Source organism: Scyliorhinus torazame, chromosome 15 (genome assembly GCF_047496885.1).
Source record: "Scyliorhinus torazame isolate Kashiwa2021f chromosome 15, sScyTor2.1, whole genome shotgun sequence".
Taxonomy (NCBI): Eukaryota; Metazoa; Chordata; class Chondrichthyes; order Carcharhiniformes; family Scyliorhinidae; genus Scyliorhinus; species Scyliorhinus torazame.
In genome coordinates, this window is record NC_092721.1 from 189,003,887 (window position 1) to 189,075,975 (window position 72,089).

Below are 72,089 nucleotides of genomic sequence, written 5' to 3' on the forward strand. Positions count from 1 at the left end.
CAACGAGAGATAGAGGAGCAGATAGGTAGAGAGGTTTTGGATAGGTGCAAAAGTAACAGGGTTGTTGTGGTAGGGGATTTTAATTTCCCCCATATTGACTGGGACTCACTTAGTGCAAAATCATCATCGGCAGTTGATTAGGATTCAGGAAAGTCACGTTCTTGAGAGAATGAAGGATAAGTGTAGGAAGTTTAGGGAGCCTTGGATAACGAGGGATATTGTGAACCTCATCAAAAGAATAAGGAGACTTTTGTACGGTCTAGAAGGGTGGGAACAGTCGATTCCCTTGAGGAGTATAAAAAAAGTAGGAAGGTATTTAAGCGGGAAATTAGTAGGGCTAGGAGAGGTCATGAAAAGTCATTGACAAATAGGATTAAGGTGAATCCCAAAGCGTTTTATTCATATGTAAAAAGTAAGAGGGTTGGCCAGAGAAAGGATTGGACCACTTAAAGACAGTGGGGGTAATCTATGTGTTGAGTTAGAGGAAATGGCCAAGGTACTAAATGAGTACTTTGCATCAGTGTTCACCAACGAAAAGGACTTTGTGGAAGATGATTCTTGGGTAGGGTATGTGGACAGTCTGGGTCATGTTGACATTGAAAAGGAGGAGGTATTGGGTCTTTTAAAAGATACTAAGGTAGATAAGTCTCCTGGGCCAGATGAGATGTACCACAGAATTCTGAGGGAAGCAAAGGAAAAAATTGCTCGGGCCTTGACTGATATCTTTGTATCCTCATTGGCTATAGGTGCGATCCCAGAGGACTGGAGAATACTTAAGGTAACGCTGTTTAAGAAAGGTAGCAAGGATAATCCAGGAAACTATAGGCCGGTGAGCCTCACGTCGGTAGTAGGTAAATTATTGGAGAGAATTCTCAGGGACAGGATTTATACCCATTTGGAAACAAATGGACTCATTAGCGATAGACAGCCTGGTTTTGTGAAGGGGAGGTCGTGTTTCACTAACTTGATCGAGTTTTTTGAGGAGGTGACAAAGATGATTGATGAGGGGAGGGTGGTTGATGTTGTTTACATGTGCTTCAGTAAAGCCTTTGACAAGGTGCCTCATGAACATGGCAACACAAGTGGACAAGGTAGTCAAGAAAGCAGACAGAATGCTTGCCTTCATTGGATGGGACATCGAGTTCAAAAACTGGCAAGTAATGCTGATGTTATATCGAACCTTGGAGGTTTACTAGGATGTTGCTGGTCTGGAGGGTGTTAGCTATTCGGAGAGACTGAATAGACTCGGACTGTTTTCATTAGAACGACGGAGGTTGAGGGGTAACCTGATAGAGGTCTGCAAGATTATGAGGGGCATGGATAGAGTGGATGGGCATGCACTCTTTCTAAGGGTGGAGGGTTCAGTCACCAGGGGGCATAGGTTTCAGGTCCATGGGAAAGTTCAGAGGAGATGTGCAAGGCAGGTTTTTTACACAGGATGGTGAGTGCCTGGAATGCGCTGCCAGGGAAGGTTGTGGAAGCAGAGACATTAACGGTGTTCAAAAGGCATCTCAAGAAATACATGGATAGGGTGGGTACAGAGGGATACGGCACAAGGAAGTGTTGAGGATTTTGGCCAAGGTTAGTATCATGACAGGTACAGACTTGGAGGGCTGAAGGACCTGTTTCTCTGCTGTAATGTTCTTTGTTCTTTGACATGCATGTAACACATAAATGTACATAGTTGTATATTAGTGCACAGAGTATTGGTACGACCTCCAACCAGCAGGTGGCTTCAGACATCCATCACTTGACGAGAGACCCGCCAATTGGTAGTAGGACGTATGAGAGGATAGTTGCACTTAGAGTAGTATCAGGGGAATTCACCAAATTCAGTGAGTCGTTATTGTTTGTATAGTAATCTGTTAGCTACCTATCCACGCGTTTGTTAATAAATCCTCTTTCTAGTTAAACAACTCGATGTTCTGTGTACATCATTACAACGGTCATATCACAGAATACAAAAACACCAGTGCACAATATGGCCTTGCATGTTAGGTTATGGGTCACTTAGTAACTATTGTTTTTCGAGGCATTGTTTTGAGGATTTACAATTTTTTCAACACAGCATCGGAGCAGAGGAACAGGAAAAGGTAATTTAACTCCTCGAGCTTGTCCCACATTTCAATAATATCATGGCTAATTAGTGACCTCACTCAACATATCTGCCTTTGTCCCATATTTTTTTTATTCCTCTGGCTCACAAAAATCTATCAATCTTTAAGTTGACAATTGATGCAGCATCAATCGACATTTGCAGGAGAGAGTTGCAAGCTTATGCCACACTTTGTATGTGGAAGCGTTTCCCATGGCACGGTAGCACAGTGGTTAGCACTGCTGTATCAGAGCGCCAGGGACCTGGGTTTGATTCTGACCTTGGGTGACTGGCTGTGTGGAGTTTACAAGTTCTTCCCATGTCTGCGTGGGTTTCCTCCGGGTGCTCCCATTTCCTCCCCAAAGATGAGCTGGTTGGGTGAATTGGCCATGCTAAATGATCCCTTGGTGTACAAACGTTATGTAGGGTTACGGGGATAGGGTGTGGGAGTGGGCCTAGGTAGGATGCCCTTTTGGATGGTTGGTGTGGACCAATTAGCCTCCTTCTGCGCTGTAGGGATTCCATGATTCTATTGTGTAAAATGGTTCTCATTTTCAGACTATCCCCCTATAATTGGTGAAAGGAGTTCCATCTACCCTATTTGCTCCCATTAATATCTTGAAAGTGGTGATTAAATCACCGCTTGGCCTTGCAAATGCCAAGGCACATAACCCTAATTTGTGTAATCCCTCCTGGCAATTCATAGAACATAGAACATAGAACATGACAGCGCAGTACAGGCCCTTCAGCCCTCGATGTTGCGCCGACCTGTGAAACCACTCTAAAGCCCATCTACACTATTCCCTTATCGTCCATATGTCTATCCAATGACCATTTGAATGCCCTTAGTGTTGGCGAGTCCACTACTGTTGCAGGCAGGGCATTCCACACCCTTACTACTCTCTGAGTAAAGAACCTACCTCTGACATCTGTCCTATATCTATCTCCCCTCAATTTAAAGCTATGTCCCTCGTGCTAGACATCACCATCCGAGGAAAAAGGCTCTCACTATCCACCCTATCCAATCCTCTGATCATCTTGTATGCCTCAATTAAGTCACCTCTTAACCTTCTTCTCTCTAATGAAAACAGCCTCAACTCCCTCAGCCTTTCCTCATAAGATCTTCCCTCCATACCAGGCAACATTCTGGTAAATCTCCTCTGCACCCTTTCCAATGCTTGCACATCCTTCCTATAATGCGGCATTCCTTCAATCCTTGGATATGCCCGGAATCCCAAGTCTCTTTGGGCTTTCACTTTTACGAGCTTTACATCATCTAGAAAGTAACCCATTTAATCTTTTTATGTCAAACATCGCAGTTGATTAGTCTGAAATCAATTTCCTTGTTTTTGCACGTTTGCTTAAACCTATCAATATTTCTTGGAATGTCACTCTTCCATTTACGCCACTGAAACAAAACACGCTTGTTTACTTTATCCATTTAAACCAGGAGAATTCAAAATGTCAGAGCAGGAGTAGACCATATGACCCAGCGAACCTGCTGCTCCCTTCCAGACAATAATGACTGATTTCTAGCTTCAGCTCGACTTTCCTACCTGCTCCCTTGATTCCGCGGGAGAGCTCCAGGAAGCTTGGAGAACAAGGATTAGTCCTCAGTCAGGTATTAATGAACAGGAACTATTTCCCAAAGAGGTCTCTTCAAAAGCCACAACCAGCAGCTAAATACTGGCCCATTCTCATCAAATTACAGAGCCCCTCTTCATTTAATAGATCTTTAAAGGAATAAAACAAGCAAATTGATAAAGTTACAACAATAATGAAACAAAAATCGAATTTAATACCTTCCTGTTGCCATTTGCCGCTGTCTGGTTGCTGTTGTCACTTCGTTCAGAGTGGATTTAAGTCTCAGCAAAATTGAAGACAGACTAGAAAATTCTCAGAGACAGTTTAAAGAATATAAATAACTATTAAACAGTCTCAGAGCAGGAAATCCACAGGAGATGACAATGCAAGCCACTCAGCTTTTCTCAACGTGTGGTCAGTGAAATGGAATCGCAATCAACTTCAGCTCATCAACTGTTAATCACAGAATCATAGGATCCCTACAGTGCAGAAGGAGGCCATTTGGCCCATCGAGTCTGCACCAACTCTTCAGAAAGATCACCCTACCTAGGTCCAAACCCCCACCTTATCCCTGTGACCTGACCAAACCTTTGGACATTTAGGGGTAATTTAGCATGGCCAATCCACCTAGCATGCAAATCTTTGGACTGTGGGAGGAAACCGGAGCACCCAGAGGAAACCCACGCAGACACAGAGAGAATCTGAAAACTCCATGGTTCTGGAACACGAATAAAAACCTCAGCAGTACTGTCATCTTCATGGACTGCACCTGCCCGCCAATGACAGCGGGAGCACTTTCTACTTCCTAAAATCCCCCTTCATCTGCTGCACAAACCACGCCAAAATCAATTCATGTAGTTGTCCCATACCCACGCCACCTGGATGCCCAGATACATGAAGCTCACCACCACCACCTTAAACGGCAGCTTGCCCAACCTACCCACTTGTCTGGATCGGAAAGACCTCATTCTTCCCTTAGTTGAACTTATACCCAGAGAACCTAACAGACACCTAACATTGGCCGACAGATGCCTCCCTTACAAACCCCGTCTGGTCTTCCCCAATCACCCCCAGCACACAGTCCTCAATCCGCGAGGCCAAGATCTTTGCCAACAAGTTGGCATCTACATTCAGCAGTGATATCGGGCGGTCGGACCCACACTGCTCCGGGTCCTTATCATTCTTCAAAATTATGGATATCGATGATGCACTATCAATTATGACAAGGCGAGAGTAGAATGTAATCGAGGCTTTATTACACAGAGATGTGTGGCCTCCTACAGCAGCTTACGAAATGGCTGCTGTTCGGAGAGCACACACATTTATACTCCGCCTCCTGGGTGGAGCCAGCAGGCAGGGATCTACCCCCATACCTGTAGTACAGGGGCCTTACCGTAATACCCATATATACAATATAATACAACAGTGGTGACTACCACATTCACCCCCTGTTAAAAATGAGTCCAGCGGGGGTGGTAGAAAACTATATACATACAGATTGGTTTTAAAATTACAGAGAAGGTTACAAATTTAGATGATTGGGTGCCTTGATCTGTCATTGAGAGCGCCGCAGTGCTGGTGGCGACTCAGGCATCGGCTTGGTCTTCGGTGACTCCGGGAGCGTGTCGAAATCCTCTTCATCCCCGGGTGGGAGCAAGGGGAGGACGGATTGTCCTGGAGCGGGGGCTGCAGTGGGGTGCGCCGGGGGAGGGGAGGGTGGTGCCGGGCAGGGGGAGGACCCTGTGTGGGGACCCAGCTGGTGCCAGATCCCTGAGGGAGACTGTGTCTTGGCGGCTGTCGGGGTACGCTACGTAGGCGTACTGCGGGTTCGCATGGAGTAGCTTTACTCTCTCAACCAACGGGTCCGCCTTGTGGAGCCGCATGTGCTTGCGGAGGAGAATGGGTCCTGGAGCTGCCAGCCACGTTGAGAGCGAAACCCCGGAGGTGGACTTCCTGGGGAAGGCAAAGAGACGTTCATGGGGGCTGTCGTTGGTCGGGGTGCACAGGAACGACCAAATGGAGTGATGTGCTTTGGGGAGGACCTCCTGCCAGTGGGAGGGTGGGAGATATCTGGACCTTAGGGCCAGTTGGACGGCCCTCCAGACCGTCCCATTCTCCCGCTCCACCTGCCCGTTTCCCCTGTGGTTGTAGCTGGGGTTGTATGCCTCTGTTGAGCAGGTACTGGCGCAGCTCCTCGCTCATAAATGAGGATCCCCGGTCGCTGTGGACATAGGCGGGGAAACCGAACACAGCGAAGATGGTGTTGAGGGCTTTGATGACGGTGGCAGACGTCATATCGGGGCATGGGACAGCGAAGGGGAATCGGGAATACTCGTCGACCACATTAAGAAAGTATGTGTTGCGGTTGGTGGAGGGGAGGGGCCCTTTGAAGTCCACGCTGAGGCGTTCAAAGGGGCGGGAGGCCTTCACCAGGCACGCATGGTCTGGCCGGTAGAAGTGTGGTTTACACTCAGCGCATACCTGGCAGTCTCTGGTGATAGCCTTGACTTCCTCGATGGAGTAGGGCAGGTTGCGGGCCTTAATGAAGTGGTAAAAGCCGGTGACTACTGGTGACAGGGATCGTCGTGCAGGGTCCGGAGTCGGTCCACTTGTGCGCTGCCACATGTACCTCGGGACAGAGCATCGGGGGGGGCTCGTTGAGCTCACCGGGACGATACAAATTCTCGTAATTGTAGGTGGAGAGCTCGATCCTCCACCTCAAGATTTTATCATTTTTGATCTTACCCCGCTGTGTGTTGTTAAACATGAAGGCAACTGACCGTTGGTCAGTGAGGAGAGTGAATCTCCTGCCGGCCAGGTAATGCCTCCAATGTCGCACAGCTTCAACGATCGCTTGGGCCTCCTTTTCGACGGAGGAGTGCCGAATTTCGGAGGCATGGAGGGTGCGGGAAAAGGATGCCACGGGCCTGCCTGCCTGGTTGAGGGTGGCGGCCAGAGCGACGTCTGATGCATCGCTCTCAACTTAGAAGGGGAGTGTCTCGTCGACCGCGTGCATCGGCCTTGATACGGCAATGTCGGCCTTGATACGGTTGAAGGCCTGGTGAGCCTCGGCCGTCAATGGGAAAGCAGTGGATTGAATGAGTGGGCGGGTCTTGTCCGCATAGTTTGGAACCCACTGGGCGTAATACGTAAAGAACCCCAGGCATCGTTTGAGGGCCTTGGAGCAGTGGGGGAGGGGGAGTTCCGTGAGGGGTCGCATGCGATCGGGGTCGGGCCCTAGAACTCCATTCTGAACCACATAGCAGAAGATGGCTAATCGGTTCGTGCTGAACACACACTTCTTGTTGTAAGTTAGGTTGAGGAGTGTGGCGGTGTGGAGAAATTTGGAAAGGTTAGCGCCGTGGCCCTGCTGGTCGTGGCTGCAGATGGTGACTGTCATAATATCCACGCATGTATATAGTGAAGTGCAGACAGGCAGTGATTGACACACAGGATGACCAGTGAGCACACAGCACAGTGCAGCCAATCACCAGACAGGACACAACCACTATAAAGACAGAGGGCACTAGGTTTCCCGCTCTCTCGGGACCCAGCCACTGAGACAGTCAGAGTCCACGAGCTAGCACAGTGCAAACACCATGCGATAGCTAGTAAGTCTGGTCAGGCTAGGACAAGGTCTCCAGTCAGTTCAGTATAGTGTCGACCCACAGTTAAATATGTATGTTCAATCGTTCAATAAAACCGTGTTGGATCTTCTACAGTGTTAGACGTCTGTTTCTCGCATCGCTGCATCAAGTGCAATCCACACCGAACCGACCTGCCTAACACATCATGGTACGACGGAGTGATACTGAAAATTGATGGACCTACCTCGAGTGAATCAGCATTGACCAGCAAGCAGCCATCTGGTGACATGGAAAACATCCAGCCTCCTCCACAGCTCTGCATCTCTGGCAATCCCGGCGCAAATTGGAAGCTCTTCAAGCAAAAGTTGCTCTGGTACATCGAGGCGCCCGACCTCGAAGCAGCATCGGATGCCAGGAAGATCGCGCTATTTCTCTCCACCGCGGGGGACCACGCCATCCACATCTACAACTCCCTCACGTTCGCTAACGGCGAAGACAAAACGAAATTCAAAACATTCCTGCTGAAGTTTGACAGCCACTGCGACATTGAGGTGAATGAGAGCTTTGAACGGTACGTTTTCCAGCAGAGGCTTCAGGGTAAGGATGAACCTTTTCAATCCTTTCTGACCCATCTCCGCATCCTAGCGCAGTCATGTAACTATGACTCGACGGCTGATTCCATGATCCGGGATCAGATCGTTTTCGGGGTCCACTCCGACTCCCTTCGGCAGCAGCTCCTGAAAGTCAAACAGTTGACCCTCTCTGTCGCTATTGAGACGTGCGTTGTCCATGAGCATGCTAAGAATCGTTACTCCCACATCAGGGCGGCAGGAACTGCGAAGCTGGCCTCCCACGAGGCGGAACATGTGCAGGCCATTGCACAAATGCAGAGCCTGAGCATTGAGGAGAGTAGCTGTTTCGCGCGCTTTTCCCGGGTCCCTGCGCATGCAGGGTGGACCAAGTGGACGACGAGCCGACAATCCGATGGCGCAGGTGCGTACGTCGACCGACCGCACTGCGCATGTGCGATGGCGCATGGAACGCGCTAACGTCGGCGTGATGACGTGTCCGAATTGTGGCTCCGCCCATTTAAAGCGGCAATGTCTGGCAAAAGGACGCCGGTGTCTACAGTGTGGCAAGCTTGGCAGGTCTGCTCTACCGCTCAGCAGCCAGTGATCCCAGCTGTGGCACAGAAGTGTCCGCTCAATACAACAAGGCATGCCAGATTCCGATCCCGACAGCCCAACGGACCCTGATGCTGAGTGCCTCAAGTCCCCATACCGGGTGGGCATCATAACTACACATGCGCTGCCTTCCACCACACCTAAGCAATGCCTCTCGATCCTCAGTGTGGATCCCGACGATGAGTCATCTGCTGTCCTCACAGTGAACAAGGCCCGCATCCAGTTCAGACTGGACACCGGCGCATCGGCAAACCTCACCTCGAAATCCGATCTCGACACCATCCGCGCCAAACCAAGCATTCTTCCACCGGCCTGCCAGCACCTTGACTACAATGGCACCGCCATAGCTGCCAGTGGCTCTTGTCAACTGGGGGTATCCAATAAGGTGATCAAGGCGACGCTGCGGTTTGAAATCTTCGGGCCTGACAGAGCATCTCTGCTCGGTGCTTGTGCGTGCAAACTCCTGAACCTTGTTCAATGCGTCCACACCATGTCATCATCACCGGCGACGGCCTCGCCCGACGGATACTTGCAAGCCGACATAGATGACATTATCACGCAGTACCACAGCGTGTTTGACGGAATGGGCACGCTCCCATACCAATACAAAATCCTGCTCAAGCCGAACGCCACCCCTGTAATTCATGCACCTTGCCAGGTACCGGTGCCCCTCAAGGATCGTCTGAAGAAGAAATTACAGGACCTCCGAGATCAGGGCATCATATCAAAGGTTACAGAGCCCACAGACTGGGTCAGCTCCATGGTCTGCGTCAAGAAGCCGTCAGGGGAGCTTCGCATTTGCATTGACCCTAAGGATCTAAACCGCAACATCATGAGGGAGCATTACCCAATACCAAAACGAGAAGAGTTGACCAGTGAGATGGCTCATGCCAAATTCTTTCCTGAGCTCGACGCCTTCAAGGGTTTTTGGCAAATACGACTGGACGCGTCCAGTCGCAAGTTGTGCACGTTCAACACCCCATTTGGTCATTACTGCTACAACCGGATGCCTTTTGGCATCATATCTGCCTCCGAAGTGTTTCATCGCATCATGGAACAGATGATGGAGGGCATCGAGGGGGTGCGAGTGTACGTTGACGATGTCATTATCTGGTCCACAACACCCCAGGAACACATCGCTCGCCTCAAGTAGGTATTCCAAAGAATCCATGAACATGGTCTCCAGCTCAACAGGGCCAAGTGCTCATTTGGTCAATCGGTGTTCAAATTTCGAGGTGACCACATCTCGCAGCAGGGCGTACGGCCAGACGCCGACAAGGTCTCGGCGCTCAACGCCATGAAGACACCGGAGGACAAAAAGGCGGTCCTCCGCTTTCTCGGAATGGTCAACTTCCTCAGGAAATTCATTCCCAATATGGCATTCCATACCACGGCCCTCCGCCACATCATCAAAAAGTCGACGGAATTCCAGTGGCTGCCCACGCATGAAGAGGAATGGCGCGAGCTGAAAGCAAAACTCATGACAGCCCCGGTCCTGGCGTTCTTCGACTCAACGATGGAAACCAAGATATCTACTGATGCAAGCCAGGACGGCATTGGGACGGTGCTCCTTCAGCGGGATGACTCCATGTCCTGGGCTCCAGTGGTGTATGCCTCCAGGGCCATGCCGCCTACTGAGCAACAGTACGCCCAGATTGAGAAGGAGTGTCTGGGCCTCCTAACAGGGAGAGTCAAGTTCCACTATGTTTATGGCCTGCCGAAATTCAGGGTAGAGACGGACGACAGGCCTCTAGTCCACATAATCCAGAAGGATTTAAACGACATGACACCTCGGTTACAGCATACTCTTCTAAAGCTACGCCGCTACGACTTCAAACTGGTCTACACGCCAGGTAAAGAGCTGATCGTTGCAGCTGCCCTGTCCAGGTCCATTACCACACGGCATGAAAAGTGACTTCATCTGTCACATAGAAGCCCAAGTGCAGTTGTGTGCCTTGAACCTTCCGGCCTCCGATGAACGGGTGGTCCAAATTAGTGAGGAGACAGCCAAGGATCCTCTGCTGCAGCGTGTGATGCAGCACCTCAGCAATGGCTGGCAGAAGGGACAATGTCCCCAGTTCTATAACGTAAAAGACGACCTGACGGTGGTGGAGGGAATCCTTCTGAAACTCGACAGAATCGTAATTCCTCAGAGTATGCAGGCTATGGTGCTGGGCCAACTCCATGAGGGTCACCTTGGGGTCGAGAAATGCCGACGCAGAGCTCGGGAGGCGGTCTATTGGCCGGGCATCAGCCAGGACATTGCCGACACAGTCCTCAATTGCCCTATCTGCCAGAAGTTTCAGCCAGCTCAACCCAAAGAAACGTTGCAGCAGCACGAGATTGTGACCTCTCTGTGGTCCAAAGTCGGTGTAGACCTTTTCCACGCCAAGGTGCGTGACTACGTACTCCTGGTCGACTACTTCTCCAGTTACCCAGAAGTAGTGAAACTGTCCGACCTCACGTCGAAGGCGGTAATCAAAGCCTGCAAAGAAACGTTCGTCAGGCATGGGATACCGCTCACGGTAATGAGCGACAACGGTCCTTGCTTTTACTGCCAGGAATGGTCTGATTTTCCTACAACTTCCGTCATGTTACCTCCAGTCCCCACTATCTGCAGTCAAACGGGAAGGCCGAAAAAGGGGTCCACATTGTAAAGCGGCTGCTGTGTAAAGCTGCAGATTCAGGCTCCGATTTTAACCTGGCGAAGCTGGCATACAGGGCGACCCTACTGTCCACGGGATTGTCTCCAGCCCAGATGCTCATGAATCGTACTCTGAGGACCACAGCTCCAGCCATCCACGTTCCCGAGCTTGACCACCTCACGGCCCTACAGAAAATGCAGCAGTCACGGGCCCAACAGAAAGCCACGTACGATGCCCATGCCACGGATCTGCCCGAGCTGGCCCCAACTGATCATGTTCGCGTACAGTTGCCTGAGGGCAGCTGGTCAGCCACAGCTGTTGTGTTCAAACAAGTGGCCCCCAAATCATTCCTTGTCCGCATGGCTGATGGCTCCCTGCTACGGCGCAACAGATGGCCACTGCGAAGAGTTCCACGCCCACTACCTGACCAGCGTGCCCCGCCGCCTACGATGCCTCCTCCAGACGTACCCGACCACGAGGTCATCGATCTACCAGCAACCCTGCCGGTCCATGCGCCCACCGCGATGCCAGCGATCCCGCCTCTCCAAGCGCAGGCGGCTCCTAATCCGCCTCTGTGGCGATTGACAAGAATTTGTCGCCCACCACAAAGACTAAATCTATAGACTGAGCTTTTGTACATTTTTGTGACTTCACCAGTTGGACCTCTGTAAATATCATTTTGTTTGCCATGTATCTGCACTATCGTAACCTTCCTATGTATATACGTTCGTTTAGACATCTTTCTGTATATAGTCAGGCACATATGTATATATATATATTTATAAGCATCCACACCTTAGTATTTATTTTAGACAGAAAAGGGGGGAGATCCACTCATGTATATAATGAGATGCAGACAGGCAGTGATTGACACACAGGATGACCAGTAAGCACACAGCACAGTGCAGCCAATCTCCCGACAGGACACGACCACTATAAAGCCAGAGGGCACTAGGTTTCCCGCTCTCTCGGGACCCAGCCACTGAGACAGCCAGAGTCCACGAGCTAGCACAGTGCAAACACCATGCGGTAGCTAGTAAGTCTGGTCAGGCTAGGACAAGGTCTCCAGTCAGTTCAGTATAATGCCGACCCACAGCTGAATATGTATGTTAGTTCAATCGTTCAATAAAACCGTGTTGGGTCTTCTTCAGTGTTAGACGTCTGTTTCTCGCATCGCTGCATCAAGTGCAGTCCACATTGAACCAACTGGCGAACACATCAGTGACGTTGTCCAGGTACGGGAAATTGGCCCACAGCCCGTACCGGTAAACCATTTGGTGCATCTCCCGTTGGAAGACCGAGACCCTGTTGGTGACGCTGAAGGGAACACTAAGGAAATGGTAAAGGCAGCCGTCTGCTTCAAACGCAGTGTATGGGCGGTCTGTCTTTCGGATGGGGAGCTGGTGGTAGGTAGATTTCAGGTCCACTGTCGAGAAGACCCGGTACTGTGCAATCTGATTGACCATATCAGATATGCATGGGAGGGGGTATGCGTCAGGCTGCACACGGTTGATCTCCGCTCTGAGCGGGTCTACCTCCATCGCCAGGTCCTCCAGGGCCTCCCTCCTCTGCCGACTGAACTTTTCGTTCAGAAAGTCCATCAACTGCTCTATCGACCATTGGGTTGGTAGGGCCGGCCCCTTACTCGCCGCAATCTTTCCCTGTGTCGCACCAAGAGTTTCGTGTTCCTGCAGCTCCTTTCTTCTAAACCCACTTCTGGTGCACAAATCCATTCACCGGTGGTGTAAATCATCCTCCACCACCCCTGCCCCCTTTTCCTTCAAAACATCCGCCCGGCAACCGGGGTAAAGGACCGAAAAAATCGCCTGGAGTGGGAGCTGCCAGATGTGCGACCACTTACTCCATGGCCGCCACCGGAGGTCCAGCCCCTTTCTGATTCTTTGACAAATTTGTGTCCTCCGGTGACATTCACTGTCCTGCCACGGAAGCCGTCTCTCCTGATTTACTCATCAATACCCCTCATGATGTCTAACACCTCGGTCAAATGTACCTCAGGATGTGGAAAAGCACTTCACAGCTGCTAAAGTATATTTGGAGAGTAGTTATTTAGTAATGTTGGGGCAGCACAGCAGCACACGTGGGTAGCACTGTGGCTTCACAGCGCCAGGGTCCCAGGTTCGATTCTCCGCTGGGTCACTGTCTGTGAGGAGTCTGCACGTTCTCCCCGTGTCTGCGTGGGTTTCCTCCGGGTGCTCCGGTTTCCTCCCACAGTCCAAAGACGTGCAGGTTAGGTGGATTGGCCATGCTAAATTGCCCTTAGTGTCCAAAAAGATTAGGAGGGTGTAGCGCAACAATTACTCACTCAAGTCGAGAAGTGATGAAGTCAATCGAGGCTTTATTAAGCAAGACTTGTTCCCCAACAGCTCAGTTACAGAATGCGGCTGCTGGGAGAACTCGAGCTCTTATACTCCGCCTTCTGGGCGGAGCCAGCAGGCGGCAGATCCAACCAGGACCCGGGACCTGTCAGTCAATAGCCTCTTGGCTTGACAGGTACCGTACTACCCCTAATACATACCACCACATTCACCCCTTGTTAAAAAAGAACCCGGCGGGGTGGTGGTTCGCATGGTGGTAGGGATTTACAAGGCTGGTCCTGGAACTAATTTCGTACAGTGGCTATGCATTTCGCCCAACAGTTAACTATGTACAGGTTTTGTCAGAATTATTTACAAGTTTTTTGTGTCACGCGGATTCCACGAGTCGAGCGGGTGCCCTGGTCGTCCTTGTCGATCGCCTCAGCTCCGGTGGTGATGCAGGTGCTGGCTCGGGCACTGTCGTCTCTGGGAGCGTTGCGCTGTTCGTCCCTGTTTCTTTACTCCTGGGCGGGCATGGGAGGAGGACCGATCCACCCGGGAAGGGAGCGGTCGTGGGCTGCGCCGGTGGCAGGGAGGGGGTGATTGGTGTCGGGAGTGTGTGTGTGTTTGCAGCGGGCGCCAGGTCCCGCAGGGAGACCGTGTCCTGTCGGCCGTCGGGGTAAGCCACGTAGGCGTACTGAGGGTTTGCGTGGAGAAGGTGAACCCTCTCGACCAACGGGTCCGATTTGTGCGCCGCACATGCTTTCGGAGCAAGATGTGTCCTGAGGCTGCCAGCCAGGTCGGCAGCGACGTTCCGGAGGAGGACTTCCTAGGGAAGACAAGGAGGCGCTCGTGGGGCGTTTGGTTAGTGGTGGTACACAGCAGCGACTGGTTGGAGTGGAGGGCATCCTGGAGGACTTCCTGCCACCAGGAAACTGGGAGATTTCTGGACCGTAGGGCCAGTAGAACGGTCTTCTAGACCGTACCGTTCTCCCCCTCTACCTGACCGTTCCCCCGGGGGTTGTAGCTGGTCGTCCTGCTCGAGGCAATGCCCTTGCTGAGCAGGAACTGACGCAGTTCGTCGCTCATGAAGGAGGACCCCCTGTCGCTATGGATGTACGCGGGGAAACCGAACAGTGTAACGATGGTGCCGAGGGCTTTAATGACTGTGGCCGCTGTCATGTCGGGGCAGGGGATGATGAAGGGAAACGGGAGTACTTGTCCACCATGTTCAGGAAGTATGCGTTGCGGTCGGTGGAGGGGAGGGGGCCTTTGAAATCCAAACTGAGGCGTTCAAAGGAACGGGAAGCCTTTATCAGGTGCGCTCTATCTGGCCTGAAAAAGTGCGGTTTGCACTCTGCGCAAATTTGGCAGTTCCTGGTGGCTGGACGGACCTCCTCAACAGAGTAGGGGAGGTTGCGGGACTTCAAAAAATGGTAGAATCGAGTGACCCCCGGATGGCAGAGGTCCTCGTGGAGGGCTTGTGCGGTCTACTTGTGCGTTGGCACATGTGCCGCGGGATAGGGCATCGGACGGCTCGTTCAGCTTTCCGGGACGATACAACATCTCACAGTTATAGGTGGAGAGCTCAATCTTCCACCTCAAGATCTTGTCATTCTTGATTTTGCCCCGCTATGCATTATCGAACATAAAGGCTACCGACCGTTGGTCAGTGAGGAGAGTGAATCTCCTGCCGGCCAGGTAATGCCTCCAATGTCGCACAGTTTCCACTATGGCTTGGGCTTCCTTTTCCACTGAGGAGTGGCGGATTCCTGAGGCGTGGAGGGTCCGGGAGAAAAAGGCCACGGGTCTGACGGCTTGGTTGAGAGTGGCCGCCAGAGCTACATCGGATGCGTTGCTCTCGACCTGGAAGGGGAGGGACTCGTCGATTGCATGCATCGTGGCCTTTGCGATATCCGCTTTGATGCGGCTGAAGGCCTGGCGGGCCTCTGTCGACAGGGGGAAGGATGTGGACTGGATTAACGGGCGGGCCTTGTCTGCGTACTGGAGAACCCACTGGGCGTAATACGAAAAGAAGCTCAGGCAGCGTTTCAGGGCTTTGGAGCAGTGGGGGAGGGGAAATTCCATAAGGGGGCGCATGCGTTCGGTGTCGGGGCCTATCACTCCATTGCGCACTACGTATCCCAGGATGGCCAGACGGTTGGTGCTAAAAATGCATTTTTCCTCGTTATAGGTGAGGTTCAGGGCGTTAGCGGTCTGGAGGAATTTGCGGAGGTTGGCGTCGTGGTCCTGCTGGTCATGGCCGCAGATGGTTACATTGTCGAGGTATGGGAACGTGGCCTGCAACCCGTGCTGGTCAACCATTCGGTCCATCTCCCGTTGGAAGACCGAGACTCCGTTCGTGACGCTGAATGGGACCCTTAAAAAGTGGTAGAGCAGCCCGTCTGCCTCGAAGGCTGTGTACTTGCGGTCACTCGGGCGGATGGGGAGCTGGTGGTATGCGGACTTGAGGTCCACGGTGGTAAAGACCTTGTACTGTGCACTCCGATTGACCATGTCGGATATGCGGGGGAGAGGGTACGCATCGAGCTGCGCGTACCTATTGATGGTCTGACTATAGTCTACGACCATCCTCTGCTTCTCCCCAGTCTTCACAACTACCACCTGGGCTCTCCAGGGACTATTGCTGGCCTGGATTATACCTTCCTCCCTCAGACCGGATAAACATCCGATCCTGGGCGCTGTATCGTCTGCTCCTAGTGGCGACGGGTTTGCAATCCGGGGTGAGGTTCGCAAACAAGGAAGGCGGTTCAACCTTGAGGGTTGCAAGGCTGCAGATAGTGAGTGGGGGTATTGGGCCGCCGAATTGGAACGTTAGGCTCTGCAGGTTACACTGGAAATCTAACCCCAAGAGAGTGGGAGCGCAGAGTTGGGGAAGGACATAAAGCCTATAATTCTTAAACGCCCTTCCTTGCACCGTTAGCTTCGCGATGCAGAACCCTTTGATCTCTACGGAATGGGATCCCGCTGCCAGGAAAATCTTTTGGGTGCTCGGACGAATAGAAAGAAAACAGCGTCTTACCGTATCCGGGTGGATAAAACTTTCCGTGCTCCCAGAGTCGATTAGGCATGGCGTATCGTACCCGTTGACCAGCACCATTGTCGTTGCCGTTTGGAATGTCCGGGGCCGCGATTGGTCCAAGGTCACCGAAGCCAGTCTTGGTTGCTGCATCGTGTGCTTTCTCCCGACCCCGTGGAGCCGTCTATGCTGGGGTCCTTGGCTATCAGCCAAGATGGCGTTGTCCATGGATCGCACGCGATCGGGGGTGAACAAAATGGCCGCCCCATGGATCGCACGTGGCCGGAGGGTCCCAAGATGGCGGCGCCCGTCCTCCCCGCGTGGTGTCCGGGACCCAAAATGGCGGCGCCCGCGGGCCGCACATGGATCGCTGAGGGGGTTGAGTTTGGTGTCCCCTTTCTCCCCCGGAGATTGCGGCGACCACCCGGGACTGGCACACCGCTGCGTAATGCCCCTTTTAGCCACAGCTTTTACAAAAAGCTGAGCGGGCCGGGCAGCGCCGCCGGGGGTGTTTCGCCTGCCCGCAAAAATAGCAGCGGGGCCCACCGGGATGGTCTGGTGCTCTAGCTGCGCAGGCTTGCGGGGGGGGGGGGGGGGGGTGGGGGGTGCCGGGGAGTCGGTCGTAACGGGGGTCCACGGAGCCCAAGGGGCTGCCGCGCGGTCGGGGCCGTAGGCGCAGGCATTTTGTGAGGCCACGTCGAGGGAGGCCGCAAGGGCCCGTGCCTCTGTGAGTCCTAACGAGTCTCTCTCCAACAGTCTTTGTCAAATTTGAGAAGACGTCATACCTGCCACAAAAGCATCCCTGATTAGTAGCTCCGTGTGCTTGATCGCGCTCACCGACGGGCAGTTGCAGTTCCTTCCCAAAATCAACACGCGCTGTAGAACTCGTCGAGCGATTCTCCGGGGATTTGGCATCTCGTCGCGAGTTGGTGGCGTACGTAGACCTGTTTTATGGGCCAAATGTAGACTCCTTTCAGCATGGCGAGCGCCGTCAGGAAATCCTCCGCGTCTTCGATGAGCGTGTAGATCGCCGGGCTTACCCTGGAATGCAGGACATGCATTTTCAGATCTTCCGTGGTCCGGCCAGGGGCCGTTCAAAGGTAACCTTTGAAGCATGCTAGCCAGTGTTTAAACACGGCCGCCGAGTGTGCTGCAAGGGGGCTGATCCGCAGACACTCCGGGGCGATCCGGATCTCCATAGTCTTTTAAGCTTGCTTAATAAAATGTAGCGCAACAATTACTCACTCAAGCTAGACAAGTGATGAAGTCAATCGAGGCTTTATTAAGCAAGACTTGTTCCCCAGCAGCTCAGTTACAGAATGCGGCTGCTGGGAGAACATAGAACACAGAACATGTTGTGCCACGATGTTGTGCCGAACCTTTGTCCTAGATTAATCATAGATTATCATTGAATTTACAGCGCAGAAGGAGGCCATTCGGCCCTTTGAGTCTGCACCAGCTCTTGGAAAGAGCACCCTACCCAAACTCAACACCTCCACCCAACACCAAGGGCAATTTTGGACATTAAGGGCAATTTATCATTGGCCAATTCACCTAACCTGCACATCTTTGGACTGTGGGAGGAAACCGGAGCACCCGGAGGAAACCCACGCAGACACGGGGAGGACGTGCAGACTCCGCACAGACAGTGACCCAAGCCGGAATCAAACCTGGGACCCTGGAGGTGTGAAGCAATTGTGCTATCCACAATGCTACTGTGCTGCCCTTAAGAACAAATAAATCTACACTATATCATTTTACCGTAATCCATGTACCTATCCAATAGCTGCTTGAAGGTCCCTAATGTTTCCGACTCAACTACTTCCACAGGCAGTGCATTCCATGCCCCCACTACTCTCTGGGTAAAGAACCTACCTCTGATATCGCTCCTATATCTTCCACCTTTCACCTTAAATTTATGTCCCCTTGTAATGGTTTGTTCCACCCGGGGAAAAAGTCTCTGACTGCCTACTCTATCTATTCCCCTGATCATCTTATAAACCTCTATCAAGTCGCCTCTCATCCTTCTCCGTTCTAATGAGAAAAGGCCTAGCACCCTCAACCTTTCCTCGTAAGACCTACTCTCCATTCCAGGTAACATCCTGGTAAATCTCCTTTGCACCTTTTCCAAAGCTTCCACATCCTTCCTAAAATGAGGCGACCAGAACTGTACACAGTACTCCAAATGTGGCCTTACCAAAGTTTTGTACAGCTGCATCATCACCTCACGGCTCTTAAATTCAATCCCTCTGTTAATGAACGCGAGCACACCATAAACCTTCTTCACAGCTCTATCCACTTGAGTGGCAACTTTCAAAGATGTATGAACATAGACCCCAAGATCTCCCTGCTCCTCCACATTGCCAAGAACTCTACCGTTAACCCTGTATTCCGCATTCATATTTGTCCTTCCAAAATGGACAACCTCACACTTTTCAGGGTTAAACTCCATCTGCCACTTCTCAGCCCAGCTCTGCATCCTATCTATGTCTCTTTGCAGCCAACAAAAGCCCTCCTTACTATCCACAACTCCACCAATCTTCGTATCGTCTGCAAATTTACTGACCCACCCTTCAACTCCCTCATCCAAGTCATTAATGAAAATCACAAACAGCAGAGGACCCAGAACTGATCCCTGCGGTACGCCACTGGTAACTGGGATCCAGGCTGAATATTTGCCATCCACCACCACTCTCTGACTTCTATCGGTTAGCCAGTTTGTTATCCAACTGGCCAAATTTCCCACTATCGCATGCCTCCTTACTTTCTGCATAAGCCTACCATGGGGAACCTTATCAAATGCCTTACTAAAATCCATGTACACTACATCCACTGCTTTACCTTCATCCACATGCTTGGTCACCTCCTCAAAGAATTCAATAAGACTTGTAAGGCAAGACCTATCCCTCACAAATCCGTGCTGACTATCCCGAATCAAGAGTGTCTTTCCAGATGCTCAGAAATCCTATCCTTCAGTACCCTTTCCATTACTTTGCCTACCACCGAAGTAAGACTAACTGGCCTGTAATTCCCAGGGTTATCCCTAGTCCCTTTTTTGAACAGGGGCACGACATTCGCCACTCTCCAATCCCCTGGTACCACTCCTGTTGACAGTGAGGACGAAAAGATCATTGCCAACGGCTCTGCAATTTCATCTCTTGCTTCCCATAGAATCCTTGGATATATCCCGTCAGGCCCGGGGGACTTGTCTATCCTCAAGTTTTTCAAAATGCCCAACACATCTTCCTTCCTAACAAGTATTTCCTCGAGCTTACCAATCAGTTTCACACTGTCCTCTCCAACAATATCGCCCCTCTCATTTGTAAATACAGAAGAAAAGTACTCGTTTAAGACCTCTCCTATCTCTTCAGACTCAATACACAATCTCCCGCTACTGTCCTTGATCGGACCTACCCTCGCTCTAGTCATTCTCATATTTCTCACATATGTGTAAAAGGCCTTGGGGTTTTCCTTGATCCTACCCGCCAAAGATTGTTCATGCCCTCTCTTAGCTCTCCTAATCCCTTTCTTCAGTTCCCTCCTGGCTATCTTGTATCCCTCCAATGCCCTGTCTGAACCTTGTTTCCTCAGCCTTACATAAGTCTTCTTTTTCCTCTTAACAAGACATTCAACCTCTCTTGTCAACCATGGTTCCCTCACTCGACCATCTCTTCCCTGCCTGACAGGGACATACATATCAAGGACACGTAGCACCTGTTCCTTGAACAAGTTCCACATTTCACTTGTGTCCTTCCATGCCAGCCTATGTTCCCAACTTATGCACTTCAATTCTTGTCTGACAACATCGTATTTACCCTTCCCCCAATTGTTAAAGTCGCCCATGACTACTACCCTATGACTTCTGCACCTTTCTAAAATCTGTTTCCCAATCTGTTCCTCCTCATCTCTGCTAATATTGGGGGGCTTATAGAAAACTCCTAACAAGGTGACTGCTCCTTTCCTATTTCTGACTTCAACCCATACTACCTCAATCGGGTGATACTCCTCGAACTGCTTTTCTGCAGCTGTTATACTATCTCTAATTAATAATGCCACCCCCACCTCTTTTACCACCCCCCCTAATCTTATTGAAACATCTATAACCAGGGACCTCCAACAACCATTTCTGCCCCTCTTCTATCCAAGTTTCCGTGATGGCCACCACATCGTAGTCCCAAGTCCCGATCCATGCCTTAAGTTCACCCACCTTATTCCTGATGCTTCTTGCGTTGAAGTATACACACTTCAACCCATCTCCGTGCCTGCAAGTACTCTCCTTTGTCAGTGTTCCCTTCCCCACTGCCTCATTACACGCTTTGGCGTCCTGAATATCCGCTACCTTACTTGCTGGACTACAAATCCGGTTCCCATTCCCCTGCCAAATTAGTTTAAACCCTCCCGAAGAGTGCTAGAAAACCTCCCTCCCAGGATATTGGTGCCCCTCTGGTTCAGATGCAACCCGTTCTGCTTGTACAGGTCCCACCTTCCCCAGAATGCACTCCAATTATCCAAATACCTGAAGCCCTCCCTCCTACACCATTCCTGCAGCCACGTGTTCAACTGCACTCTCTCCCTATTCCTAGCCTCGCTATCACGTGGCACCGGCAACAAACCAGAAATGACAACTCTGTCTGTCCTGGCTTTTAACTTCCAGCCTAACTCCCTAAACTTGTTTATTACCTCCACACCCCTTTTCCTACCTATGTCGTTGGTACCAATGTGCACCACGACTTCTGGCTGCTCCCCCTCCCCCTTAAGGATCCTGAAGACACGATCCGAGACATCCCTGGCCCTGGCACCCGGGAGGCAACATACCTTCCGGGAGTCTCGCTCGCGACCACAGAATCTCCTATCTATTCCCCTAACCATTGAATCTCCTACAACTATTGCTTTTCTATTCACCCCCCTTCCCTTCTGAGCCCCAGAGCCAGACTCCGTGCCAGAGACCTGGCCGCTAGGGCCTTCCCCCGGTAGGTCATCCCCCCCAACAGCATCCAAAATGGTCTACTTGTTTTGAAGGGGAACGGCCACGAGGGATCCCTGCACTGTCTGCCTGTTTGTTTTTTTCCCCCTGACTGTAACCCAGCTATTCTTGTCCTGTACCTTGGGTGTGCTTACCTCCCTGTAACTCTTCTCAATCACCCCCTCTGCCTCCCGGATGATCCGAAGTTCATCCAGCTTCAGCTCCAGTTCCCTAACACGGTCTTTGAGGAGCTGAAGTTGGGTGCACTTCCCGCAGGTATAGTCAGCGGGGACACCAGTGGTATCCCTCACCACCCACATCCTACAGGAGGAGTATGCAACTGGCCTAGCCTCCATCCCCTCTTATCTTACAGAATATAGCTGCCGTGTGGACTAACTAGATCTCCGCCCTCCGACTCTGCTCCCAGTCAGCTACACTTTCTGTAAACTCCTGGCTCTCTTCGCACTCTTTGCGGAAATGTCGGAAACAAAATGAAAGGAGCACCTTACTCCCTCCTCACCTAACTCCCTCGGTCACCAAACTCTTACTATAGCACTCAAAAAGCACCAAATTCAGCACTCCCTCGGTCACCAAACTCTTACTATAGCACTCAAAAAGCACCAAATTCAGCACTCCCTCGGTCACCAAACTCTTACTATAGCACTCAAAAAGCACCAAATTCAGCACTCAGTGCAAACAAAGTCTGCACTGTAGGGGATCACTTTTAAACTGTTTTAGAACTCGAGCTCTTATACTCCGCCTTCTGGGCGGAGCCAGCAGGCGGCAGATCCAACCAGGACCCGGGACCTGTCAGCCAATAGCCTCTCGGCTTCACAGGTACCATACTACCCCTAATACATACCACCACAGAGGGGTTATTCGGTTATGGGGATTGGGTAGAAGTGAGGGCTTAAGTGGGTCGGTGCAGACTTGATGGGCTGAATGGCCTCTTGCACTGTATGTTCTATGTATGTATGTAATGTAGGCAAATAGAGAAACTATTTAGGCACAGCAGGCCCTCACAAAAACAGTGCGATACATTTCTGGAAAATCAGTTTCAATGGCAATGGGTCAGCAGTGACGTTGAGGTATTGCCATTGGCTCAGTTATGCAGAGACCCAGGGTAGTGCTCTGGGGATCCAGGGTCAAATGCCACCATGGCACGGTGATGAAATTTCAATTCAATCAAAATCTGGAATTGAAGTCTAAGGAGGACCGTGAAATCATTGTCGACTGTCGCACAAACGAGGTAAGAGATGGTCTGGCCATTGAGCAGACTGTACAAATCAAATTAAATTACTTTAAACATTGCAACACCCAAAATCAAACAAGCTGCTAATCCACCTGTTTGAGAAATGCAAATGAACGGTCGGTAGTTTGGAAAATGCAACAGGAGGCGAGGGATTTATTGGCAAAGTTTCTAAGTGTGGTAGCGAGTGGGAAATGCCGTGAGCTCCCCAATGCTCGGCCCGGCGAGGCTGTCACTGCTATAAAACATTAACGAGGCCCCACGGGATTCACACCGCAAATCAGAGTTTGTCAGCTGATTTGCCCGGGATCGCACGCGCCAGAGCACCCCCCCCCCCCTGCTAACAAGTGTCAGCAGCACTTAAACTGCTCCTGCTCATCCAACCCCACTCCACTCACAGTCATGCCACTACGAAGACCAGCCCCACGCTTTGGTGAGGCTGTCTATTGGATGTGGTGGAGCCCGCCACGCCGGTCCAGGAGAGCCGGCCACAGGCCAGCCCACGCCGCCTGGGAGGACGTGGCAGCGGCCGTCAGCTCGGGGAGCTTGTCGTGGAGGACCAGCACCAAGTTCCGCAAGAAGGTCAATGACCTCCAGCGGGCCGCTTGGGCCAGTTCGCACCCCTCCACCTCACCCACCCGCCTGGCCTGCCAGCAGCACCACAAAACATTAGAACCGCATTTTGTGGAGTCCGATGCACCGCTCAGTAACAGATCAGGTTGCTGCATGGGCCTCGTTGTATTGGGTCTCAGCATTGGTCACTGGCCTCCGTGCTGTCATTGTCGTGTTGGGTGTTCCGCTATACAGACGAACCAACACGGTTGTAGATGGTACAACTCCGTTTTATCACTCTTGATAACAACATCTGTGAACTTATGACTGTGGTTTGTAATTTACCCGTTAACCTGTGGACCCAGCCCCAGCACCAACTTAGTGAGGCACTCAGCACATGGTGTATGTCTGAGTGGCACGCTGTGAGCTCTGTGCCCTGAGCTGTCTCCTGTTGGAATGAGCGGGAACTGTGGTGTTCCCCGTTTTATAGTGCGTGTGCTCTCACTGGTGATTGGCTGTGATGTTGCGTGTGTGTTGATTGGTCTGTTGATCTGTCCATCAGTGTGTATGTGTGTTTGCACCATGATATGTTTATCTGAATATCATGACATCCCCCTTTTTACAAGAATATGTGCCTATGTGGTAATAAATATTGGTGTGTACTGAGTGCAGCTGAATATGTGTGTGCAATATCTACAACATGTGCATGAGGCTAAACTATATACATAGGAAGGTGTCAGGTGCAACATAGCAACGAGGTTGTACCATAAACAAAACAAGTGCAATCATCAAACATCGAAAACGAACTCCTGTAACGACAAAAAGAGAAACACATTAACATTGTGGCATAACACTTTAGTGAGTCCAATGTGACTCATAGACTCATAGAATTTACAGTGCAGAAGGAGGCCATTCGGCCCATCGAGTCTGCACCGGCTCTTGGAAAGAGCACCCGAACCAAGGTCAACACCTCCACCCTATCCCCATAACCCAGTAACCCCACCCAACACTAAGGGCAATTTTGGACACTAAGGGCAATTTATCATGGCCAATCCACCTAACCTGCACATCTTTGGACTGTGGGAGGAAAGTGGAGCACCCGGAGGAAACCCACGCACACACGGGGAGGATGTGCAGACTCAGCACAGACAGTGACCCAAGCCGGAATCGAACCTGGGACCCTGGAGCTGTGAAGCAATTGTGCTATCCACAATGCTACCGTGCAAACAGGCTCATAAGTCCAGTCCAGTAGGTGGGCGACAAATTCGGGTTGACCGCCTCAAGGGTGGGTCAGGATCCACCGGCTGAGGAATGGGCCTGGCCACGGGCGATAGAGGAATAGGCATGGTGGCAGGAAGATCCACGAAGTCGACATCAGGGACAACAGGAGGGCATGGCACCGGTGCATGATCACGTAGCGAGCGCGGAAGCAGCCGAAGAGCCCGGCGATTGCGCCGGCGAATGGAGCCATCAGGCATGCGAACCAGGAACGAGCAGGGAGCCACGCGGCAGAGAACTTCGGCAGTTGCCAACCAGCCACCCTCTGGTAGGTGTATGCGGACGTTGTCTCCAGGCGCCAGGGCAGGAAGATCAGTTGCCCGAGTGTCATGTGCCACCTTCTGCTGAGCATGTTGCTGTCGCATCCTCTGCAGTACTGGAGCATGGCCGGGTTTAGGAACATGAATGGACGGTACTGTGGTCCTGAGGGCGCGACCCATCAACAGCTGGGCTGGTGAGAGGCCAGTGGCTAGTGGGGCAGAGCGATAGGCCAGCAGGGCTAAACAGAAATCCGATCCGGCATCAGCAGCCTTGCAGAGGAGCCGCTTGACGATATGGACGCCCTTTTCCGCCTTGCCATTGGACTGGGGATGCAGAGGGCTGGACGTCACGTGAGTGAAGCCATATGAAGCGGCAAAAGAAGACAATTCTTGGCTCGCAAAACAGGGCCCGTTGTCCGACATGACGGTAAGCGGAATGCCATGGCGAGCGAAGGTTTCCTTGCATGCCCTGATGACAGCTGACGATGTCAAATCGTGCAGGCGTACGACCTCTGGATAATTTGAAAAATAATCAATTATGATGACGTAGTCCCTGCATGAAAAAGGTCCACACCCACCTTTGCCCAGGGGGACGTCACCAACTCATGGGGCTGAAGCGTCTCAGGGGGTTGTGCCGGCTGAAACCTTTGGCAGGTGGGGCAGTTGAGCACCATGTTGGCGATGTCGTCGCTGATGCCCGGCCAGTATACAGCTTCTCGGGCCCTCCGCCTGCACTTCTCAACCCCGAGATGGCCTTCGTGTAATTGTTCGAGGACCAACCTGTGCATGCTGTGTGGAATCACAATCCGGACCAGCTTTAGGAGGACACCGTCAATGACGGCCAAGTCGTCCCGGACATTGTAGAATTGTGGGCACTGTCCTTTGAGCCACCCTTCCATCATGTGGCACATCACACGTTGTAGAAGGGGGTCAGCCGCAGTCTCCCGGCGAATACGGGCCAGACTTGCATCAACAGCTGGCAGGTTGGCCGATGCGCTTCGACCTGACATACGAACCCCCCCGATTCGGGCGGTGTGCTCACTGCTCTGGACAGGGCATCTGCGATGATGAGGTCCTTTCGCGGGGTGTAGACCAGTTGGAAGTCGTACCTCCGGAGCTTGAGCAGAATGCGCTGGAGGCGAGGGTTCATCTCATTCAGGTCCTTTTGTATGATGCGGACCAGGGGGCGATGGTCGGTTTCCACGGTGAACTGAGGGAGACCATTCACGTAGTCGTGGAACTTATCTATGCCGGTTAACAAACCCAGGCACTCCTTCTCAATCTGCGCATAACACTGTTCTGTGGGGGTCATGGCCCGCGAGGCACAGGCGACCGGGGCCCATGATGCAGTGTCGTCCCGTTGCAGGAGTACCGCCCCAATGCAGGACTGGCTGGCATCAGTCGAGATCTTCGTATCTCACGAGGTGTCGAAGAACGCCAATTCCGGGGCTGTGGTGAGCTTAATCTTGAGCTCCTCCCATTCCTTCTGGTGTGCGAGCAGCCACTGGAACTCCGTAGTCTTCTTCACTCGGTGGCGAAGAGCCGTTGTGTGGGAGGCAAGGTTGGGAATGAACTTCCCCAGGAAGTTGACCATCCTGAGAAAGCGTAGCACTGCTTTCTTGTCTGCCGGCTGCGGCATGGCTGTAATGGCGCTCACTTTGTCTGCATCCGGACGCACTCCTGACCGGGATATGTGGTCCCCCAGAAACTTTAGCTCAGTTTGGCCAAAAGAACGCTTGCCTCGGTTGAGGCGCAGGCCGTGCTCTTGTATCCGAGCAAAGATGCGCTGGAGACGACTGATGTGCTCCTGTGGTGTGGTGGACCAGATGATGACGTCGTCAACATAGACGCGCACCCCTTCAATGCCCTCCATCATCTGTTCCATGATTCTGTGAAACACCTCGGATGCCGAGATGATGCCAAACGGCATTCTGTTGTAGCAGTACCTGCCAAAGGGAGTGTTGAAGGTGCACAGCTTCCTGCTGGACTGATCCAGTTGAATCTGCCAAAAACCCTTTGAGGCATCAAGCTTTGTAAAAATTTGAGCCCGGGCCATTTCGCTCGTGATCTCTTCCCGTTTGGGTGTGGGGTAGTGTTCCCTCATGATGTTGTTCAGGTCTTTCGGTTCGATGCAGATCCGGAGTTCGCCAGAGGGCTTTTTAACGCACACCATGGAGCTGACCCATGGCGTGGGCTCCGTGACCCAGGAAAGCACTCCTTGGTTCTGGAGATCCTGCAGCTGCTGCTTGAGGCGGTCTTTGAGTGGTGCTGGGACTCGAAGAGGTGCGTGAATGAGGGGGTGGCGTCCGGTTTGAGCCGTATTCTGTCAGTGTAGGGCAGTGTGCCCATGCCCTCGAAAACCTGCTGGTTGTGGGCGAGGAGCGAGTGGAGCTGTGCCCTAAAGTCTGCATCCGGGAAATCGGACGTGCCTTCTGGAGACAGAGTGTGTACCCGCTGAACGAGGTGGAGAAACTTGCACGCCTGTGCGCCTAGCAGGGAGTCCTTCGATGATTCAACTATCTCAAAGGACAGTGTGGCTGTGTATGCATTGTGTGTAACCTCGAGCTGGCAGGATCCCATGGCCGGGATAATATTCCCGTTGTAATCGACCATCTGACAGCGGGATGGCCGAATCGGTGGTTTGACCTTCAAGGCGTAGAAGGCTGACCATGCAATAAGGTTGGCGGAGGAACCAGTGTCTAGACGGAATGTGATTGGTGATCGGTTGACCGTTAGGGTGGCACACCATTCATCACCCGGATTAAAGCTGTACACTGGCATCGGCTGGTGGGTCCTACTTGGGGACATCCGATTCCTGTCAATGACCGCAACGCGGAAGGCTTCCCGGTCGTCGGTATCACCGGTCTGTGCATTCTCAGGGTATGACTCGGTGTATGGAGGCTGAATGGCCCACACGTCCCTGCGAGGCTGGCGGAATTGGGGAGCGTTGGCAAGTTGAGCTACTCGACAGCAGGCAGCGTAGTGGCCCATCTTGCCACAGCGGTGGCATTGTCGATTCTTTGCTGGACATTGCCGCTTTAAATGTGCGGATCCACAGTTGCCACACGTCGTGACGTCATGGCGTTCGTTGCGCCAACACGCATGCACAGTTCGGTCCTGTGTAGAGCGCACCTGCGCGTCACGTCCCTCTGCGGCGAGGTCACTTTTGGCGCGTACAAGCGCGGGAGGCCGCGGAAAGCGCGCGAAATGCCCGCCCTCGTCGAGGCCGTGGGCCGGGAGGAACTCGATCGACTGGACCCACTCGGCCTCGTAGGACCCCTGCCGTGCCGATTCGGCCGCCTGGAATTGGGAGTACCGGATGGTCGCGTTTTCATGGAGGACGCAGGCTTCGATGGCAGTGGCTAGGGTGAGGCTCTTAATTTTGAGGAGCTGCTGGCATAGGGTGCCCGAGGTGACCCCAAAAACTATCTGGTCCCGAATCATGGTATAGGAGGTGGCCTCATAGCCGCAGGACTGCGCGAGGATATGGAGCTGTGTCAGGAAAGATTGAAAAGGATCATCCTTACCCTGCAGGCGCTGCTGGAAGAGGTACCTCTCGAAGCTCTCGTTCACCTCAAAGCTACTTCGTCTTGTCCTCACCTTACGCGAACACCAGGGAGTTGTACATGTGGATGGCATGTTGCCCTGCCGTGGAGAGGAGGAGGGCGATTTTCCTGGTGTCCAATGCATTCTCCCTTTCTGTGGCTTCTAGGAAGAGCTGGAAGCGCTGTTTAAACAGCTTCCAGTTGACGCCGAGGTTTCCAGCGATTTGGAGAGGCTGCAGCGGGCTGATGGTGTCCATGGCGCAGGATGGCGGATCCCAGAAGATGTGCAGGTAGGTCTCACAGTTGCTGGGTTCCAATCCTGGTACTATGTCGTGTTGGGTGTTCCACTATACAGACGAACCAACACGGTTGTAGATGGTGCAACTCTGTTTTATTACTCTTGATAACAACATCTGTAAACTTATGACTGGTTCGTAATTTACCCGTTAACCTGTGGACCCAGCCCTAACACTTTCTTAGAGAGGCAGTCAGCACATGGTGTATGTCTGAGTGGCACGCTGTGAGCTCTGTGCCTTGAGCTGTCTCCTGCTGGAATGAGCGGGAACTGTGGTGTTCCCCCGTTGTATAGTGTGTGTGCTCTCACTGGTGATTGGCTGTGATGTTGCGTGTGTGTTGATTGGTCCGTTGATCTGTCCATCAGTGTGTATGTGTTTTGCACCATGATATGCTTATCTGAATATCATGACAGTCATCATTGGCGAGGTCCTCAGCCCTTATCCTCCAAGAGCCATACGACCATCCTGGGTGGCCCTCAAAGAGGCTGGGGCTGGTGATTGCTACAGGATGTAGCTATCGTGTACGCTCCCTGGGAAGCGTGCACACACCTACACGATCCTCTTCTGGTGGTCGCCAATGAGCTGGATGTTCAAGGAGTGGAACACTTTCCTGTTGATGTAGGGCACCTCCGACAGCCCGGTGAGCCCAAGGTGACATGCGTGCCATCTACTAGCCCCTGGATCTGGAGTATCCCGTCGATGGCAGAGAATCCTGCTGCCTGGGCATCCTGTTGGGCCTGGTCTGTCAAAGTTTATATAGTTTGCTACCCGGGCAAACAGGGCAACCGTGAGCCCACGGATGCTCTTGTGGGCTATGACTTGTGAGATGCCACACAAGTTTTCACTTGAGCAGTGAGGTGGGGCCCAGCACATGGTCTGAAGCCTCGAGCCTCTGTCGACGCCGCTGACACCATCTCCTCCGGTGTCTGGCCACCTGGCCTGCCAGCAGCACCACTAGGGCAGGTTCCGCGGGGTCCGAAATATCATCCACACCGTTCAATATCTATAACGAATTGGGAGAGGGTGAGGGACTGACAGCCAGCGATGTCTTCCACCCTGCGACCCTCCAATCCCCCCATTGCAGCCCCCCCCAGCACCCAGCCGAGACCATGGGCAACCACCTCCCTGCTCCGCACCCCCCCCCATACCAATGGTGGCCCACCCCGGCCAAGGCAATCCCCCCCCCCCCCCCCCCCCCCCCGGTAGCCCCCTCATCCCCTCCGTGCCCATGGGCTTTCTGCCTGTGTGCGATGATGGCCACGCACCTCCTCAGGTCCCATCAGCAGCCGTTACGCTAGCTTTCAAAAAGTTGTGCATATCGGTGCTCGAGTGACCACTTGCTGGGGAGGCCATTACATCACGGGGGGGCCGTTAGATATGGGGTCGCTCCCGCTAATTGTATGGAGATTGGGTTTAAGTGGTGATTACTGGTTTCTCGCTGAGGCCAGATACGGATCTCGCCAAGCGAGCCGCTTACATCGCGAATGGATCGGTGCCCGGCACGGTTCCCGTTCTTGGCCTCTCCCGCTATTCACCGGCCTTCGAGCTCTCGCTTAAGCGCAACGTTGCCATTAAAGCACGCCCAGGGTGTCAAAATTAATGCAACACAATCCAGTTAGTGTGCCATGAGGTGGTTTGGCTACAATTACCCCATTGAAATTTCTGGCAAGGCGTACAACAGTACTGATGTCACACTGATATTTCCTTATCATTTATTTTATAAAATAAATTCAAATTCTCTCCCCAATTCCATTTGCTCCGTGACATTTACTGTGCTTTCGGCCTGGGGGCTCCTAAAGCATTTTTTTTTTAAATGGTCACCTCCACTTTCCTCTTGGTGGGTCAGTTTCAGTAAATTTAGCTGCTTGTGTGAAAAAGAATCTGCTCGTATATTGTGAACTCTTTCTGGGAACAATTGTACATGTTCTTGAAGACGAACAGCTGCAAATGTGACGTGAGCAAAACCATTTTTAATTGTTGCAATGACTAAACCATAACCACATTGCATCCAATCCCCTTCGTACTCGGTGCCCTTTTTTTGTTCTTGTTTTGCTTCAGTGAATTTATTTCTGTTTTCTTTCTCTTCTATTTTACCCCCTTCCTACTCCGAAGCCATCTGCTTTCTGCTTTCTGACATTCAAATGTTGATTCTGCATCCATAAACCTGGACAGTGTGCACCATACTCTTCGGGGCATTATTACAGCTGGACCCTTTCCTGATGCACTCCCCACACATCTGTCCAGACCGATCACCACCAGCGGCCATCAATCAATGTTTGGATCGTCGTTGAATTTTGTTTCAGCATCTTGCCACCCGTAGTAGATTTGCTCCGCGGTGCCATCCGGTAACGCAGTGCAGACTGGGTATCAAAGAACAATTTAAAACAAACAAGGAGATACACAAAGTAGAAACGTAATGACACAGTGGGTCGCAAGGCCGTGCTTGCATTCTTGTGACCTTGTTTTAAGTCTAAACCAGACAGATCCCATGCTGCAAATTACCCGAGCTAATCGTCCTCCCTCCGTCTCCATGGAAGGCAGGCTTAATTATCTAAATTGATGTTTAATTATAAAAATGGGTGCTGAGAAGATAACAACAGGCTTCAAAGGACGTGAATAATTAAGTGTTCGTGTTCAGATGAAAGAAAAGGAAGGGACTTGCATTTATTTAGCGCCTGTCGCAATCTCAGGACATTCCCAAACACCTGACAGTCAATGAAATATTTTTTAAGCTTAGTCCACTGTTGTAATCAAGTGTACACACCAGAAAAAAATGCACCTGCCTTTTCCCTGGGCAGATGTAGTATTTTCTATTTTTCTTCTAGGTTTTTGGTATTTTGCCACTTGAATTATCTGCAGGAATATTTGTGCAGAGTTTAGGAGGTCTTTTAAACTACACTGGATTATATTTATATTGCAGTCAAGAAGGAGCTGGCTAGACTGGGCCTGAGGTGCCCTTTCTCAGTCTGCCTTTCAAGAGGTGTTGGCCACCAATGTGGACTTGGTGCTATAGTGAAGGTGAGATACCGAGGAGGTTGTGTCAAAAACAATTGGTGCAAACTCTCCTGTGCAGCAAGGGGTGGGAGGATAAAAAAACTAGTTCAAAATACTGCAATTAGTGTTCTTAATGGCCTCAAATAATGCAGCTTTACATAAAGAACAGTTCAGACTTTTATTGCATGTGGGTGTATTTATGACTCAGTGCTATTCCAAAAAGATTCTGCACCAGGGTCCCTCATATTAAATAAAGTACTTGGAAAATGTTTGGCTGCTTCACTTCACCTCAAGATTCAAGTGGAATTTTGTTTGGGCAGCCATGGAAGTGAATCTGCTCTCCGATTGTTAACAAAGTGATTACACCCAATTTAACATCCTTTGTCACAATTGGACAATTGAGCAACATATCTTCTGATTAAATAGCTGATAAAATGGCGAAAGGGGCCCAAGGTGTCTCCCCGTTGTCCATGCACACACCGAGGTTTGCACAGCCTGCCTCAACCCGGACAGGGGGCGTCATTCTCCGACCCCCCCGCCGAAGTCTCCGGTACCGGAGATTGGGCGGGGGCGGGAATCGGGCCGCGCCGGTTGGCGGGCCCCCCCCGCTCAATTCTCCGGCCCGGATGGGCCGAAGTCCCGCCCAGAAATTGCCTGTCCCGCCGGCGTAAATCAAAGCTGGTATTTACCGGCGGGACCAGGCGGCGTGGGCGGGCTCCGTGGTCCTGGGGGGGGCGCGGGGCGATGTGACCCCGGCGGGTGCCCCCACGGTGGCCTGGCCCGCGATCGGGGCCCACCGATCCGCGGGCGGGCCTGTGCCGTGGGGGCACTCTTTCCCTTCCGCCTCCGCCACGGCCTCCACCATGGCGGAGGCGGAAGTGACTCTCCCCACTGCGCATGCGTGGGGAACTTTCAGCGGCCGCTGACGCTCCCGCGCATGCGCCGCATTTCCGCGCCAGCTGGCGGGGCAACAAACGCCATTTCCGCCAGCTGGCGGGGCGGAAATCCCTCCGGCGCCGGCCTAGCCCCTCAATGTTGGGGCTCCGCCCCCAAAGATGCGGAGCATTCCGCACCTTTGGGCCGGCCCGATGCCCGTCTGATTGGCGCCGTTTTTGGCGCCAGTCGGCGGACATCGCGCCGTTGGGGGAGAATTTTGCCCCGGAAGTGGAAAGACCAGGTTAAATAAATTGTTGCCACTACAAATGTCGACGGCCAATAGTGTGACACTTGGGGCCAGATTTCCATCCCCCAGTGGAGGTGCAAATCAAGTTGCAAAACAGAGAACTTTTGTTTTTCTGAAAAAGCAGATTTATTCTGCCTTGCAACACCACATCATTTTTGTATGGCTGTTTTGTCAGTTGGGCGGCCTTGGGTGCAAATCTCTCATGCACCAATTCCGAGGTCAGCTTCCCCATTATGCGAACCTTTGTGATATGGTTTTTGGTTTGTTTGCAAATCCATTAGACACTTAAATGATTGTACTTGTTTTTAAATTCAGTTAGGTTTTCGTTCGCAGCATTAATGATTGTGGGTTTGAATTTAATTCAATTTTGGGGTTTAATTTTCTTGCACCATTGATTTTAAAATAATTCCCATTGCTATTGCATGGTGCCCAAGGGCACTACATCATGAATACTGGAGGAGTCACTATGAAGGGTACATAGAAAGATAGACAATAGGAGCAGGAGGAGGCCATTCAGCCCTTCAAGCCCGCTCCACCATTCATTATGATCATGGCTGATCATCCAACTCAATAGCCTAATCCCGCTTTCCCCCTATATCCTTTGATCCCCTTCGCCCTAAGTGTTACACTGGTACAGGAAGAGCATGGGGGTGATACAGAGGTGGCGTGTGTGATCTGAGGAGGCATGGGGTGTCATAATAATAATATAATCCTTATTAGTGTCACAAGTAGGCTTACATTAACACTGCAATGAAGTTACTGTGAAAATTCCCTAGTCGCCACATTCCGGCATCTGTTCAGGGACACTGAGGGAGAATTCAGAATGTCCAAATTATCTAACAAGCATGTCTTTCGGGACTTGTGGGAGAAAACCGGAGCACCCGGAGGAAACCCATGCAGGCATGGGGAGAACATGCAGACTCCGCATAGACAGTAACCCAAGCCGGGACTCAAACTTGGGTCCCTGGCGCAGTGAAGCATCAGTGCTAACCATTATGGTACTGTGCCCCACATATGGAGGTGGGTGGTAGGTGAAGGTGGCATATGATGGCATGGGATGGGTGGGCTCATAGCGTGAGGTTTAGGGGGCCCTTGAACTCTGTTGGGAGCTGGGCTGGTGTGTCGGAGAGTTGTGGCGGGGCTCAAACCGCATCACAGCTTGCAAGCTACACTGTGAACATTACCCCTGCGTGAAACGACAAAAACCCCGGACATCTGGATCAGGTGTGCATTTCAGCACAGGAAAACCCAGTCCTCGAGCTTGACTATTGACTCCATGGGCTGGATTCTCCGTGTTTGAGACTGAGCGTTGACGCTGATGCAGAATTTGTGGAATTCCACGACAGCAAAACTGGTGCCTAACCTGGATCGCTTCAACAACTGTGGAGGGGCTAGCACTGGCGCCATGTGGAACACAATCGATTCCAATGGAAACGGTGCGGGATTCGCCGGGCTGGGAGTGACAGTCGGGAGGCTGACAAGCTGCAGCCGCAGATACACACTGCACTCCCCACACACACTCATCCCAGCCAACGAGATGGCACTGGTTACGCTGGAGCGCGCCCATCTCACTGATGGTTCGGCTGGGGCCAGAGGGCACGTAAGGGTTGTGGACTGGGGGTACACCTATGCGATGCGTGGCCCTATGTACACAGTGGGCTGCTAGCGGTGTGTGCAGCTGCATGACTGCCTTGTCGGCTGCGGCAATGGTGTTCCGTGCCTGTCCACCCCGACCCAACAGCCCACCTCCTGGCCATCCCCAGCTACTCCCCCCAGCCCTGGCAGAAGCCCCCCGGCCAGCGGCACAATGTCAGCAAACTATGGCGATGTTGCAAACGTTCTGTTCGCCCCTCTCTCTCCCTCAGCAGCCACTACGCTGGTTTCACGATCTTTATAAGTACAAGTGAACCATGCCGTCTGAAACTCGGCCCATCGGAGTCAGAGAATCATGGAGGCCCTGGAGAATACTGGGTCAGGCCTGTTAATGGATCTGGGCAGCACGGTAGCATAGTGATTAGCACAATTGCTTCACAGCTCCAGGGTCCCAGGTTCGATTCTCCGCTGGGTCACTGTCTGTGCGGAGTCTGCATGTTCCCCCCGCGTCTGCGTGGGTTTCCTCCGGGTGCTCCGGTTTACTCCCACAGTTCAAAGATGTGCAGGTTAGATGGATTGGTTGCGCTAAATTGCCCTTAGTGCCGAAAATGGTTGGGTTGGGTTACTGGGTTACGGGGATGGGGTGGATCTGTGGGCTTGGGTAGGGTGCTCTTTCCAAGGGCCGGTGCAGACTCGATGGGCCGAATGGCCTCCTTCTGCACTGTAAATTCTATGATTCTCTCATGACATGCAAACGGTGTTTACTGTATGTGTGTTCTGGACCGCATTGACGCCGCTGTCAAGGTGACGGAGAATCACGATTTGGCGTCAAATCAACGGCGCCTGCAATTTTAGCGTCGGAAGCTATTCTCCGCCCAATTGCGTTTTGCGATTTTGGTGTCAGCTGACGGAGAATCCGGCCCCGTATTTTTTATATTCCTGATACCACTTTTGTAACTGCACATGGTAATGTCTGCTGTGAATTTGGTTTGGGTTTCCACATTTAAGATGAGGGGCGAGATTCTCCGTCCCCCCGCCGGGTCGGAGAATCGCCCGGGGCTGGCGCGAATCCTGCCTCCGCCGGTTGCCGAATTCTCCGACACCGGAGATTCGGTGGGGGCGGGAATCGCGGCGCGCCAGTTGGCGCCCCCCCCCCTCCCACGATTCTCCGGCCCGGATGGGCCGAAGTCCCGCTGCTAGAATGCCTGTCCCGCCGGCGTGGATTGAACCACCTACCTTACTGGCGGGACAAGGCGGCGCGGGCAGGCTCCGGGGTCCTGGGGGGGGCGCGGGGTGATCTGGCCCCGGGGGGGGGGGGGTGCCCCCACGGTGGCCTGGCCCACGGTCGGGGCCCACCGATCCGCGGGCGGGCCTGTGCCGTGGGGGAACTCTTTTCCTTCCGCCTTCGCCACGGTCTCCACCATGGCGGAGGCGGAAGAGACTCCCTCCACTGCGCATGTGTGGGAAGCTGTCAGCGGCCGCTAACGCTCCCGCGCATGCGCCGCCCGGAGATGTCATTTCCGCGCCAGCTGGCGGGGCAACAAAGGCCTTTTCCGTCAGCTGGCGGGGCGGAAATCAGTCCGGCTCGGGCCTAACCCTGCAAGGTTAGGGCTCGGCCCCCCAAGATGTGGAGGATTCCGCACCTTTGGGGCGGCGCGATGCCGGACTGATTTGCACCGTTTTTGGCGCCGGTCGGCGGACATCGCGTCGATATCGGAGAATTTCGCCCCTGATGTTGTCTCATCGGTGTAACTAGTGGCACGTGACAGAGCATCTGCCAGGACAAGGTCTTTGGCTGGAGTATACGATAACGTAAAACCATATCTACACGGCTTCATCATCATCCTTTGTAGTCATGGTGACGTGTCGTTTCGATCTTTTCTAATTATAGAGTCATAGATGTTTACAGCATGGAAACATGCCCAATGGCCCATCGGCCCAGCTGGTCCATGCCACCCAGTTTCTATCACTAAGCTAGTCCCACTTGCCTGCATTTGGCCCATATCCCTCTGTACCCACCCTGCCCATGTAACTGGGCTTTTTAAAGGACAAAATTGTATCCGCCTCTACCACTGCCTCTGGCAGCTCGTTCCAGATGCCCACCACCCTCTGTATGAATAAATTTCCTCTCTGGTCTCGTTTGTATCTCTCTCCTCTCGCCTTAAACCTATGCCCTTTAGTTCTAGACTCCCCTGCGTTTGGGAAAAGAAGTCGACAATCTACCTTGTCGATTCTCCTCATTATTTTATGGACCTCTATAAGATCACCCCTAAAACTCCTACGCTCCAGCCTAGCCAGCCTCTCCTTATAACTCTTATATGTTCACTGAAGGACGGCGATCCGTTTCAACTGTGAAATTTGGCAGGCCAAACACATAATCGTGGAATTTGCTTATGCCAGTGAGTAAACTCAGACATTCTTTTTCTATTTGTGCATATCTCTGTTCTGATGCATATGCAACAGGTTTCCAGAGATCGACCTCAGATTTCTGAAGTGGTACAGCTCCAATCGGATTCTGACTGGCATCAGTTGAGATCTTGGTTTCTTTGGTCGAATCAAAGAACACTAATACAGGGGCTGTTGTTAAAGACGACTTCATGTTTTTCCATTCAGCTTCATGCTGTGACGTCCACACAAATGAAACATTCTTCTTGATAAGATTTCATAATGCTGTCGTTCTGGTGGATAGATTGGGAATGAATTTGCCCAGAAAATGTATGACATTTTTCGAATCGCCTTTTTATCGTTCGGAATTGGCATTTGACCAATTGCATGTATTTTATCTTGATTCAGTTGCACAGCTTCTTTCGAGATTACATCACTTAGAAATGTCAATTTCGGTAAGCCAAATTGGCATTTGTCTCTGTTTAATTTCAGGCCACACCGATTTAACTCTTGTCATGACTTTTATGAGTCTCGAACAATCTTCTTCAAGAGAATTTGACCATTTAATCATGTCATCAACATAGACTCGAACACCAGGTATCCCTTCAGTTCCATCGCTCGGTGGAACATGCCAAATGGTAGCCTGCTAAAACAGTACCTTCCAAATGGAGTATTAAATGTGCACAGCTTTCTACTGTTATTATATAACTGTAGCTGCCAAAATCCTTTCGAGGCGTCCAGTTTCGGAAAGTATTTGGCATGAGCCATTTCTGCCGTGATTCCTTCTCTATTCGGGATTGGGCAATGTTCTCGTTTGATATTGTTATTGAGATCTTTTGGATCAATGCATATGCATAAGTCAACATTTGGTTTGCGAACACACACCATTGAGCTCACCCAGTCAGTTGGTTAAGTTACTTTTGATATGATTTTGCACTGCAACATCCTGTCCAATTCATCCTTCAGACGGTATCTTAAAGGTGCAGGCACTCTACAAGATAAATGTATCACTGGCTTAGCATTGCTCTTTCGCTGAATGCTATAAGTGAACGATAACGTACCCATTCCACTGAATTCATTCGGGAATTTGCTCAGGATCTCTTCTCTTTTATCACTGAGGGAACCATTGAATGTGCTGGCAGTATGGACTCTCTGCACCAAATTTAGTTGTATGCAAGCATCCACACCCATCAATGACGATCTAGTGGAGTCACCTATTTCAAACTCCAAGTGAATGCATAACTCACAGTTCTTTACTGTGAGGCAGCAGGAATCTCTTGCTGCAATTGCGTTTCCATTGCAGTCAGTCGGATGACATTTGGACGTTTCAATCTTTGGAGACTTCTTTATCAGTGTCAGATCCGCATCTGCAATTAAGTTGGCATGTGCACCTGTGTCAAGCTTACATGAAACATCTGAACCATTACATTCAGTGTAACAGTCCAGTCCTTTTTCAGATCTTTAATTTGAAGTATTTTACTTTCATCAGTGTCCAATTTATTTACCCTTGTAACTGCATCAACCATGAAAGTAGAGTATAATTAGGTGATTCTAAATTTGAATGAAAATATTTTTCTTCAACACCTTTGTAACACTCGGTACTTTCTTATTCACTTTGTGTGATATTTTTAGAATCTTTCATTGGTTTCGCTGATGTTGAACAACATTGTGAGGCAAAGTCATTCGATTTACCGCATTGCAAGCATTTTTTTCCATGTGCAAGGCAGTGTTTTCTAAAGTGGGCATGTCCACAACACGTATAAGTCATCACGCTGCTTGCGTCACGTTCAAAATGGGGACCTTCAGTGGTGCGCTGACTTCTAAATTGTGTCACTGAGTTCATGGCGTCGGCCACGTTTTCCGAATTCGCGCCCCTTGCTTGAGCTATAAACTCTGCATATTGACTCTGCAACGGGCAGCACGGTAGCCTTGTGGATAGCACAATTGCTTCACAGCTCCAGGGTCCCAGGTTCGATTCCGGCTTGGGTCACTGTCTGTGCGGAGTCTGCACATCCTCCCCGTGTGTGCGTGGGTTTCCTCCGGGTGCTCCGGTTTCCTCCCACAGTCCAAAGATGTGCGTGTTAGGTGGATTGGCCATGATAAATTGCCCTTAGTGTCCAAAATTGCCCTTAGTGTTGGGTGGGGTTACTGGGTTATGGGGATAGGGCGGAGGTGTTGATCTTGGGTAGGGTGCTCTTTCCAAGAGCCGGTGCAGACTCGATGGGCCGAATGGCCTCCTTCTGCACTGTAAATTCTATGATAATCTGTGATTTGTAGCCTGTTCGCTAGTTTTACGAGATTAATTGCTTCATCTAAGTACAGAATTGCTTGTCGAAGTAAACGTTCACGCAACCGTTCATCGTTAACACCCAAAAACGATTTGATCACAGATTAGTGAATCCGTTACGGGTGAAAAATTACAAGACAGAGCTCAGAGTCTGAGACTAGTAACAAATGAATCAATCGATTTGCCTTGTAGCTGCATCCTTTTCTTAAACATGTAGCACTCATAGGTTTCATTTACTTGTGCTTTACAATGGATGTCGAACTTGTTCATTACCAGCACATGTTTCTTTTTATCCTCACTGCCTTCAAATTGGAAAGAATTATGCAACTCGATTGCTTGCGGCCCAGCTACATTTAGGTGAAGCGCAATTTTATCCTGGTCAGGAGCTGATTCTAGCGTGGAGGCAGATAAAAAAACCTCAAACTGTTGTTTGAAAGTTTTCCAATTTAGATCGAGTTTACCAGTGGTCTGGAAGCACCTTGGCTTTTGCAGACTTCTATCTTACAGGCTGGAACTCGGTGCTGACCTCAAGATCTGTTCAGTAGTGCGATGGTTCTTCTTGTCTTTGAAACTGTTCTGACCAACTAAACTATTTGCTATGTTTTCAAGAAACATGCCTGGTAGCATGTGGTGTTCATTGTGTTGCTTATACACAAAGACCACAAAAAGCTCAGTCAAATAAATAAAGCGAAATTTATTACACTACTTATTGTACAGTTCGAACACTATTCCTAAAGTAAGCAATATTCTAACTAAACTACAATCTACACCACACTAGCACTTGTCTCATGCTCACTATCTTAACTTGTACTGTGCTCTGCTCCTTGTCTCATTAACCAACTCTCGCCTTCCCTGCACTCTCTCCCCAAAGCCTGAGAGGCTTTCCTTTTTATAGATCTGCTCCATCTAGTGGTCGATTATGTCATTACATTAACCCTTTATGGGCTAGAAATTCTACATAATGTCACAGTGCCCACAGTTCACAACAATAAAAGACTTACATTTATATGGCACCTTTTACTGTTGTAAAACACTCCACAGTATTTCAGAGGAGTGTAATCAGGCAAAAGTTGACACCGAACCAAAGAAGGTGGCACAGTAGCACAGTGGTTAGCACTGTTGCTTCACAGCTCCAGGGTCCCAATTTCGATTCCCGACTTGAGTCACTGTCTGTGCGGAGTCTGCACCTTCTACCAGTGTCTGCGTGGGTTTCCTCCGGGTGCTCCGGTTTCCTCCCACACTCCAAAGATGTGCAGGTTAGGTGGATTGTACATGCTAAATTGTCCCTAGTGTCCAAAAATGTTGGGTGGGGTTACTGGGTTACAGGGATAGGGTGGCGGTGTGGGCTTAAGTAGGGTGCTCTTTCCAAGGGTCGGTGCACGTTTGATGGGCCGAATGGCCTCCTTCTGCACTGTAAATTCAAGAAATCTATGAGACATTCAAGGAGGTGACCAAATGCCTGGTCAAAGAGATAGGTTTGCAGCTAAATCTTAAGAAGGTGCTGAGATCTGGGGAGGGAACACCACAGCTTTGGTCCTGGATGGCTGGAGGCATGGTTGCCATCGGCGGGTGAAGGAAGTGGGGGGATGTGCACAAGGCCAGTGTCGGAGCAATGCTTCTCGGGGGGGCTATGGGGCTGGAGGAGGTTACATACGTCGGAAGGATTTTGACATGAGAATGTTGAAAAATGACAGCTTTGGTGAACTGGGGTCCAGGAGATTCAGAGGGTGATGGGCAACAGGGCTTGGTACCTGTCAGGAGTTGGCGGCGGAGATAAGCTCAGATTCATGGGAAGCGGAAGGTTGCATGATGGATCGATGAGAATTGGAGTAGTCAAGTCTAATTGACGCTGAACTGACATTTTCACTTAAAGGGCTGCATTTTAATGGGGGGGGGGGCGGTATTGGTAGGCTGTTCACCTGCCCACCCCTCATCCTGGAGGGAAATTTGGCAGACAGCCAGCAAGCCCCCATAACACACCTGGGGTGGGCTAAATTGTTTAACAGCGTGGACTACGGCCCCTCAATGGAAGGAGGCCCCGTCCTCGGGAGCTGCCAATTATTCAGATTGTAGATTGGGCAACAGCAGTCACAGCAGTACCAGAGCTCAGTGGGCATTGCCAGGATTCCAGAACTGAGCCCAAAGGGGATAATGGCTGTTCAGGATCGTGTGAGTGGGGAGGCATCCGAGAGCTCAGGGAGGATTGAAATGAGGCCTGGGTTTATTAGGGCAGGTGGCAATAAAGGAAGGGATGGCACGGTAGCACAGTGGTTAGCACTGTTGCCTCACAGCGCCAGGGTCCCAGGTTCGATTCCAGGCTTGGGTCACTGTCTGTGCGGAGTCTGCACGTTCTCCCCGTGTCTGTGTGGGTTTCCTCCGGGTGCTCCGGTTTCCTCCCCCAATTCCCGAAAGACGTGCTTGCTAGGTGAATTGGGCATTCTGAATTCTCCCTCTGTGTAACCGAACAGGTGCCGGAATGTGGCGACTAGGGGCTTTTCACAGTAACTTCATTGCAGTGTTAATGTCAGCCTACTTGTGACACTACTGAAGATTATTATTATTTCTTTTTGGGGAAGGTGGGGGGGGGCACACATGAGGTGCCTCCTTCATTCCTGCCTTTTCTCAAGTAAAAATAAACAGTCTACCCACTCCTGCTCGATTGTTCACGGCAAACACTTTTTTGGCCTGGGCAGCACATTATCCAGGTCAGGAGGCTTGCTAACAACCGAATTGACTTTTTAAATTATTCATTTAAATATAGTGTTTGGGCCACTGATTTCCTGCACCCCCACCCTGCCGAAAACAAACCTGGGGGGGGGGGGGGGAGCATAGAATCCAGCTGAGAGAGTCCGTGAGGAATGACTATAGGGAGAGTTGCCACCTTGATCCGGTTGGGATTCAAGCACATAACTGGAGCAGAGTGGGAAGAGCTTTTTTTCCTGCTCATGTAACACTTGTATACTAATCCTGGTAACATCGCCACACTACCAGAAGGATGTGCAGGCTTTAGAGAGGGTGCAGAAGTGATTTACCAGGATGTTGCCTGGTATGGAGGGCATTAGCTATGAGGAGAGGTTGAATAAACTTGGTTTATTGTCACTGGAATGAAGGAGGTTGAGGGGCGACCTGATAGAGGTCCACAAAACTATGAGGGGCATAGACAGAGTGGATAGTCTGAGACTTTTCCCAGGGTAGAGGGGTCAATTACTAGGGGGCATAGGTTTAAGGTGAGAGGGGCAAGGTTTAGAGTAGATGTACGAGGCAAGTTTTTTACACAGAGGGTAGTGGGTGCCTGGAACTCGCTACCGGAGGAGGTGGTGGAAGCAGGGACGATAGTGACATTTAAGGGGCATCTTGACAAATACATGAATAGGATAGGAATAGAGGGATATGGACCCCGGAGTATAGAAGATTTTAGTTTAGACGGGCAGCATGGTCGGCGCAGGCTTGGAGGGCCGAAGGGCCTGTTCCTGTGCTGTACTTTTCTGGATCTGTAAAGACTTAATTACCTGCAAATGCTCGCATTCAAAGCGTTGTCTTGCATCTTTAACTTTGACTATATATATGTTTCTGGAACATACCTCTTCATTCACCTGAGGAAGGAGCAGCGCTCCGAAAGCTAGTGATTAAACAAACCTGTTGGACTTTAACCTGGTGTTGTAAGACTTCTTACTGTACTTTTCTTTGTTCTTTGTTCAACGCTGGCAGTGTGTAAAGTTGAAAATTGCCCCCAAAGCCCCAGCAGCCATATGTCTGACAGAAAAGACGTTATGGGCTATGATGTGTCGAGGCAGGTTCTTGCTGATTAAACTTGGGCCCCACAACCACAAAGTAAACTCAGATTTATACTTTAATTGGTCATGAAAGGTTGCAATTAAGTGGTAAGCTGTGGCAGTGACTGATTTTGAAAATCATGTTTGAGTCAGCATCAGTGATTTTTCTTGGAACTTAAAGATGAGTCACGAAGCATTTGGGTGTTCAATGATTTTTCTATTTCCTGTAAAGCACATGAATTATTCTATGAGAATTGGTCAGTCATTTGAAGGATTTGAACAGGGTTCAAGGGGTTGAATGGCCTACTACTGTTCCTAACTCCCATTTGAAAGATTGCTCCAGGAATGTTATACATTCCCTCTGCTCCTGCCCCTGGCCGCTGCCATTGGACTTATGACAGAGTCTGTGATTTAGGAATTTAGAAGCAGGTGAAGGCCGTTCAGCTCCTTCACTTAGATCATGGCTAATCTGTTCTTTAATTCCATCTGTCCTTGATTATTTAACCCTCAATACCCTTGCGACAGGTGACAGGCTAGCTCGCAGCGTTGAGGACCACATGGTTCTAAAACGCTACCCGCTTTAGAAAGGTGCTTAAGCGGGGAAGGCATGGCTGAGGCCGCACATAGCTCCGTTTTGTGCACTGAGGTGCTCCGTTTGCCAGTCTCCACCACGACCCTGACCCCCCAAAGCCCCAGTGCACTATGGGAGGGTCACATCATTGCTCCCCCCCCCCCACACCCCCCACACACACACACACACACACCCTCACAGGGTATCTTCAGCCCAATCATCAGCGCACAAAAAATGTCAGCTTGGCACATTCTCAGTGCCAACCTGACACCCTGGCAGTGCCAGGCTGGCACCCAGGTGGCTCTTCCAAGGTGCCATGTTGGCAGTGCCAGTCTGCCCAAAAGGCATCCACTTGGGGTCCTCTGATCCCTTGGGAGACCCCCACCAGTACCATTCCATCTGGAAACGAGTGCAGTACAGCGCTCGCCCGAGGTCTCCAAGGGGAGGGAGTTTGATTCCATGCTTTGGGTAACTCAGGAGTCTGCACATTAGAGTGAGACGAGCTGTCTCGCTTTAATATGCAGATTTGCTAAAAAGTGATCCCGGGAGCGGGGCTCCAGGCTTCTATTGGCCACGCTGCGCCGTGGCGAGCTGCGTTTTGGTGTAGCGTGGCTGTTGAATCGCGCCCCTCATTTGGACCACACATTAATTTTCTAAATTTAAGGGTGGACAAACTGAATCTATGCAATTTACCCAGTTCACTCAATCCGTGCTATACCTCAGAAGCCTGGCAGTCCATAACATTGTCTCCAGGGGCAGAAAGCGTTGTGGGATGCTCAGGGGCAATTCGAGGATTTTGTGATTGATTACGGTTCATCCCATGCAATGTGTGTCATGATATTCAGGTGAACATCATAGCACATACATACATAATGATGGACAGATCAACGGACCAATCAACACACACAACACGACAGCCAATCACAGACAAGAGCATACACAGTACGAAACAGGGAACACGACACTTCCTGGGCACTCGAGCAGGAGACGGCTCAGGGCATAGACCTCATTGCCAGCCACTCAGACAGTCACCATGTGCTGAGTACCAGAGTTTACTATGTTAATAGTTGATTGAAATAAAACTGCGTTGTACCATTCACAACCGTGTTAGTTCGTCTGTGTGTCAGAGTACCCAACACTTCATGATACCAGGAGTGATTTGATACCAACCCACAAATCTGCCATCCTGCGTCATGGACACCGTCAACACACCGCAGCCATTGCAAGTCGCTGGGAACCTCGGCGTAAATTGGAAGCTATTCAAGCAGCGCTTCCAGCTCTTTCTGGAAGCCAACGAAAAAGAAAGCACCTCGGACACCAGAAAGATCGCCATCCTCCTCACCACCGCAGGTCAGCACGCCATCCATGTCTACAACTCTCTGGTGTTCGCGGAAGGCGAGGACAAATCCAAATACAAGACGGTCCTTCTCAAGCTCGACCAACACTTCAACGTCGAGGTCAACGAGAGCTTTGAGAGGTCTGTCTTTCAGCAGCGCCTGCAAGTAAGGAGGAGCTCTTTCAGTCATTCCTTACGCATCTCCGCATCCTCGCGCAGTCCTGTGGTTACGACACCACCTCACAGTCCATGATTCGGGACCAGATCGTTTTTGGGGTCGCCTCGGGCACCCTACACCAGCAGCTTTTAAAAATAAAAGGCCTCACCTTAGCCTCCGCAATCGAAGCCTGTGTCCTGCACGAAAATGCGACTAACCGCTATGCCCAATTTCAGGCGACCGAATCGGCCCGGCGGGGGTCCTAGGCGGCCAGATCGGTGAGCCAGGTCCCCACGAGGCCGAACGGGTCCAGGCGATCGAGTTCCTCCCGGCCCGCGGCCCGGACGAGGGCGGCCATTTCACGCGCCTTTCGAGGCCTCCCACGCTTGTGCGCGCCAAAACCTACGGCAACACTGAGGGACGTGATGCGCATGTGCGCTCGACGCAAGACCGAACTGCGCATGCGCAGTGGCGCAGCGAACGCCATGACATCATGACGTGCGGCAACTGTGGAGTTGCACATTTATAGCGGCAATGTCCCGCAAGAACCCGACAATGCCTCCGCTGTGGCAAGCTGGGCCACTACGCTGCTTACTGACGAGCAGCTCAACCTGTCAATCTTCCACAACTCTGACAACCTCGCAGGATCGTGCGGACCATTCAGCCTCCCCATTACAAATCGTGCCCAGACGACATCCAGACCGGTGACACAGATGACCGAGACACCTTCCGTGTTGCGGTCATTGATGGGAACCGAGTTAACACGATCAATCTGGGTGATGAATGGTGTGCCACCCTGACGGTCAACCGATCGCCGATAACTTTCCGCCTGGACACTGGCACCTCCGCCAACCTCATAGCATGGTCAGCCTTCTACGCCATGAAGGTCAGACCACCAATTTGGCCGTCCCGGTGCAGGATAGTCGACTACAACAGGAACGTTATCCCGGCTATGGGATCCTGCCAGCTCCAGATGACACACAACACACACACGGCCACACACTCGTTCGAGATAGTCGGCTCATCGAACGACTCCCTGCTAGGCGCACTGGCATGCAAGGCTCTCCACCTCGTGCAACGAGTCCTCTCTCTCTCTCCAGAAGGCACGTCTGACTTCCCGGATGCAGAGTTCAACACACAGCTCCAATCGCTCCTCGCCCACATCCAGGAGGCATTCGAGGGCATGGGAAAACTGCCATACACCTATAGAATTCGGCTCAAACCAGACGCCACCCCGGTTATTCACGCACCTCGCAGAGTTTCTGCGCCACTCAAAGACCGCCTCAAGCAGCAGCTGCAGGATCTCCAGGACCAAGGGGTCCTATCCAGGGTCACAGAGCCCACGCCATGGGTCAGCTCCATGGTGTGTGTCAAGAAGCCCTCTGGCGAGCTCCGGATCTGTATTGACCCAAAAAACCTCAATTACAATATTATGAGGGAACATTACCCCATACCCAAACGGGAAGAGATCACGAGCGAAATGGCCCAGGCGAAAATATTTGCGAAACTGGATGCCTCTAAGGGTTTTTGGCAGATCCAACTCGATCCGTCCAGCCGAAAGCTGTGCACCTTCAACACCCCTTTCGGCAGGTTCTGCTACAACCGAATGCCATTTGGCATCATCTCGGCATCCGAGGTCTTTCATAGGATCATGGAGCAGATGATGGAAGGTATCGAAGGGGTGCGCGTATACGTGGACGACGTCATCATCTGGTCCACCACACCACAGGAGCGCATCTATCGTCTCCAACGCGTCTTTGCACACATACGTGAAAATGGCCTATGCCTCAACCGAGCCAAGTGTTCTTTCGGCCAAACCGAGCTGAAGTTCCTGGGGGACCACATTTCCCGGTCAGGGGTCCGTCTGGATGCAGACAAGGTGAGCGCCATCACAGCCATGCCGCAGCCGGCAGACAAGAAAGCAGTACTACGCTTCCTAGACATGGTCAACTTCCTGGGGAAGTACATTCCCAACCTTGCCTCCCACACGACAGCGCTGCGCCACCTCATCAAAAAGTCCACGGAGTTCCAGTGGCAGCACACACACCAGCAGGAATGGGAGGAGCTCAAACTCAAGCTCACCACTGCACCGGTACTGGCGTTTTTCGACATGTCTCGTGCCACTAAAATCTCGACTGATGCCAGCCAGGCCGGCATTGGGGCAGTGCTCCTGCAGCGGGATGACACTCCGTCATGGGCCCCGGTTGCCTATGCATCGCGAGCCATGACCCCCACAGAGCAGCGCGACGCGCAGATCGAAAAGGAGTGCCTGGGCTTGCTAACCGGTTTAGACAAGTTCCATGATTATGTATATGGTCTTCCCCGGTTCACTGTTGAAACTGACCACCGCCCCCTGGTCAGCATCATAAACAAGGACCTGAACGAGATGACCCCTCGCCTCCAGCGCATCCTACTTAAACTCAGGAGGTATGACTTCCAACTGGTCTACACCCCGGGAAAGGACCTTATCATTGCGGATGCCCTATCCAGAGCAGTGAGCACACCGCCCGATTCGGAGGCGTTCGTATGTCAGGTCGAGGCACAGGTAGCCTTCACATCGGCAAATCCGCCAGCTGACAACTCCAGTCTGGCCCGTATTCGCAGAGAGACTGCGGCCGACCCCCTTCTACAACGTGTGATGCGCCACATGACGGGAGGGTGGCTCAAAGGGCAGTGCCTGCAGTTCTACAATGTCCGAGACGACTTGGCCGTCATTGATGGTGTCCTTCTGAAGCTGGACCGGATTGTGATTCCGCACAGCATGCACAAGCTGGTTCTCGACCAACTACACGAAGGCCATCTGGGGGTCGAGAAGTGCAGACGGAGGGCCCGAGAGGCGGTATACTGGCCGGGCATCAGCGATGATATTGCCAACATGGTGCTCAACTGTACAACCTGCCAAAGGTTTCAGCCGGCGCAACCTCCTGAAACGCTTCTGCCCCATGAGCTGGTGAAATCCCCCTGGGCGAAGGTGGGTGTGGACCTCTTTCACGCGCTCGGCAGGGACTATGTCATCGTCGTTGACTACTTCTCCAACTACCCAGAGGTCATACGCCTGCATGATTTGACGTCGTCCACTGTCATCAGGGCCTGCAAATTCACCTTCGCTCGCCACGGCATTCCGATGACTGTCATGTCGGACAATGGGCCCTGTTTCGCCAGCCAGGAATGGTCATCGTTTGCTGCCTCATATGGCTTCACACACGTGACGTCTAGCCCTCTGCACCCCCAGTCCAATGGAAAGGCGGAGAAGGGCGTTCACATTGTCAAGCGCCTCCTCTGCAAGGCTGCTGCAGCCAGATCGGAGTTCTGCCTCGCCCTGCTGGCCTATCGCTCGGCCCCACTAGTCACTGGTCTCTCACCAGCCCAGCCGTTGATGGGTCGCGCCCTCAGGACCACGGTGCCTTCCATTCTGGTGCCCACAATCGACCATGCTCCGGTACTGCATAGGATGCAACTGCAGCACGGTCGCCAGAAGAGGTCATATGACACACGGGCAACTGATCTTCCCGCCCTGGCCCCTGGAGACGAAGTCCGCATCCACGTACCAGAAGGTGGCTGGTCAGCACCTGCCGAAGTTCTCCGAAGCGTGGCTCCCCGCTCGTTCCTGGTACGCATGCCTGATGGATCCGTGCGTAGGCGCAATCGCCGGGCTCTTCGCCTACTTCCACGCTTGCTACGAGACCTTACACTGACACCGTGCTCTCCTGTTGTTCCTGATATCGACTTTGTGGAGCTGTCTGCTACCATGCCCCTTCCGCCGGCGCCCGTGGCCAGGCCCGTTCCTCAGCCGGTGGTTCCAGACCTACCCTTGAGGCGGTCAACCCGAATTCATCGCCAACCCACTAGACTGGACTTATGAGACTGTTTATACATTGAACTCATGCAACCACTGTGTTAATATGTTTATGTTCTTATCGTTACAGGAATTCGTTTTATCGTTCAACATTTCCCCGTTCTTTGTTTATGGCACAACCTCGTTATTATGTCACACCTGACATCGCCCCTTGTATATAGTTAAGCCCCATGTACATGCTGTAAATATTACACACACACACATTTAGTTACACTCAGTGCACATCTCTATTTATAACCACGTAGGCACATAATCTTGTAAAAAAGGGGGATGTCATGATATTCAGGTGAACATCATAGCACATACATACATACATAATGATGGACAGATCAACGGACCAATCAACACACACAACACGACAGCCAATCACAAACAAGAGCATACACAGTACAAAACAGGGAACACGACACTTCCTGGGCACTCGAGCAGGAGACGGCTCAGGGCACAGACCTCATTGCTAGCCACTCAGACATTCACCATGTGCTGAGTACCAGAGTTTACTATGTTAATAGTTGATTGAAATAAAACTGCGTTGTACCATTCACAACCGTATTGGTTCGTCTGTGTATCAGAGTACCCAACACTTCAATGTGTAGCTCAGGTAACATAGGAACAATGTGCAGGGGTACAGGGGTACAGGGAAAAGGCAGGCGTTGGAAAGCGAATGGTGGGCGAATGTAACCTGACTAACCTTGACCAGTTTGCAGGGACTCTTTTCAACTCTGCGTGTTGTGCGGTGAGATAGACAAAGGATGACTAGTCAGGTGAATGTGCAACACAATTTTATTGAACACTTTATCAAGGAAAAACAATATTTATCAGACTCTACTATTGCACTTTAAGTAAACTCTATCAAACACGATCAATCTCTTCACAGGTCTCTTCCGTAAACAGTCTCAAATCTACACTGGCTATCTACTTCTGACACACGTCTTTCCGAGGATTCTGTACACCCTACTCACATGTCCCCATCACCGTATTTGAACTGTTTGTCTGGTAAAGCTGGTACTACCCATTCAATTAAGCTGCAACAGGTTATTCCTTAGTCTTTGAGGGCTGGCCGATGTTTCAGGATCTGCAGTTATCGATTTGGGCTTCCCCTCTCGTCTCGGGTTGGTTCTGGTCTTCGGGTCGCTTCACCGGGGCGGTCTTCTGAGTCTGGTCAGTCTGATTCTGCTCGCCACGAGGTACCAGGAGCTCAAGAAGCTCTGCTGTTCGGCTGCCCGTCGAAGGTGCTCTTTGGAGGTGCCTTTGGAGTAGGTGCAAAAAGCAGAGAGCGCTGGGGCTCCAGGTTGCCCCTTTTATCCCCCCTCGTCCCTCTGTTGTGCCCTCTTTGAAGATTCTGTGGCCTCTGTCCGAAGTAGCATCAGGCTGGGGCAGGAAGATCCAATGAGGTGACTACTTTGCATATGTGGAGGTCGCAGAACATGGTTTTGAAACTTCAACTGTCAAGTGTCGTCCTTGTCATGCCCTGTCACTGGCATCCTACCGAGCTGGGTGCCACCAAGTCTGCGTAGCATTCTTCCAACGAAGCACGTTTCCTGGAGGTGTAAACAATGGTTCATCCTGAAACAATGCGGCCGAACAGTAGCCAAAGAATGAGGGGGAGAGATAGACCGGGGGGGGGGGGGGGGAACGGGGGACTGCTAAATCTAAGAGTGAGGAAAGGCAGGGGGATGGAAGAGGGAAGAGACAGGGAACAATAGAGGAGAGCCAGGGAAGTGGGGGGGGGGGGGGGGGGGGGTGAGGGGGGGGAGGCACGGAAACATTCACAAACTTGGCATCCACAGGAACAGAGAAAAAGGAGAGTACAGGCAGAAGACGGGAGAAGCAAGGGAGAACACCAGCACCAGGCCCATTCCAGTATCGCCCTCCGTAACCGTCTCTCCGGCACCTAAATGTATATCTGCACTCCCCCCAGTCTCCGCCCCCCCCCCCCCCCCCCCCCACAAACAGATGCCTACTTATGTGTGTAACTAATTGATTTTGTATTTCTCTCATGTCGTTACCTTTTTTTCTTTTCCTTTTTTTTTTACTTTCCCTTTGTGATTTGTGTGTGTGTGCCCTTCTCTTCTTCTAAATATAGATATATATCATATCCTGTGTACATAACGGCAAATATACTTTATTCAAAAACCCAATAAAAATCATTTATATAAAACTCAATGCGGCCGTTAGCACCTGGCCAGGCAGTCCCAGGCCTGTCTGGTTTCGACGGGTAGTTGATTGCCCGAGGCCAGGTAACATGAACACTGTCTCTTCCCGCTCTGCAGTTTGCAAATTGCAGAGTCCAGCTCGGTTTATAGTCAGCTTCCGCATTTTGGGGTATTTAATCCAAGCTCGTGAAAAAAATATCAATATTGCGGTGACAATCCTGGAGGTCAAGGGTCACCTGACCACACAGGAGAATGGCACTAAGCCACAATTCTCGTCTGGAGAGCCGGTGCAGCCACAATGGGCCAAATGGCCTCCTTTTGCGCTGTAGCCGTTCTGCGATTCTGTCAGCATCTTGCTTTTCCCAGCAAATTGACATCAGGAAATGGTGTTAGAACACGCCGCTTATGTTTTGAGTTTACAAAATGCCTTTGAATTGTCCCATTCACTTCGGTGCGAAAGGCAGTTTGCACAAACAACGGGATCCGTAGTAAAACATAAAGTAAAAACCAGTTTTGAATCTTGTTCGGACCATTGAAGAATGAGTTGACGTAGCGTTGCATTGTTGATATTACTTCATCGAACATCGTTGATGACAACAAGGTTATTGCCATCAGAAGATTACATTGGACACGCATGGTGATTTACCTGAATGTGTGATGTTCAGAACCAATTATATCACAAAGAATACATGGAGGAAATGTGAATAAATGCGGTCAAGTAAGACAACCAATTTCAACCACATGGATATAAAATGTCAGTCAATTAACCAGACGTATCATAAAAAATGGGCCAGAGTTTACTCGTAGGGTTATGGAGGTCTACAGCGCAGAAAAGGCCCTTCAGCTCATTGCGTCTGCCCTGGGCAAAAACAACCATCTAACTATTCTAATCCCATTTTCCAGCACTTGGCCCTTAGCCTTGTAGGCAAAAGTGCACATCGAAATACTTCTTAAATCTTGTGAAGATCTCTGCCTGCACCCTCTGGGTTAAAAAGCTTTTCCTCACATTCCTTTTAAACCTCCTGCCCCTTACCTTAAATCTCTGCCCCTTGGTCATTGATCCCTCCATCAAGGGGAACGTTTCTTCTTCTCCACCCTATCTATGCCCCTCATAATTTTATACATCTCCATCATGTCCTCCCTGAGTCTCCTCTGCTCCGAGAAAAACAACCCCAGTATGTCCTCTCTCTTCATGGCTAAAAATCTCCAGTCCAGGCAACATCCTAGTAAATCTCCTCTACCCCCTAGCGATGCTATCACATCCCTCCTGTAATGTGGAATCCAGAATTAAACGCAATACTCTAGCTCTGACCTAACTAAAGTTTTATGCAGCTCCAGCATAACCTCCGTGCTCTTAAACTCTACGGGCGGGATTCTCCAATAACGGGGCTATGTCCCCACGCCAGCGTGAAAACCGGCATCATCCACTCCGGCGTCAACGGCCCACGAAAGTGAGGAATTCTCCCCTTTCTGACGGGCTAGGTTGCCACCGGAGTGGTTCCCCCAGCTCCAGCCGGCGGTGAACGGCCCGCGCATGCGCGGAACGGACGGCGTATTTTTGCGCATGCGCGAGCGTTCCCTTCTCCGCGCCGGCCCCTGGGTAATATGGCGGAGCCCTACAGGTACCAGCGCAAAGTAAAGGAGGCCCCCACGGAACCTGCCCACCCGCTGATCGGTAGGCCCCGATTGCGGGCCAGGCCACCGTGGGGGCCTCTGTGGGGTCGGATCCCCCCCACCCCCCGGATCCCCTCCCCCCCCCTCCGGGACGGCCCCCGCACACTTACCTTCCAGGTCCCGCCGTGTGTGAGGTGAGTAAGTCACGCCGATGGGACTGGGCAAAACTTCTTGGCCCCTCGGCCCATTGGGGCCCGAAGAATCGCCTGGGGGGGGGGGGGGCGCTGTCAACGGCCCCTGACCGGCGTGGTGGCGATCCCGCTGGCGCCAGAAAAACGGCGCCGGAGAATAGAGAAGCCGTCGTCGGGGCGGCGGGGCGAGATTCGCGCCTCCCCCTGGGAATTCTCCGACCCATCGCAGGGTCGGAGAATCCCGGCCAATGCCTAGGCTAATAAAGGGAAGAATGCCACAAGCGTTCTTAACCACTATATCCAACTGCCCTGCAACCTTAAGGACCAGTACACATACACACCAAAGTCCCTCTGGGATACAGATGCTGCAGTGCCACCCACACTTCTGATTGATCCAGTTTTTTGTCGTGAGGAGACTGGGGCGTGATTCACTCAGACAGGAAACCCGAATGTAGCATTTCTATTCTCCTTTCCTTCTCACGTTCTTTTTGACATTTTGTCAGTGTCGCAACTCTTGGCTATTTTAGTGCCTGGTTTAGCACACTGGGCTAAATAGCTGGCTTTTAAAGCAGACCAAGGCAGGCCAGCAGCACGGTTCAATTCCCGTACCAGCCTCCCCGAACAGGTGCCGGAATGTGGCGACTAGGGGCTTTTCACAGTAACTTCATTTGAAGCCTACTTGTGACAATAAGCGATTTTCATTTCATTTTCATTTCATTTCATATTTATATCTTCCAAAATTGTTTTGTTTCACATCTCTCTCAGTCTATTAGACCACCTTGCTCCTGGAGTACCCAGTCCACAACTGGTTTCAGTATATGGTACTATCTCGCTGCAACGGCCACAGGATTTCCCTTGGCAGCATTCCACCTTCCCCATTGTTGGAGGTTGTCCACTTTCACTTCAGAATTTGAAGCAAAGCAGTAGAGGCCTGACCTCCTGCATTGGCCTGGTGGCATCTGGAAAGCATGTTGACCTTTCAGTGGGGACCTTTTGTAGCAAATCATGAAGGCAGGGTAAATGTTGAATGGGAAAACTCCTGACCAAAGCTCCCTGTTTGCTTTTTGTCCAGGTGCCAGTCTATCTGCTCTGTCTTTTCAGCTTTTATTTCAGGCCAGATTCGCTGTAATTTCCTTGGCAGTGGGAGGTGGCCCACCATTGGCGTCCAGTGGGATCTTCTGGTCCTACCCCACGCCACTGGGAAAGCCACGGCAGCGGTGCACCGTCCCGATCCCGTCGGTATGAACAGCTGGAAGATCTCGTAGATGCAAGAAGCATGTTCCCGATCGTGGAGCTGTCCAGAAACAGGGGTCACAATCTAAGGATACGGGGTGGACCATGCCAGACTGAGAGGAGCAGAGATTTCTTCACCCAGAGAGTGGCCAGCCTGCGGAATTCACTACCACAAAAAGCAGTTGAGGCCAAAACACGTTTTCAAGAAGCACTTTGATGTAGCACTTGCGCTGAAGGGGATCAGAGGATGTGGGAAGAAGGCCAGATCGGGTTATTGTGTTGGATGGTCAGCCATGTCAACCATAATCAATGGCGGAGCAGGCTCAAAGGGACGAATGACCTCCTCCTGCTCCTATTTTCTATGTTTCTGAAGGTATTGACTCTTACTGGCGTATAGATCTCGAGGTGCTGCCAGTGTCTCCGATACCTTCTCCAAGTTTCTGTCGATATCATGAAGGTGGGAAGACTGATATTTCAGGGATCCAACCTTGTCTTCACTCAATGCACTTCTCACAGCAAGACTCATGGAACAGCAGGATCAGGGGTCCGAAGCTGAATTTTGTTTCTCATTCCCTAGCCCAGAGACAATTGTCCCTATGTTATTCTCTAAGTCTGAATAAAGATTGTAGATTTCCAGTTAACACAAATACTTTATTCAGTGGGTTTATTCTGTTTCCAGAGCTTAACTAGATATAATACAGTCAAGAGGTAAGACCAGTGAAGCTAAGGTAAGCTGCCTATGCTGAGCTGTCTCTGTCTGCTGCTGCTCCCTAGCCCTGTGCTTCTAAAAGAGGCGGATCCTCCCCTGGGCTGGACCCTTTATACCCGTCTCTGATGCTGCCCTCTAGTGATGCTGTGGCTGTTACATCTGTGCTGTGGTCCCTGGTGTATGTGCAGATGTATGTCCAGATGTACAGATCACTACAGTCCCCATGGTAGTTATCAAGATTGGCTATACATTGATGGAAATTCTAGCTGAAAACCCTTTGTTGAAGGTATCTATTCGAATCCAAATTCATCTTTTCTTCCTTTTGTTTTATATTCCTCCATTTCAAATACTGATCAGGTGCCCCTTCAAGTTATTTATAATTGGTTGTGCTAAAACATCCCGTGTTTTCATAACTCTCTGAATAAAAATTTAAAAATCCTTCATTTCCCTTTCTGGGGCTTTCTGATTTAAAATTATTTAGGTCTTTACCCCGCCTGGCCAATCACGGGAGTAGGCTACTTCCCTTTTTCTACTTTGAGAATTAGCAATTGTCAACACCATGGAATTCCATGAGATTTGTGCTATTTTCAAACACCTCTGGCCTTAAACACAGCAAACTGAAACCTTAGTGCAGTGGCACGACTGGGTTTTCTGTCCTTGTGCTCTATTGGGGGATTAGAGGCGAGGATTTTGGGTAACCTGCATTATGCCTGAGTCATGTCACTGCGAATGAATCAGTCACAATGCGAAGCCCTCATCGTTCGGAGAGCATGGAGGCCCTGTGAGAAAAATTGTGTCGTAATGGTGAGACACGGCATGCCATTAGAAAGAAACATTAGCTACTGAGGTGTTAAAGTTGTGAGCAACACTGATATTTACTGCGGTGATATTTCAAAATTGCACAATTGACAAGGCCCCAACATAAAAGAACCTGACGTCAGCCATGCCCCTGCTGTCGGCCCACAATCCTTCACCTTTTGTACCCTCCCACTATGTCTTGATGTGTCCCCAGGGGGATGCACATCTGAGGTGGAGGTGGCCTGCTGCTGTCTTCCTGAGATGCCCTTGGCGGGTATCCTTTAGACGGCCGAGACCTCGAGGGCCCCGGCCTACTTTCAAGTGGCACAGGTGTCGTAGTGCCATCCTGTTCTGTCTCCTGTACATGAGGTGTACCGGTCTCTCGCAAGGAGGGATCAGGTTGGCTGGACACTCTCAGAGTCTCCTGGGTGGAAGACCCTGGGCTGTGCACCAATGGATTCTCCTCCTTCCAGGCGCTCGTGTGCCCCTGTGCCACTAGGTGGGAAAGAGGGGCAGCTGGAGTGAGATCCGGAGCCTTGCTGTCTTCTAGCGCAGGAACTTGTGGATTCCCACCAGCGTTGGCACCATGCAGTTGAAGCCCTTACCCATGGTGCTCAGGGACTGAGCCATGCCTCGACATCTCCCACCATGGATCTGACTTCAAGCCCCCAGGATCTCCACTGCGGCTGCTACATTTGCGGCACAATCTCCAGCAAGAGAAGGTTTTGTCACTCCTCGAGTTGGCCTTGCAATTCCAGGAGTGTTGCTGGAACCCATTCCTGGTATTCCCTGCTCGGCCCTTGCATCTCAAGCAGCTGAGGGGCAAATTATCCAGAGGCATGACACCTGGCGGGGGCACAGCTGAGTCCTGGGATCCATCAGATCTCTGACTGTCCCATCCCTGGGGATCTTCCTGCCTCCACCTGATATGCATCAGAAGTAGTGAGGCTAAGGCAGCACGGTGGCGCAGTGGGTTAGCCCTGCTGCTTCACGGCGCCGAGGTCCCAGGTTCGATCCCGGCTTCACTGTCCGTGTGGAGTTTGCACATTCTCCCCGTGTTTGCGTGGGTTTCACCCCCACAACCCAAAGATGTGCAGGTTAGGTGGATTGGCCACGCTAAATTGCCCCTTAATTGGAAAAATGAATTGGGTAGTCCAAATTTTTTTTTTTTTAATTTAAAAAAAGAAGTAGTGAGGCTCTCACCAGATAGTGGCCCAGAAGCCTGCCTACTACGATAGCCCACCAATGTGTGTGTCTCTGTTCTGGTGGACGAAGTTGGCGAAAGCTATGACACACATTCTGAGTCCTCCCCGACATCTCCTCAGAGCTCATCAGGGCGGTGGAGCCTTGGTGGTGTTTGTGTCACACAGAACTCACGTAAGTTTGGGCAGCCGGATGAAAGTGCAGAGGCTCCTTATTTTTCTCTCTCAGGACCACCTCACTCTCCGCACAGGCCCACCCCTGCTCCTTCCCTGCGGGCTCCAGGGCTCTTTCCTCAAATGGAGTCAGGACCCTCAGCTCTGCCGTTCCACTGCCCTTCTTCACTCACTCGCGGCGGTTATGAGCAAAGTTTTCCTGGGGATGATGTTAGCAGGCCGTCTGACGGGTGAGATGGAGATGATACTTGGCAAGTTTGTAGTGTGTGAGCAGGGATGAGTTGTGATGAAGGGAGTTGCAGGGGGTATGAGGAAGCCTGTGGGAGGACGGGTGGTGGGACGCTGCTCGGTGCGATCCAAGGGGAGGGGTGACCAAAGGAGAGAGTAGTGAGAGGAGACAAGAAGCACTTACCCTGGCAGACCAGAGTAGGTTGATCACTTCTTTCTGGCATTGCACCCTTTCCACTTGTGGAGGGTGCTGGCACTCACCAGCTCGGCCACCGTCTCCGAGGCAAGGTTCAAGACCTTGCTGGAGGGTCTCCTGCCAGTCTGAGGGTGTGTTAGTTGTCCTTCTCACCTCCACGGCATCCAACATTCTAATGGGAGCCCCCTCGGTGAATCATGGAGCTGGCTTCTTGGCTGTCATCCTCCTGGCTTGACTGAACAACTGCTGAGGAGCCATTTAAATGCGGTTCCCCTTGATGGAACTGCTTGGATAAATCCTCGGTTGGGCGAATCAGATGGTTTGCGCGACTTGGTGGTAGTTTTCATGTGGGCAAATATTTTTTCAAAATGCCCCAAAATTGCAGACTGATCGCATTGCTGGGCTGGGGTGGGGTGGGGGGGGATGGAATTCACACACAGTTTTCATGCTGAAACTGACACTTTTGGGAAAATTCTGCCCTATATCGGGATGGATAAGGACCAATGTGGAATCTTCCAGTCTGGAGTCTAGGTTTGTTGATGGGTGCAGAAGTGGGAGTGTGTTCCACTGGGAGGGGGAGAGGTGGCTGACCACACGCGATCCTATGCTGTTCAGCGCATTCCTTACGCATCCATGCAGAGCAGGGTGGATCTCGAGACGCAGGAGAACAGGAAGTCTCAATCCCACCCATTACCTTATGGGGTTGAAGGTCTGGACGCTATTTTAAAGGGCATCTGAAAAGCCATTCACACACTGCAGGCCAGGAGCGTCAGTCTTGCTACCCTTAATGTCCCAGAGCAGAAAGGAATTGTCATAATATACATCTATGTATATAATGGAGTGCAGACAGGCAGTGATTGACACACCGGATGACCAGTAAGCACACAGAACAGAGCAGACAATCACCAGACAGGACACGACCACTATAAAGCCAGAGGGCACCAGTTTTCCCGCTCTCTCAGGACCCAGCCTCTGAGACAGTCAGAGTTAGTGAGCTGGCCAGTGCAAACACCATGTGGTAGCTAGTAAGTCTGGTTAGGCGATTATCAGGTCTCCAGTCAAGTCAGCATAGTGTCAACCCACAGTTGAGCATGTATAATAATTTAGATGTTAAATAAAATCGTGTTGCATCTTATCAAGTGTTGGAGGTCTGTCTCGCTCTACACTGCATCAAGTGCAGTCCACATCGACCCAGCCTACCCAACACATCCAGTGAGTGATGCTGAAAATTGACGGACCTACCTTGAGTGAATTCGCGTTGACCAGCAAACAGACGGACCTACCTTGAGTGAATCAGCGTTGACCAGCAAACAGCCATCCGGTGACATGGAAAACGTCCGCCCTCCCCTGTCTCTCGCTACACTGCATCAAGTGCAGTCCACATCGACCCAGCCTACCCAACACATCAGGAATGGCAGCGATTTAGTGGCGGCACGACTGCTAGCCATGGGCGCAAATGCCATAATTGTCACTAAATCTTGCGAGAGAACTAAAACGGGATTTGTGCAAATGAGATTTCCGAATGCGATCTTCCTTGCCTCCCTCCAATGATGTGACCAGGTACACGCCCAGGAAGGGTGAGAGTCTGATTGGAATATTCTATCCTAAGTTTGACTGTCATGATAGGGCATAATGTCACACTTCCACCTTCACCGTTCGTCCAACCAGCTGGCGAAACGGCACGCCGCTGCGAATCAAAACTGAAAACCAGTTGTGATGACCACGCCAGTGGCGTAAAAGTATATATAGGTCTCGGGTGGTGCAGGAGATTGGCGGGGCGGTGCCCTGACACTGCTCCTGGCAGCCTGACAGTGCCAACCTGACAGTGCCAAACTTTTAAAAAATGTAATTCATGGGGTGAATATATCGCTGGCTAGGGCAACATTTATTGCCCATACCGAGTTGCCCTTCCAAAGGTGGTGGTGAGCTGTTTTCTTGAACCGTTGCTGTCCCTGAGGTGTAAGTACACCCACAGTGCTGTTAGGGGGGTGTTCCAGGATATTGCCCCAACAACAGTGAAGGAACGGCGATATATTTCCAAGTCGGAATAGTGCGTGACTTGGAGGGGAACCTTTTGGTGGTGATGTTCCCAGGTATCTGCTGCTCTTCTAGAGGTGGGGCGACATTCTCCGACCCCCCGCCGGGTCGGATAATCACCGGGGGCTGGCATGAATCCCGCCCCCGCCGGTTGCCGAAGTCTCCGGCACCGGATAGCCGGCGGGGGCGGGAATCGCGCCACGCCGGTTGGCGGGCCCCCCCGCTCGATTCTCCGGCCCGGATGGGCCGAAGTCCCGCCGATAAATTGCCTGTCCCGCCAGCGTAAATTAAATCACCTACCTTACCGGCGGGACAAGGCGGTGTGGGCGGGCTCCGGGGTCCTGGGGGGGGGGGCACGGGGCGATCTGACCCCGGGGGGGTGCCCCCACGGTGGCCTGGCCCACGATTGGGGCCCACCGATCCGCGGGCGGGCCTGTGCCGTGGGGGCACTCTTTCCCTTCCGCCTCCGCCACAGTCTCCACCACGGCGGAGATGGAAGAGACTCCCTCCACTGCGCATGCGTGGGAAACTGTCAGCGGCCGCTGACGGTCCCGCGCATGCGCCGCCCGGAGGTGTCATTTCCGTGCCAGCTGGCGGGGCAACAAAGGCCGTTTCCGCCAGCTGGCGGGGCGGAAATTCCTCCGGCGTCGGCCTAGCCCCTCAATGTTGGGGCTCGGCCCCCAAAGATGCGGAGCATTCCGCACCTTTGGGGCGGCGCGATGCCCATCTGATTGGCGCCGTTTTAGGCGCCAGTCGGTGGACATTGCACTGTTTATGGAGAATTTCGCCCGTGATGTGGAGATGCCGGTGTTGGACTGGGGTGAGCACAGTCAGAAGTCTTACAACACCAGGTTAAAGTCCAACATGTTTGTTTCAAACACTAGCTTTCGGAGCACTGCTCCTTCCTCAGGTGAATGAAGAGGTATGTTCCAGAAACATATTGTTATAACCTGCCTACTTATCATTGGGTGGGGACTAATGACCATCCCACAATCCTGTGGGAGCATGAGCTTCCCCAATGAGGGGGGCGGAGAAACCACCAGTAAACTCCTAGTATAAATAAGCTGGCCAGTTGAGGAACCAGGAGGAAGGAGTATGTAGCAAAGGAAGTTACTGCTACTGTTATGTATATATGTTATAGTAAATAAATGTTATTACTTTGTATCCTTAAAACTCGTGCTGGATTCTTCGTGGCCCTTACAAAACTGGCGACGAAGGTAAAAGTGAATAGCTGTCTACACTGCTGAAGCCACCTCCCTGGATTTTTGTTGGATACAGGTTGGAAGTTATTTTCTATTATACCATGCCTCTGTACGGACGTTTGGATGTTTTTGATGCTGCGCTGGAAAGCTGGAACCAATACACACAACGGATGTGATACTATTTCCGGGCAAACAATATCACCGAAAACGAGCGCCAGGTGGTCATATTGCTCACCGCCTGCGGCCCGCATACGTTTGGGGTGATTAGGAGCCTTATGTACCCAGCTGCGCCGGACACCAAAACGTTTGATGAACTTGTGAATATAGTGGGGCAACACTTTAACCCAACCCCGTCCACGATAGTCCAGCGTTTCCGGTTTAATACTGCTGAGAGGACCCCTGGAGAATCCCTTGCCTATTTTCTATCCGGGCTATGCAGGATTGCGGAGTACTGTGACTATGGTGAGACCTTGTCAGAAATGTTACGCGACCGTTTGGTTTGCGGTATTAACAATGCAGCCACCCAGAGAAAGTTGTTAGCGGAGCCAACATTGACTTTTCAACAGGCCATTCAAATAGTCTTGTCCCGAGAGAGTGAAGAGCAAGGAGTACAGGAGCTACAGGGAATGGAAGTACATGCCTTGGGGCGCAACCCTTTCCGCCCAAAAACGTCCCCCCGCACTCCTGCGGTACCTTGGGCGAGGCAACGTCCGGACCGACGCCAGTGGCCATCGGGCATTCCTCCCCGAAGGGAGCCTTCTCCAGAGCCAATGGATGAGGAGCCATGTCCGTGTCAGACTTGTAGGCACCGACCCCGTCGCGGACGGTGGTCCTGGGGACGCCAGAGGCACTGTCGTTCCGACCGAAACTGGGACCAGCCCAGGGGCCGTAACTGGGACCAGCCCAGAGGCCGTACCTTCCATGTGGATGAACCTGCGGCGACTACTCCTGAGGACGTGGAGACGGAGGACGATTGCCTGCAGCTGCATTGTGTGGCAGCTCCCCGTGTGGCCCCCATTAAGGTGACAGTACGGGTCAATGGCCACCCGCTTGAGATGGAGTTGGATACTGGCGCAGCGGTCTCTGTGATCGCCCAGAGGACATTCGACCGCATCAAGCAGGGTATACAGACCCTTACATTAACCGACTCACAGGCCAGGTTGGCCACCTACACGGGGGAACCACTGGACATTGCAGGAACTACAATGACCCCTGTTGTCTATGGACGCCAAGAGGGGCGTTTCCCACTTATCGTGGTGCGCGGCCATGGGCCCAGCCTGTTGGGTCAGGACTGGTTGTTCCATTTGCGGTTGCAATGGCAGCACATCCTCCAAACAGTTTCTGAAGGGTTGACTGAGGTGCTAGGACGATACCCAGATGTATTCCAGCCTGGTTTGGGGAAAATAGAAGGGGCCATAGCCCGTATCCAAGTTGAACCAGGAGCCACGCCGCTCTATTTCCGGGTGCGCCCAGTGCCTTACGCCTTGCTCGAGAAGGTAGAAGGGGAGCTCACTCGTTTGGAGAGTTTGGGTATTATCAGGCCCGTCCGTTTTGCTGACTGGGCAGCACCAATTGTACCTGTAATGAAGCCAGATGCCACAGTTCGCTTGTGTGGCGACTATAAACTTACAGTGAATACAGTTTCCCGACTCGACCGATATCCAATGCCTCGCATAGAGGATCTCTACGCGAAACTTGCAGGTGGACTTTCGTTCACAAAATTAGATATGAGTCACGCCTACCTGCAGTTGGAGCTGGACCCTGCCTCCTGACCATATGTAACGATTAATACACACCGGGGCCTGTATGAATATACACGGTAGCCCTTTGGAGTATCCTCTGCCTGCGCAATTTTTCAACGTGTTATGGAGGGCATTTTGAGAGGTTTACCACGTGTGGCTGTCTACCTAGATGACGTTTTGATTACAGGGACGTCGGAGCAAGAACATTTGGAAAATCTGGAGGCTGGAGTCCGTTTACGTCGCACAAAGTGCGTATTTCAGGCAAAGGAAGTAGTCTACCTAGGTTATCGGGTGGACCGCGAAGGTCTGCACCCCGTCGCAGAGAAGGTGCGTGCAATTCAACATGCCCCCGCCCCGACTGACACTTCGCATCTTCGTTCTTTTCTCGGTCTCGTAAACTATTACGGGAAGTTCCTCCCCAATCTGGCAACTACGCTGGCCCCTTTGCACCTTCTGCTAAAGAAAAATCACACCTGGGTTTGGGGTCAGCCGCAAGAAACCGCTTTCCGGCGGGTAAAGCAACAATTGTCGTCGTCTGGGTTACTAACCCACTATGATCCTGGAAAGCCTTTGCTCACCACATGTGATGCATCCCCGTATGGTATTGGGGCCGTCCTGTCCCACAAGATGGAAAATGGGGCCGAGCGACCGATAGCTTTCGCCTCCCGCACATTGACTGCAGCGGAGAAAAAGTACGCGCAGATTGAGAAGGAGGGCCTGGCAGTGGTTTTTGCGGTGAAACGCTTCCACCAGTACGTGTACGGCCGCCATTTCACTATCGTGACTGATCATAAGCCCCTGCTGGGATTTTTCAGAGAGGATAAGCCAATACCGCCCATTGCTTCTGCACGGATCCAGCGCTGGGCTTTGTTGCTTGCTGCATACGAGTATTCTCTGGAGCACAAACCAGGTACGCAGATAGCAAATGCCGACGCACTGAGCCGATTGCCTTTATCGACCGGCCCCATGTCGACCCCCACGACCGGTGAGGTGGTTGCAACCCTAAATTTTATGGACGCCTTACCTGTCACAGCATCACAGATCCGTGAGTGGACCCAGACGGAGCCAGTCCTGTCAAAGGTTCGGCACATAGTCCTGTATGGTGGGCAGCATAGACAGCTCCCAGGCGAGTGCAGGCATTTTCCTCCAAGCTGTCAGAATTCAGCGTGGAAGACGGCATCCTCTCGTGGGGGACGCGTGTGATTGTCCCGGAAAAAGGCCAGGAGCTGATATTATCAGACTTGCACAATGGGCATCCAGGCGTGACCAAAATGAAAATGTTGGTCCGGAGTTATGTCTGGTGGCCAGGCCTCGACACTGACATTGAGAAGGTGGCCCAAAACTGCTCCATTTGCCAGGAGCATCAGAAGCTTCCGCCGGCCGCGCCCCTACATCACTGGGAATGGCCAGGGCGGCCTTGGGCACGCTTGCATGCAGATTTCGCAGGCCCTTTTCAAGGATCCATGTTCCTTCTACTAATTGACGCCCAGTCCAAATGGCTAGAGGTGCATAAGATGCAGGGGACAACGTCCTGCGCAACAATTGAAAAGATGCGTTTATCGTTTAGTACACATGGCCTCCCCGAGGTGCTGGTCACGGATAATGGCACTCCATTCACAAGTGAGGTGTTTGCTAGGTTCACAAAGATGAACGGCATCCGCCATATCCGCACTGCCCCTTACCACCCGGCTTCAAATGGGTTGGCAGAGCACGCAGTGCAGACATTCAAAAGAGGCCTAAAGAAGCAGTCTTCCGGATCAATGGACACGAGACTGGCTCGCTTTTTGTTTACGTACAGGACCACCCCACATGCAGTGACTGGGGTAGCTCCCGCAGAACTCCTAATAGGCCGGAGACTTCGCACCCGCCTTAGTATGATTTTCCCGGACATTGGCGCAAAAGTACGCCGCACACAAGAACGGCAGGGACAGGGATTTTCTCGGCATCGTCCGATTCGGCAGTTTGCGCCCGGTGACCCAGTATTCTTTCGGAATTTTGCTGGTGGTGCCCAATGGGTTCCTGGTGTAATCTTTCGCCAAACGGGCCCTATATCTTACCAAGTGCAAGCCCAGGGTCGTCTCCAGCGAAAACATGTAGACCACGTTCGGTCCAGAAGATCAACCCCTCAAAAGATTCCCCGCCCCCGAAGCTCATTTCAACAGCCGCAGAGACCAGAGACAAGGGAAGGTAGTCCTCACAATCTTCCACTGGTGCCTCACTCGAAGCCTGCGCAGGTCGTTACGGGACCGAATGGAGATAGAGACGCTGTCATGACGGAGGCAGCAGACTCTGACTCCGAGATGGAGACACACGATGCATCAGAGGGGGAATCCTCGGGTCCACGGGCCGTGGATGTACAACCGCGCCTTTCATCACGGAAGCGCCGGTCTCCGTCTCGTTACACGCCACCTAATCCAGCGCCGCGTGCAAATGGCATCCGGCCTGCGGCCAAACGAGTCCGACGCCCTCCTTCGCCAGGGTCTTCGGTGGATTCCTTGGACTTTGGGGGGGAGGGATGTTATAACCTGCCTACTTACCATTGGCTGGGGACTAATAACTATCCCACAATCCTGTGGGAGTATGAGCTTCCCCAATGAGGGGGGCGGAGAAACCACTAGTAAACTCCTAGTATAAATAAAGCTGGCCAGTTCAGGAACCAGGAGGAAGGAGTATGTAGCAAGGGAAGTTACTGCTACTGTTATGTATATATGTTATAGTAAATAAATGTTATTACTTTGTATCCTTAAAACTCGGGCTGGATTCTTCGTGGCCCTTGCAAAACATATATAGAGACAGATTCAAAGATGCCAGACAATGCTTAGAATGCGAGCATTTGCAGTTAATTAAGTGTTTACAGATCCAGAGATGGGGTAACCCCAGGTTAAAGAGGTGTGAATTGTGTCAAGCCAGGACAGTTGGTAGGATTTCACAAACCCAGGCCTGAAACAAATATGTTGGACTTTAACCTGGTGTTGTAAGACTTCTTACTGTCTTCTAGATGTGAGTAGTTGTGAGTTTCGAAGGCGCTGTCTAAGGAACTTTGGCGAGTCACTGCAGTGCATCTTGTAGATGGTACACACGGCTGCCACTGTTCGTCGCTGGTGGAGGGAAAGAATGTTTGTGGAAGGGGAGGAGTCAAGCGGGTTGCTTTGTCCTGGATGTTGTCGAGCCTCAAGTGTTGTTGGAGCTGCACTCATCCAGGCAAGTGGAGAGTCTTCCATTACACTCCTGACTGATGCTTTGCAGATGGTGGATAGGCTTTGGGGAGTCAGGAAGTGAGTTACATGCCGCAGAACTCCTAGCTTTGACCTGCTCTTGTAGCTACAGTATTTATATGGCTCGTCCAATTCAGTTTCTGGTCAATGGTAACCCCCAAGGTGTTGAATGTGGGGGATTCAGCGATGGTAATGCCATTGCAGAGATGGTTAAGTCCTCTCTTGTTGGAGGTGATCATTGCCTGGCACTTGTGCAGCAGTGCTAACCTGGCAATACCAACTTAGCACTGCCACTTTGGCACTGCCGGAGTGGACCCTCTGTGGAGCCCCATTGGGGAGTTCGCCTTATGTGTGGTGGAGGGGAGGGTGCACTCCAATGCCTGTGGGGTTGCCTCAGGGCGGCGGTGTGGGGAGTATGCTGGTGCCTGGGGGGAGGGGGTGTTTACCCATATGTTTAGAAGTTGGGGGGGGCGGTGCCCTGATACTGGTATGGTGGTGGTGGGCGGGGGGGGGGGGGGGGGTCCCAATGGTTGTGTGTTATGGGCGGGCTCCCCGATACTTGTGTGCTGTGGGGTGATGGGTGGTGATCCAAAGCTTGCCTGGTGGTGGGGGGAGGGTGCCCTGATGCTAGTTGGGGGGGTATCTTGGGACCTCTGTGTCCATGGGGAATGACCGAATGTTTACTTTCAGTGCCGATCGGAGCAACCTTTAAAGGCGGCGCCGCCATCCCTGTGGAGCGCCTTGACAAGGTCCCGCCCCATCAAAGTGGCGGCATAAACCACCCCCCCAAATTCTCTGTCCAATGAGTGCCAGGAAATCTGGAATGAAAACTCGGCTGTGCACCTGGAGAGATACACGCCGGTTTTGAACCTGAACTTGACACTGACAAATTTGGGGAAAGGTTTACCCAATGTGAGGCTCCACCGTTCAGTGAAGCCTCCCAGGAGACTCTTGCCCTGGCTGTCTAGGAAAGGCAGGAGGTGCTGTTTTTCAGGAAGGCAGCAAGAGGTCCTCACATCTCACAATAGGTCAGCGCTCATGGGGCACAGCACAGAAATACGCAGCAGTGTCAGAAGAGGATAATACATCTGTCCTTCCCTCACCCGAAAGCAGGTATTGGGTGGGGCTGGGGGGGGGGGGGGCGGGGGGGGGAGGGGGTTGGCGAGTGGGAACAATTCGAAACGTCTTTCGATGAGCTGGTATGAAAATGAAATGAAATGAAAATCGCTTATTGTCACAAGTAGGCTTCAAATGAAGTTACTGTGAATAGCCCCTAGTCGTCACATTCCGGCACCTGTTCGGGGAGGCTGGTACGGGAATTGAACCACGCTGCTGGCCTGCCTTGGTCTGCTTCCAAAGCCAGCAATTTAGCCATGTGCTAAACAGCCCTGTGCTAAATAGGTGGGATGGGCTGACTGGCCTTCTACTGTGCTGTCTGATTCTATGATAATGAATTAGATATAATTCCAAAAGGCTCTCGTCATTTGGAATAGTGGACTAATGGGAATTGTGGCAAGGTTAACTTAACAATGACCTGAACAATTATCGTGATGCTAGTTTGCCCTTTTTTCAGCATAGTTGTACTTACTGACTAATCTCTTCTCCTCTTTCTGGAAGTTTTTTTCCCTTCATTTCATCATTGACCTAACTGGGCGACTCTGTACCTGGGTGCATGGCCTCTTCCCTATTACCTTTCCTGTACAATCTCAGGGCAGTCCAACTTGGCAGGTGGCATGTCGCCGATTGAAAAAGGAGAACAGTGCATTGCAGCACATGCCAGTCTTATTCATCACTTGGTAAATTATTATCTATTTCAAATCTTTGGAACAGGAGCAGGCCCTGCGGCTTTTTCTCATCATTTACATTCGGAATTCTTGCTCAAACCTTGGCCAAGAGAAACTCCAGATTAAAACAGGAATGTCCCCTGATGTCTGGCTTCATTTACTATGCAAGTACAGGCTAGGCTCATTTTCTTTTCCACCGATGACTCACGCTCTCTGAAATTCTTCATTCAATCAACGCCCGGTTGGTATTTGATCAGCCGGAATGAATCCGACAATGTCCACTTCTGCACACAACACGCTTTGGGAAGGATGTGAAGACATCAGCAGCACGGTAGCATTGTGGATAGCACAATTGCTTCACAGCTCCAGGGTCCCAGGTTCGATTCCGGCTTGTATCACTGTCTGTGCGGAGTCTGCACATCCTCCCCGTGTGTGCGTGGGTTTCCTCCGGGTGCTCCAGTTTCCTCCCACAGTCCAAAGATGTGCAGGTTAGGTGGATTGGCCATGATAAATTGCCCTTAGTGTCCAAAATTGCCCTTAGTGTTGGGTGGGGTTACTGGGTTATGGGGATAGGGTGGAGGTGTTGACCTTGGGTAGGGTGCTCTTTCCAAGAGCCGGTACAGACTCGATGGGCCGAATGGCCTCCTTCTGCACTGTAAATTCTATGATAATCTATGATCAGAGGGAGTGCAGAAAAGATTCACGGAATAGTTCCTGGGACGGGGAACGTCACGTGGGTGGATTGACGAAGTTGTGACTTGGAAGAGAGAAGGCTGAGAGGAAATTTGATAGAGCTGTTCAAAAACGAATAGGGCGAAACTGCACCCACTCGTGAAAGGATCAAGAACAGGAAGAGGTTGAATATGGTAAAGGAACCAATGGAGACCTGAGTAGAAACTTTTACACAGCCAGAGGTTAGGATCTGGAATGTGCTGCCTGAGAATGTGGTGGGAGCAGATTCTATTTATTTATTTATTAATTAATTTTAATATTTTTCCAATTAAGGGTAAATTTAGCATGGCCAATCCACCTACCCTGCACATTTTTGGGTTGTGCGGGAAAAACCCACGCAGATTCGGGGAGACTGTCGAAAATCCACACGGACAGTAACCCGGATACAGGCTCATACCCGGGTCCTTGGCGCCGTGAGGCAGCAGTGCTAACCACTCCGCCACCATGCTGCCCTAGAAGCAGGTTCAATTGAGGCGTTCAAGAGGGTATTAGGTTATTATCGGCAAAGGAACAATGTTCAGGGTTACGGGGAGAAGGTGAGGGAATGACATCAGGTGAATTGCTCGTTTGGGGAGCTGGTGCAGAAACAATGGGCCAAATGGCCTTCTTTTGATAAATAACAGCTTTGTAATTCTGTGACATCTTTCACTTGCAGCTGCCTTGCCACCTAGCTCTTCTGGGAAATGGACAGATAACATTTGCAATTATAAATAGAGCTCCACAAAACCTCAGGGCGTCCAAAGTGTTTTACAATCAGTGAAGGAGGTGTTACAAAGTGGGAAACCCAACCAGCAATTTGTCCACAGCCGGGTCCCACAAATGGCAAACTGGCACGGAGCAGCTCATCTGCTTTCGTGAATATTGGTTCAGGGCAACAGGGAAATCTCCTTGTTCGTCATCTATGTAGTGGCGTGGAAACTTATATGCTCATCTGAAAAAGCAGATAGAGCCTCAGTTTAATGTCTCAGCTAAATGGTAGCACGTTCCACAGTGCAGCAGCACTCCCTCGATCCTGCACTGGAAGTTTCAGCCAAGGTTTTGTGCTCAAGTTTCGAGAGTGGATAGAGACAAGAGTGCTACTGTGATGAACGGTTACTGTAACACTGTACCCTTGTCATCATGTAAGGTGATGTCCCCTTTAAGACCGGGCTTGGAACCCTGGGAACTCCGCCTCTGGCTCCGCCCATCTGTGAGCCGTATATAAGGGACCGCCTTGTGGGCAGTGCAGCAGTTAGCACGCGTCTCGGCTCTAGCCTAGTTCTTAGTTTACTGTCTACTAGTACTGCCTTCTTTACTGTTCACGCTCTAAGCGTTGTTATTGAGGGTACCACAGCTACAACCTAGCCTGCAAATGTTTGGATGAGCACCTCAACAGAAAGCCCATCCTTCACTTCTCTGTCTGACGATACCTTTACAAACCTTTTCCTTAATTCATTCAAGGGATGAGGGCTTCGCTGGCTGGGACAGTATTTAATCCCTAATTGCCCCTAGGAAGGTGGTGGTGAGCTGCCTCCTTAAATTCTGTAGGCCCTGTGATGCAAGTACAGGGATGTTAGGGAGGGAATTCCAGGATTTTGACTCGGTGACAGTGAAGGAACGGCGATATCTTTCCAAGTCAAGGCGGTGAGTGACTTGGAGGGGAACTTCCAGCTGGTGCTTTTAACACATCCCTGCTGCCCTACACCTTCTACATGCTAGTGGTCGTGGGTTTGGAAGGTTCTGTCTCAGGAGCCTTGGTGAGTTCCTAGAGTACATCTTGTAGATGGTATGCGTGGCTGCTACTGTTTGGTGGTGGAGGGTTTGAATGTTTGTGGAAGGGGGAGCAATCAAGCGGGGCTGTTTCGTCCTGGATGGTGTCCATCTTCGAGTGTTGTTGGAGCAAGTGGAGAGTATTCCATCACACTCCTGACTTGTGCCTTGTTGATGTCGGACAGTCTTTGGGGAGTCAGGAGGTGAGTTATCCATCGCAGGATCCCAGCCTTTGACCTGTTCTCGAACCCACGGTATTTATATGGCAGGATGTTGATAGTGGGGGAATTCAACAATAATTATACCATTGAATGTTAAGTGGTGATGGCTAGATCCTCTCTTGTTTATGATGATCATTGACTGGCACTTGTGTGGCGTGAATGTTACTTTACACTTGCCAGCCTGGGTGTTGTCCAGGTCTTGCTGTATTTGAACATGGACTGCATCAATGCATCAGAACTTCAATATAATGCAAAGGAGCCACCTGTATCTTTGAGAGGAGAGTTGAGGTCCTCAAATTCACTGCCTTCCAATCTTCCAATCCAGTGCAGTTTTTGTGCATTCGGGTAGCTTTCTCCACGCCACAAAAAGAACTGTAACAGGGGCCAGGAATGACTCCAGAGTCATTTAAAAATGGGACCTGATTTCAGCTTCCATCCCCATTCCCGCCATCGCCAATTTTCACCGGCGCAGGATAAAGGAGCGGGTTAGCGAGCCCGCACCCTGCTCTCCCGGCCTGGCAGGCATCTCCGCCCCCCCTGCCCCATACCTTTTGTGAAATTCTCCACTTCTCTGTGACATGGCATTCCCGGCCGCTCAGGGGTATTTTAAACCATAGACTGGATGCGGAATGCTTTTCAAAGTTAAATCCAAAAGATCTAATGCCCCCATCCCACTTCTGAGCCTCCCATGCCCACTCCATTCCATCTCTGAGCCAACACATAGCTCCCCGCTCAACCCCATGGCCCCGTATAGCCCCATATCAATTTGGAAATTTTCCACCATGTGCTACCCACCTCGGTGGTGAAAATTTAGCCTTGGACGTCTGTGATCTCGAAGCTCCTATCGGCTAATCAACGGGAAAAGCGCCAATTGGAGGAACTGTTCTGTTCCCCGAAGGAATATGTGGATAAATCATCAGGGAGACTGCTGGTTATTTACATTCTCCTCTTATCTATATTGCCCTCGCATCTCGCACCATCTAAAAAAGAAAGACCTGTATTTATGTAACACTTTTCATGACATCCTAAAATACATTACGGTACTTTTGAAGTGTAGTTATTGCTGAAAAGTAGGAAGCACAGCAGCCAGCTTCATACAAAAAGCTCCCAATAATTGCAGCACGGTGCCGCAGTCGTTAGCACTGCAACCTCACAATGCCAGGGATGCGGGTTCAATTCCAGCTCCGTCTGTGTGGAATTTGCACGTTCTCCCCGTGTGTGCGTGGGTTTCCTCCGGGTGCTCCGGTTTCCTCCCACAGTCCAAAGATGTGCAGGTTAGGTGGATTGGCCACGCTAAATCGCCCCCGAGTGTCCAGGCTATGTTAGGTTAGATCCGGATAGAGTGCTCTTTTAGAGGGTTGGTGCAGACACGATGGGCTGAATGGACTCCTTCTGCACTGTAGGGATTCTGTGGGCAGGATTCTCCGGCCCCGCCCACCTGGCGACCGGAAATTCCCGCCCGAGGCCAATGGACTGTTACATGCTCCACATCCCACCCGGGCGGTCTTGCGGTGGGCGGGCGGAAGAATCTATCCCTATGACTCTATGATTCTATATCACCAGGTTATCTAGTGATGTTGAATGACGGATAAGCATCGGTTAGGACACCATGTACACCTCTTCTGCTCCTCTTGCACATAGCGCCAAGGAATCCTCTGTATCCACCCGAGAAGAAAGTTAGATCCTTAGTTTAACAGTGCACGTGAAAGACATCCGGTGGGATTATCTGGCGGCCAACACCGGAATCGGGAAAAGCGATTGGGCAGGAATCGGTTCCGATGCTGAAATCACAGGGGCGTGGCGTTGATTTCATGCCAAATTCCAATTCTCCTTTGCCTCGAACGTTCATCAATGAACTAATCACGCAGATACATATTAATGGGTGCAATATAAATGAGATTACGGTGACATGGCCGCAGGGTGACCAGGGATGGGACTAGGGTATTCAGTATTTAAGAAGGACAGGCATAAAAGAAAAGGTGATGGCATTGGCACTGTTGGTTGAAGAAAACATTTACACAATAGTGAGAAAGGATATTAGCTCTGACAATGTGGAGTCTGGGTAGAGTTTAGAAATGTAAGGGGCAAAAAATATTTGTGGGTATCTTATATAGACCCCCAAACTGCAGTGGTGATGTTAGGAATGGCATTAAACATGAAATTAGACATGCATGTAAT